Raw genomic sequence first — 53,872 nt, 5'->3', positions numbered from 1 at the left:
ATATCCCTCTCGTCTTAGCGCGACGCGCTCGAGAGGAAGGAACGGCGACGGAAGCGTCGTCGCGAATATCCCTCGCGCGTGAGTAAATCCTAACGGAATCCCGCTCCTCTCTCGTTATCGCGCTTAAAAAAAAAAAGGAGAGATAAGCGGCGAGTCCGAGAACGCGCGACGACCGCGATATCGCGCGAAATCGCGATATCGCGCGCGCGCGCGCGACGAGGTCCTCGTCCGATCGACGCGCTCTCCGTCGATCCTCCGGAACGAAGGATCGACGACCACCGTCGACGAGAGAGAAAAGCCTCTACTCGCGACGTGTTCTCCCGATACATAGTACGCTCGTTTTTACGAAACGCGCGCACATTTAGGTTAAAATTCGAGCGATGCGCTCGCGCGCGGTGAACTCGCCTAGACTTCGACGTCTACGACGAGACGAGGCGAGAAACACCGCCGCGCTCCGCGTGCTCTCCCGATACATCGCGCGCCTTTTTACAAACGGAAAGAAAAATATTCGAATTTACATTCGAGCGACGCGTAAGACGCGATGAAAACGCTCGAGACCGCTCGAGACCGCTCCCTCCTCGGCGCGTCGAAACGACGCGAGCCTGAGGAGGCGCGTATGCGCGGTATAAATATTGCGTTAATATTATTTAAATATCATATAAATATTGTATAAATATTATTTAAATCGCACATTTTACATTACGTCTCTTCCAGGGCAGCGTCGAATACATCCGCTCTATTATTAACGCCTTATCTCGCGCGACGCGCCCGACGCCGGGGCGATCGCCGCTTATCGCGCGCGCCTAGCGCGCCGCGTCCAGAGACGCTCCGACGCGCCGTAACCAGGGACGCGCGCCCGCCGTAACCAGGGACGCGCGCTCTCTCCCCCCCCTCTTCCTCGCTCTAGCGCGAACCGCGCTCCCCCTCGCCCCCTCGCCATACCCTCCGTCCGCTCCCCCCTCGCCCCGCCGCCCTCCCGCCGCCGCGTGACGTCACGACCCTCCGTTTACCCACCCGACGGCGAGCGGCTCCCCTCGCCCTACCTACCCCCCCTGCTCACCCGCGCCGCCGTCACCCTACCCCTCAGATATCTTTCTATCTCTCTCGCTCTACGAGACCTCTCTCTCGCACCCGTGGAAAAAGTGGGTTAGAATCGACCTATTCTCCCTACTCTGAAATGATAGCAAAATTAAATGCGGATCAAAAACGTATATTCGATAAAGTTATCAATACTGTAGAGTCAGATGAATCAGTATTACGATTATATATTAGCGGAGAAGGTGGTACTGGAAAAAGTTTCTTAATCAAGACTATTAAATGCTGGATAAAACAAAATCTCAACAAAGATACTGCTGTAGCAGCACCTACTGGTATAGCAGCATTTAATATAGATGGTTTGACAGTTCATAGATTGCTTCAATTACAATATGTTGAACATGGTCATACTATTAAATATAAACAACTATCTGATCATGTATTGAAAGTTTTACGAGCAGATATTAAAGATGTTATTCTTTTTATAATTGATGAAGTATCAATGATATCTAATTTGACTTTAAGGTATATACATCTTCGATTGTCTGAAATATTTGACACTAGTGATTGCGATGATGGTTGGTTTGGTCGAAAGCATATTCTTTTATTTGGAGACTTGCTTCAATTACCTCCTATACGAGATGATTCTATTTTTAAACATTTATCAAATGAAAAAATTGCTAAATATCTTAATTCCTTAAATGCGGTTAATTTATGGACTACATTATTTGACTATGATGAATTGACAATTAATATGCGCCAGCAAGGAGATAACTCTTACCGCGAGTTATTGTCGAGAATTCGTATCGGTTTACTAACAAAATCTGATTGTAAGATTCTCGAAAATAAAAAAATTTCTTTTAAAGCTGATTCCTTCGAATCTAGATTAAATGAGTTATGTACTTTCATTAACAATCTGTCATCAGACACCGTTTGTTTACTATCCACTTGTCATATGTGTGATGTTCTCAATGATGCAATGTTAAGTCGCATTGTTTCTAAAGAAATAATATTAATTGCTAAAGACACGAGTGACTGTATTTCATATGTAAAAAAGAAAGTATTAAAAGCATTATCAAATAAGGATAATGATAATTCTAGAACAGCTGGGCTTTCGAAAAAAATCATAATTAAAATTGGAGCGAAAGTTATGATACGGCGTAATATTAATGCTAGTTTGGGTCTTGTAAACGGTACAATTGCTAAAGTGACTTCAGTTGTACAAGATAATGATTACGTAGAAAAGATCAAACTTCTTTTATCATCAGGTTTAGAATATTTAATTGAAAGAGTAAGTGTTAAATTTGAGGTAGTGGATAGAGCGTCCGTTTTCAGAAAACAATTTCCATTATCTTTGAGTTACAGTATCACTATTCATAAAAGCCAAGGATTGAGTTTGCAAAGTGCTATTATGGACATTGGTAACTCTGTATTTAATTGTGGCCAAACTTACGTTGCATTATCGCGAGTAACATCTTTAGAAGGATTATATTTAATTAACTTCAATCTTTCATCGGTAATAGCTAGCGAAGACGCAATTATTGAATCTAATCGTCTAAAACAGATACACAAACCAAAAGCAGAAATTATTGCCATGTCAAAGAAACAATATTACAAAGTGAAAGATGTTTTATGGGCGTTACCAAAAGTAGTTGCTTCTGTTCAAAAATCAAGTCTAGATCAAAATGTTCGACAAAGTACTGCTTGGGTCATGCATGGTTTCCAAAATACAGATAAGGTTTCATGCTATGCAAATGCAGTATTACAGTGTTTATTGAATTTAAATGCCATTAGGTAGCAATTGTCCAATTGTGATAAATCAGATGTTTTACGTGTGTTAATGCATCGATATGAAAATGGAATATGTAATCTAAATACATACGCAATACGACAATGTTTAGGAGAATATTTTTCAAGTCCCGTAAAACGAAATGCATCTGATTTTTTTATGGCTCTTTGCGAAAAATATGATTGTATAAAAAGTTTGGTGAGGCATCAAATAACTTCTATTGGACGGTGTAAAACTTGTAATAATACAAAAACTATTGTTGATAATAATATTATTATTTCTATTCCTATTAATAACTTGAAAAAAAAAAGTTATAATCTTAATGATTTATTAAATATTTCGTTTTCACATTGGTGTCAGTCGCATAATGAATCGTGTGAATATTGTACTGAAAATAATATAATATTAAAAAATGAAATAATATTGACAAAAGAGATAGTTGTGATTCGTTTAATATTTTTATCACAGGATAATAAATTAATGAAAGCAACACACAACTTTAATTTGAGTGCTATTCCAACAACTAAAGTATTAATAGATGGATAGTTGTATAAAGTGATGAATGCTATATTTGATCATGGCTCAAGTATCGATGAAGGTTATTATATAAGTATGTGCAGAGAAGGAACATCTAATATTTGGATCGAAGCTAATGATGCTCAAGTTAAAAAAAAGCAGTGGCCTAGAGGTGCTAAAAATGTTTACTTACATTTTTTACAGAAGATGGCTAGTAAATAATATATATCGAAAGTTATAAAATAAAGAAGCAGTTAACAAATTCTTTATTAAAAATATATTTATGTAATATCTAACTTGTGATTAATATTTAATTATTTAATAATTGTATTTCTATCAGTCCCATATAAAAGAATGTTGTAATGTATCAACAATAATTTCGTGAAGACTGCTTCATATTCTGCATTATTTATGAACTGTGAAAAAATATTTAGGTAAATTGCCAATAATTTGTCTTTATTTTCCTTACTATTAAAAATAGAATTAAATAACTTACTTTTTCCCCGTTCCATTTATATATTCAATGATGAATTAGATAAGCAAAGCAACGATTATTCATTAATGGATTTATAAGTATTAATTGTGAATAATAAATGTAGATTTCTAATGACATATTGATTTGTAGTTATCCGTTATTTTTGCAATAAGAATAGTAAAGAAGTTTGAAGGATCTGAATATCTATATAGTAAGCAAAGAGGATCGTCGAATTTTAATGAAATATGACGCGGGTGGTGGCGGGTTCTTTGCTCATTTATTTAATGTTTAACATATAGTACAAAAAAGAGTGATATCCCTAAAAAATTACCCTTTTAAAAAAAAGGTAAAAAGGTGCTAAGTCCGCTAAAAAACAGTATATGTATTTGCAAAATAGTGTATTATTAACTATAAAAAACTACTGTAAAAAACCTGTTTCCAAAATAGTGTTATTTTAAAATTGTAAAAAACTATTGTAAAAAACCTATCTTCAAAATAGTTATTATAAATAGTAGATTATTTTAATTTACAAAATAGTTATTTTAATCTGTACAAAATAGTGTTATTTTAAACCGTAAAAAATTGTTCTACAAATTATTTTAATTTTGTGTAAAATTGTATATCCTACAAAAATAATGATATCAAAAAAATTGCGCTAAGTGAAAATAAAAACTTATAAAAATATTTTAACCAAAAAAAGTTATACAAAATAGTTGTTTTAATTTTCTACATTATATCCTAGAAAAATAATGATATCCAAAAATTACGCTAATTGAAAATAAAAACTTAAAATATTTTAATTAAAAAAAATTGTACTAAATAATTGTTTTAATTTCCTACAAATAATATGAAAAAGTTGTGCCAACTGAATAAAAATTTTCACTATAAAATATACATATTTTTTTTTATTTTCAATATTAAAAGAAAAATGATATTAAATGAATTGTAATATATCTATTATAAAAAATCGTTAAAAATATGAACAATCATACATTGCAATAATCATATGCATATATCCTGAAAAGTTTAATTAAAAAAAAAGAAAATGATAATACAAAATACAAAATTAAAAATTATTTAAAAAAATTAAAAATTAGAAATTAATAAACAAAAAATAAAAATTTATATAAAAATTAAAAATTAATATATATAAAAAAATTTTAGTTAAAAAACTTAGCGCTGCTATGCTGAACAATGTGCTAATGAAATTAGCAGCGCTAAGTTTTTTAACTAAAATTTTTTATATGTATTAATTTTTAATTTTTATATAAATTTTTATTTTTTGTTTATTAATTTCTAATTTTTAATTTTTTTTAATAATTCTTAATTATGTATTTTGTATTATCATTTTCTTTTTTTTTTTTAATTAAACTTTTTAGGATATATGCATATGATTATTGCAATGTATATGATTGTTCATATTTTCAACGATTTTTTATAATAGATATAATATTACAATTCATTTAATATCATTTTTCTTTTAATATTGAAAATAAAAAAGAAATATGTATATTTTATAGTGAAAATTTTTATTCAGTTGGTACAACTTTTTAATATTATTTGTATGAAATTAAAACAATTATTTTGTACAATTTTTTTTAGTTAAAATATTTTAAGTTTTTATTTTCAATTAGCGTAACTTTTGGATATCATTATTTTTCTAGGATATAATGTAGAAAATTAAAACAACTATTTTATATAACTTTTTTTGGTTAAAATATTTTTATAAGTTTTTATTTTCACTTAGCGCAATTTTTTTTATATCATTATTTTTGTAGGATATACAATTTTACACAAAATTAAAATAATTTGTAGAACAATTTTTTACGATTTAAAATAACACTATTTTGTACAGATTAAAATAACTATTTTGTAAATTAAAATAATCCTATTTTGAAGATAGATTTTTTACAATAGTTTTTTACAATTTTAAAATAACACTATTTTGGAGACAGGTTTTTTACAGTAGTTTTTTACAGTTAATAATACACTATTTTGCAAAAACATTTATTGTTTTTTACGCGGACTTAGCACCTTTTTTACCTTTTTTTTAAAAGGGTAATTTTTTAGGGATAAAAACTACTTCCACATAGCTTTGCCTATTATAGAAGGACAACATGAAGGTCCTACAATGACTTTAAACCAAATATCAACTACCATAAATAATCTACGCGACATAATTCAAGATTTAAAATTAGAAACAATTAGTATTGCAAAAACGGAAACAATTAATAACGTACCATGAAATAATATTAAATCACAACTTCTGTCAACATTCGTTAATATACCCGTTAAATTGATTATATGTAATGGATTAGTCAAATATCCACCTAAAGATTTACGAACTGTCATTATTGGAGAGATGCACTGTTTACCCACAGGAGGACACCGTGGCGTTACAAAAACTTACAACAGAATAAAACATAACTATTATTGGGAGAACTTGAAAGCCGACGTTCAAAGATACATCCAGCAATGTTTACAATGTCAACTCAAAAAACTCGTTAGAGTCAAAACTAAACAGCCTATGATAATTACAGACACACCAGGATCTTCCTTCGACAAGGTCGCTATGGATATCGTAGGACCATTACCGAAAACCGAGAGAAGCAACGAATATATTTTAACGCTACAGGATCAATTAACGAAATATTGTATGGGAATACCGCTACCGAATCAGACCTCCGAGACCATCGCAGAAGCTTTTGTAGATCGATTCATTTACGTGCTCGGAGCACCAAAGGCGATATTAACGGATCAAGGACGAAACTTTATTAGCGAATTACTAAAAAAGATTGCTAAACTATTTAAAATTCGCAAGTTTCGAACAACAGCTTTCCACCCTCAATCAAACGGATCTTTGGAGAAATCTCATCACGCATTAGGAGAATATTTAAAACAATATGCGAACGAACAAAAACAGTGGGACAGATGCGTTTGTCTTGCAATGTTCAATTACAACACTAGCGTACATGAAGCAACTAAACATACTCCATACGAATTAGTTTTTGGTAAAATAGCAAGAATTTCATACAACGAACTCCTTACCTTCAGAAGATAAACTAGCAAGCTACGACGAATACTTAGTAAATCTCGTTACACAACTTCACGCTATTCAGGGACATGCTCGCGATAATGTTATTCAAGCAAAAACTAAATCAAAAGATCATTATGAAAGATCATTATGAGAAAATAAATCCACAGACTTTCAAGCCTGGAGACCAAGTATTTTTATTAAAGGGTCCTAAAGCTGGTAAATTCGGAGATCAATATACCGGACCGCATGAGGTTTTAGAACTTCTTAACAAAAATAATATAAAAATTAAGATAAAGAAAAATAGTCGAATAGTACATCCTAATCGCTTACGAATTTCACACATCAAGTCATCGAAAAGCCAATAACTAAACAATAATTAAATACAATTTCAGATGGATCCCAGAGCCAGAAGACTAATTGCAATAATAATGCTCCTAATAATGCAGTTTCTTCGAACGTTCGGAATAATAGGATACGATTGTGGGTCATCGTCAGCGAATCTAACGACCTTATCTTTATTAAATATAGAAGAATGCGACATCCCTCAAAAACAAATTAATTCTAGCTCAATTTACGTGCAATTACTGCAAATTAATGATTTTAAATCAACCCGAGTCATACAATGCAAAGTTGAGATCGACAGATTAATTAGAAAATGTGGAATGTTCTCCCACACTATGGATCTACATAATGGGAAATATTCTTACATTGAATCAATAACTCGCCAAACCTGTAGACGTATTCATGATTATGGCAGCTATCAACTGGGAAACACATACATAACCGGCTTAAGATCAAATACAACCACCGCACGCCCAGTAACACTGGCCGGAACCATAGATAATGACGGCAAATGTTCTGGAGGAGCATATTCCGACCCTTATGGAACGTGGTCGGATGTCCTTGTAATAGGATCAGTAAAAATTACATTACACGATTACACTGCAGATGTACGAATCAATAATAATCAATTACAACTCAGATCGGGTATGACTTGTGAATTTAGCTCCGTAGAATGTATAGACATAGAAGGAGGAGACACATACTGGGACCCAGTTTCTGTCGGTCCTTGCAAATTTTCCGACTACGGTATAATATACGAAGGATACGCTGACAAAATAATTGACGAAGAACGTCAAACAGTCTATTCCCTCACCACTCAGGACATAATATTTGCTTTAACCAGCGTAGGGAAACATGAAGTATGTGGATATTCATTAATACGAACAGAGTATCCTAAATTATTAATTTTCGAAACCGTACGCAGCACTATGGTTTTTAGTAAATAAACTCGCACTTCTAACTTGGATATCTTCGCATATATGAACTCAAAATTTGTCTATGTGGAGAAACACATTCGTACTCAAATCAAGCAACATCATAATATCTTGTTATAACAGTGCAATCTGGAACGAAAAATGATGCAGAACGCTTTAGCTATCGCTACACAATCCCCAGACATTTTTGCATATCACTTAATGAAAGGACCTAGATACATGGCTCTACTAACTGGTCAAGTAATTCACATAATAAAATGCGTACCCGTCGAAGTAACACTCACTCGAACAGAGCAATGCTATAATCAATTACCAGTAACTCGAGAAAACCAAACTTACTATTTAACTCCTCAAACCCATATATTATTACGACAAGGCACTCAGACAACATGTAATTCTTTCGCGCCTGCTATGTATCTCTTAGGAGATGCATGGTATAAATTAACACCTAGACCGGTAGACACCTTACCATCTACCATCATGAAACCATTAACAAAGCCCACATGGAAATATATCAGTCCAGGATCACTTGCCACCAGTAGTATATACACGGAAACCGACTTAAATGATTTCAGAGATCATATAATGTTCCCTGCAGAACGACCCGCACTCCTAAATACTGTAGCCCGAGGAATCATGGAAAAAACCATCTCTTTGGGGGAAGGCTCCATCTCCAACTTATTAGATAAAAATACGATCGAGAAAATAGCCTTATCTACATGGACAAAATTTTGGAGCAAATTCTTGATTTTCGGAAATATTAGCGCAGGATTACTCGGCATCTATTTGGCCATAAGAATTATTAAATTAATATTGGATACAATAGTACATGGATATGCCTTGCACACGGTATACAGATGGTCACTATATTTATTAGGGGCCATCTGGGACTCTCTAACCCATCTATTATTACACTTAAGAACAAGATCACCATCACAAAAAAGGACACCTACAGCACCAACCTCTGAATCCCAACCCAGCAGGACGTCTGAGACGGCTCGCTCCGAAAATTGTACAATACTAATGCATATTTACCTCTCTCTCTCTTCAAAGGAGAATACCTCTTATTCACTTGAAATCAAAGAATCGAAATCTTAAACAAATGTAAACAATACTCTGAACCACCTGACACCTCAAAACTTTTTTTTGAGTGTACATATATCTTTCGCATTTCAAAAAAAAAAAATCAAACTATTATCATAAGCAATTTTAACCACTCTACAGACTAAAGAAAAATGGAGATCAAGTGCATCGAAACGAATTTCTTAACACGAGGACGCTTGAACGTAACGATAGTCAAGGTGGAGTCACCGCTCCTCTTCTGCTTCCAACTAAGAAACGGCGAAAAAAACTTAAAAGAATTAGAGGAAGAACTAGAATTCAGGATGGTCAGGAAAGCTACCTACTTACACATCTGGCTTGAAGATTTCAAGGAAAACATGGCCGTCGCAATAAAAGATTGCAAAACTTGGCGACGGGGCATTGTAAAAATAATTAATAGAACAAATTGGATGATCAAAATCAGCCTAGGGGACTGGGGCCGATCCATCTGGTGGCGCATGAGCGAAGTCTACCTCCTGGAGGACAGATTCAAGGAGTTGCCTTGGCAAATCTGTGGCTTAGCCGGTTCTGTCCAGAACGTTCGAACCTGGCCAAAGGAAACCAAGGATTTCTGCCGACTACTTCTCGAAGGACGAAAAGGATGGATTCATATAGTCCGCCCCCTTAGTGAAGGGACAGCGCTAGTTTAGACAAAAAAATGTAATTGTTAATTGCAAATTACATTTTTTTGTTCGAAACAATTATACGTTTTCTTTACACCAATTGATTCTTCTCATTATTTTGTACATAAAAGTATTAAGGTAAAATAATCGAAAAATGAATATTTTACAAGATATTTTACGGTTTATGTAAAATTAAAAAATGATTTCAAGCCTCATAACTTGAAAAGTATTTAATGAAAACTAACTTAATTATAGTGTTTTGGAAAGCTCTTCAGATGAGCTACAAGAATATGCGAAAGCATAGAGTGTTCCATTTAAAAAGTTGGAACTGACCTTTACGTGACCTTCAAGATCAAACTAATGACACCATCTTATGTCCCCCTTGAAACCATACAACTTTTGTTTGAACAATTTTTTTGTATTCGGCTTACCAACGGAGATATTCAGGTGCGTCGATTAAAATGGGCCACGGTGTATATATACATATATGATAAATAACGAAAAATAATAGAAAATTTTTATATTCACTCAAGTAGAATATTCATATTCAAAAAAGGAAGAGAATGATTATATACAAATACATAAACACATGTTATACAAGAATTATAAACATTTTATAGGAGTTTTAGTTATAGAATTATCAATTCATCACAATATAAATTTTACGTAAGACTGATATTCTTTTTTTTAGCACTCTAAGGAGCGCGAAAGTGGAACCGTTTTTTTTCTCTCATTAATGAACATCGCTTGATCATCAGAAAAGCCAGTTATTACTCTCCCCTCTTTTATCGCGGGCCTCCCAAAATGCAATTCCTTGACGGACTAAGAACAAATCACAATGATTATCGCAACCTAGTTGAACTCCGGTGCGTCACCACAACAAGAGACGACATTTTCAAGACATCATTAATTATCACAAGTTTTGCAAGGAATGCTTTATGGCAATACCACCGAACTACAAACAACAGTACATGGTAATACTACCGCATAGTTTGGTCCATAAAAACTCAGCCGACCATCAAACTACTTGCACGATCTGTAACATCAAAATCTTAGTCAGCCCCGCATGGGCATGCCTATACTGCCTGGAAAAATATCTACACGTTGACATGACGTACTTAGTCGAAGGATGGAGACGCTCTGTGACCATCAGATGGGTAGACGAATAAAAAAAAAGGGGCCCTACATCAAACCCGGCCCGAGCGCCTGGCATTGTCTCGCTACTGATGATCAGGTAGTTAAATTTATACGAAAAGAAAAGGAATTTTTTTTTCTTTTTGCTAAGAAATGACAAAAGTATTAATAGTAATAACGAAATGAAGTTCCACTTTCGCATTATAGAAAATCGATAATCAAATAACAATATAAACACAGGCTTATTTTAAGGACCAACCAAATAAGAAAACAATTATAGTTGTTTATATTGTTATTTGATTATTATCTTTCGACCACCTCTACTTGTTAGTCTTTTTTATTTTTTAGAAAATCGATAGTTCAATAATCTTAATAATAGAATTAGTAGCGTATTAATAACATTTACATAAATATACATATACACAATAGCGACAACTCTGAAAAGGCACCCAAGTATTAAGTTACGAAATTCAATGGCAAGAAAAGAATCGAGATAATTCCATCTGCAAATGTTGTGTCCTACATCCCCAACATTTGTCTAACGCCGGGGGTGTTACGTCCAGAGGAGTTCACGATTCTTTTCTTTCCCGTATCTGGTGCACACGTGCACGGCTAAATCGTTAATGACCGTTAAATTGAAGTGGGATCCTCAGTAAATGCTCCAAAATGACAGTCAAATATTAACGGGCTATAAAGAGTAGCATCCGGTTAGCTAAAGCGCCAGTCAGCCAAATGAATTTGATATTTTCTGATCACTTAAAAACTCATAAAATCTAAAGAAGCTATAGAAAATAAAAGAAACTATTCATAAAACGCGAGTGACCGGATGTCGCGACACGTACCCAGTTTTATCTCAAGGGGTAGTAAAAGTCATCTCTTTGTCTTTAGCAGACGCATCCTGCAAAGCATAAAATACTACCACCTCCGAGACTGAGAATCCTAAGTCCCCCGTTTTGGAAGATGCTCTCCTATTCGCGAACTAATGTAATAAAATTCTGACTTGTTACATTTGTTCTAAAATGCATAAGTAGGGGCAGGCAGGAGACCATGGAAATCTAACGAGGGTTTCTATTCGTCAACTTCCCTTATTCCTCACGCTAGGAGAGGGTAATCCAAAACGATATATAAACGCGAACTTCGGACAAATCGACACTTGTAAAAATATTCTTCAAGCCTTCGTGATATTCATTATATCGAGATTAACAGTATCGAGTCAGTGCAAAAATCTTGTCATCTTCAAAGCCAAGGGGGCCCTGCAGCAGTTACTCGTATTGTATAGTATCAGCGCAAATATTTCGTCATCTTCGACGCCAAGTGGGCCCAGCAACAATTACAATCGATTTATTCTCGTTCTCATAAAAAATAGTAAGTTTTTTTTCTTTTATTTACCAACTCCTACTACTCCCCCATCTACTTCCTTCATTTATTGTAATCGTTTCCTTAGTGGAACCTGCTTCGAGGAAATCCGCTAGAACCCAAGCCAAGCGGCTCCGATACCGCCGCAATCGCCGTACTCGCCGATTACTGGCTCGGGCTGTGGCCGATCCTTCGTTTATACTTGACTTAAATGAAATTAACACAAATCTTCCGAGCACTCGAATATTCTTAAATAACATCCAAGGAGATATGCGAGGCTCCTCATATCCGTCCCCTCAAACTTCTTCCCCTAATTATTCCCCGTATCTGCTTCCTGGAACCCTTCCTTCCAGTTATTCTCCTGTGTATGACACTCAACCTGACCATCCCTCTGATTTCCCGTCTTTATCATCCTTTCCTTCTCCACCCCCCGCACCGGTCCCAGATTCGCATCTGTTCTCTCCTCTCGCTCCTCCTCCCCCATCTTCTCCGACATCGATCTTAGCGATCGGAACGTCGTTGTAGCCCTCGCCAACCTACGCTCCGTACCCGTACCCCATCCGCCTAGGTCAATTCACCTTGGGCCCTGGCCCTATACATATTCCAACCCTCAAGGCCTTTCTCCGCACCGTCCCTCCCGCTTTTGCCATCCCTTGCCTTACTCCTTTTATCACTTACCCCATCGCCCTTCCTATAGAATATTTCCGAGAAATCCTCCCGATTCCGACCAGATTCCCTCCGTCTTGCACATGCACACACCCACACTCACACACACTCACACTTAATATTGTATTTGATCATAAACAATTATAATCAAAATGTTTAAATAATTTCTTTTTTGCTCATGTATAATAAATTCAATTAAATTTATCTCCTCGCATTCAATTCAATCTATTCCCCCTCATCACCCACGCTCCTGAATCGCTCTTGGTTCCGTCCCGGGTAAAAAGGATTAAGTTCCTTTATCAAAAAGGGGACCGACGAGCGGGCATTTGGACCAGAAATAGCGTAAAATCGACCCTTGTGGTTGTTGACCTATCTTTGGCTCACCCGCAGGCTCGCTCGACCCGAGACACTTGCCCTTAAGGTACCTGTTCTCGGGATACAAGTGTTACGCCCTTCCTTCGGCCCATCCTCCCTCGGGCCTGGACATAACAACAGTATTGATCTTTAAAAAAATAATATAATAATTTTTTGCGTCATTTAAGATTTAGAAAAGTTATTGTTGTATGTGTATTGTGTTAATCGATGACAAAAATGAATAAATAACTTTTAATAAGATGACAAGTATTTTTCGATAAATTACTATAGCTTAAGAAATCAAAAGTATAATATTTGCGACAGCTTCAAAACAAAATAGCAAATTAATAAAATTGACTTTACCTTAAATCATGACAATTTTTATGTACAATGTTATGTTTATATTATGTTTTTCTATTTCTTTTTTGGATGGAATAGCATTTATATTCTTCTCACTATTAAAAGATATTTTTAAATTTGATTTCCACTTTCTTTTGAATTTAAATTATATTTACACTTTTTCGTCAGAGATTTTGTTATTAATGTTTTATGCATTTTTCTGCAACTTACCGATAGATTCTAGGATGATAGAAATATTTGCAAGTGTAACTTCATCGACTTCTCGCTCATTTCTTGCAGTACTATCAGAATGATTCCGGTCAGATTTGAAATTTAGTATATAATGATTACTTTTCTCGGACATTGAAATATCCTTTATAAAATATAACATACGAAAATAATTAGAATATCGTTGAAGCGATTGTTTTCGATGCTTTTAATGTTAAATTATATAAATTATAAAATTAAACGAAAAATTGCCATTCGTTTTTTGTTTGCTTAATAATACCGGTTTGATATACCATTCCTAAATGAAATAAATTGAATATGATGTAGTTTCATTCATATCGTAAAATCTATTTTTTATTTATTTTTTTAAGACATCTTATATATCAAACATAACTCATGTCAAAAATAAAATTAATGGATAGGTTAACGATAGTTAATAAAGATTTATAACAGCTTTTAGGATGTAGCACAAGCGAAAGTGTAGCTGTTTGCAATTTTAAAACAATTTTGTTTAATGATTTGATTCTTTCTCACGATAGGTTAGTTAACTCTTCTCAATTTTACCGTAACTCAAATTCCCATATAGGAATAGCCAGACTTGAACAGGGCCAATGCTTGGCCCGATATATGATAACCGATGATTAGTCGATACTTGGCATTCTATATTGGCTCATGCTTGGGGAATGATTGGGTGCCATTTACATAAGAAACCGCTACACTTTGCTGCAGCGCCAATGCTTGGCCCGATATACGGTGATCAATACTTGGCTTACTGTATTCGCCCATGCCTGGCATTTTTTAATTTGCCAGAAAATTCTAGAAACTTGCGGATATAAAAAAGTCAACTTGGACAAAGTGACGACAATGTCGCAGAATTATTATAAACAAAAAAAATTTCGAAAATTAAAAAAGCTAAAAGACAATAGGTTAGGTTGTAATAAGATAGTTAATAAAAAAGTTGACGAAAACAGCAGCGGTAAGGATGATATTGACACTAATGTGCGATTATGTGAGGTTATGTTGGATAATGAAGAAATAGTTAATGTGAGTGAGAATGATTCTGTACATAGCAATAGCATTAATGACAGTAATATTAATTCTCCTCATGAAAATGATTCAAATATTAGTGTAGTGTTATGCAATGAAGAAATGAATAGCGTCTCTGATTTGAGAAGTAAACTTCAGCAGTGGACACTTGATAATTTGGACACTTTGCGGTTGAATGTTGTGACAGATTTGTTACGAATACTACGGGATGTAGGATATCATCTTTACCAACGATTGCCCAAAGTCTTTTAGGAACAAAACACCATCGAGTTTTACAGCAAATAAAAAGCAATAAAAATACTCAGGGAGAATATAATATAAATATTTATATCGGCATAGAACATGGTTTGCATCAGGTTATTAATATACAAATATTTATGGAAAAAGAAATCTGTGTATTAGTTCACATTGATGGTGTGCAAATCTACAACAATTCACAAATACAAGTTTGGCCGATTATTATGAAAATATTTCATAAAGAATACAATTGTGAACCTTTCACAGTTGCTGTATTTTCCAAACCTGCAAGTGCTCATGATTATCTAATTGATTTTGTAACAGAAGCGACTAAATTAATTAATCAAGGAGTAACAATCAATACAAGAATGTATTCTTTTAGAATAATTGGAATTATAGTTGATTCTCCAGCAAGGTCATTATAAAATGCATTAAACCACCCAGTGCATTCTTCGCTTCTGAACGATGTTTAGTTAAAGGAATCAGCGTTGGAAAAAAATTGAAGAAAAAAGAATATATCCTGAAACAAATTGTTCCAAACGTACAAAGGAGTCTTTCGAAGGCCGGGATCAACCGCAGTATCATAAAGAAAATGCTGTGTCTCCATTGTTAATGTTGCCAAATTTTGATATCATTAATGATGTGGTTTTAGATTCTATGCATTTATTATATCTCGGAGTGATGAAATATTTAATAGAAAATTGGACTGTGAAAAAAAACTCTGCAAGACTAAAACGAAGAGTTATCAATAATTTCCAAAAATAATGTTGAATGTTACAGCTGATGTGCCTTGTGAATTCCAAAGAAAATAATTTGATATTCATCTCGTTTCAAGATGGAAAGCTACGCAATTTAGATTTTTTCTATTGTACTGTGGTTCTGTCGTTTTAAAAAGATGTTTTATCTGATCAACATTACAGACATTTTTTACTGTTATTTGCAGCATGTCGTATATTAAATAGCAGTGACTTATCGTTGACCACACTTGTAATTATGCTAAATATTTGCTAACTCAATTTTTCATATTATTACCGTTTCTGTATGGAGAAAGTTCTCAAGTCCTCAGTATGCATAATTTAATTCATGTAGCAGACGATGTGAATAAATCATAACATCCGTTAAGTGGCATTTCAGCATTTTGGGGTGAAAGCTACATTGGATTTTTTTAAAAATTAGTCAAATCTCCAAATAAACTCTTAACTCAAATAGTTAATAAATTATCTGAATTAAAATCTGGAAATCGTTTAAAAATTAAAAAAAAAATTATATGTCAAATTGTGTAATAGATGATGGCGCTGGACTATTTACTTATAATGGAAATGATTATAAAATTATATCTTCAATTAAAATGAATAATTCTACTTTGAGATCAGTTCATTCTGATAACACTGTTTTACTAAACAATACACAAATCTTCGTCATTAAACAAATTATGAAGGAATATAATAGAAACGAAAGTGATCTTATTACGATTGAAGAAATTTTTGTCTTGGGATATGAAATGACTAATCAAAGTGAGGCCTTTGGTTATCCACTTTCATCAATACAAATCGGCGTTTTTAGTGGAAATGGATTTATTGCATCGTATAAATTACTATCAATTAAAATGATTAAACACAAATGTGTTTTATTAAACANAGCGTTGAGCGATCACGACAGAACGCTGCAGGAGTTGACGGCGAAGGCGCTGACTTCCAACGCGAAATTGCGAGAACTGGACGTCGAGGTGGCGCGTCTGAGGAAAGACGCGAACGAACTCGCGAGGAGAACGGCCGCGACGACGACGACGGCGACGAGGGCTGCGGCGAAGGCGGCGGCGGGCGGCGGTTGCGATTCCTAAGACGATCGATCCGAATAAGGTAATCATACAACTGGGCGCTAAAACTCCCGATAAGCAACAGTCGAAGAGAGGGTAGGAAAAAAATAGAGACGGCGAGATGAGCGCCGCGAAACGGAGACTCGTGAACGAGCTGCACGCGCCGGCGAGAAAGAACTTCCCCCGTCGCCGCGTCGCGGTGCGCGGATACGACGATCTGTGGCAAGCGGACGTCGTAGAGATGCGTCCTTACGCCGGACGGAACAGAGGCCACAATTACATACTCACCGTCATCGACGCTCTGAGCAAGTACGCGTGTACCGCTCAAGAGAGAGCGGCGACGAGGTCGCTCGAGCCCTGTCGAGCGTGACGCGCGCCTCCGGACGTCGCCCGAGAAATCTGCAGACCGACAAAGGAAAGGAGTTCTACAACGCCGAGGTGCGAAGATTCGCGGATAGACACGGCATCAATCACTACTCGACGCATTCCGTGCTGAAAGCGTCCATCGTCGAGCGTTTCAATCGCACGCTCAAGAACTCGATGTGGAAGTACTTCACGCTGAACGGAACGTACAAGTGGCTCGACGCGCTGCCGCGTCTAATGTCCGAGTACAACGCTCGCAAGCATCGAACCATCGGGATGCGTCCGATCGACGTGACGCCCGCTCGAGCGTCGAGACTCCTGTCGACGGTGTACAGCCACCCGAAGATCGCCGCTCCGCGAAAATTTCGACCGAACGATCCCGTGCGCGTGGGCAAGTACAAAACGCTGTTCGAGAAGGGATACACGCCGAATTGGACCGCGGAGATCTTCCGCGTAGCCGAGGTGCGAAGGACGAATCCCGCGACGTATCTGCTGAAGGATTCGCGCGGCGAGCCGATAACCGGCGGATTCTACGAGCACGAGTTGCAGCGAGTCTCCGATCCCGACGTGTATCTCGTGGAGAGAGTGCTGCGCCGGAAGGGCGACGCGGTTCTCGTGAAGTGGCTGGGGATGGACAGGTCGCATAATTCGTGGATAGACAAAGTCGACATATTGTGACGAACATACGTATATTTTCGCGCGATATCGCGGACGAAGAGATACGTCGCGCGTATCGTAACGCGTCGCAACGAACATACACATATACATATTTGTAATATTAAGGATAAGAAAATACATCGCGCGCATTGCAACGCGTCGCAACGAACATATATATATTGTACAACATTAAAGATAATAAAATACATCGCGCATATCTGTAAAAAATACATCGCATTGCGCTTAAGATCTATCCGCGCCTCTCCTCACAGTGGTATCCTGTAGTGCCCCCACGGCAGAGTGTCGGTCGAATCCGGCACGACGTAGCGCTTATCGTCGTACGGACTGAGCGCGACCTTCGACTCGCGCACGGTGTACACCTCGTGTAACTTGGATCTCAGGCACGACTGCTCGCGAGTCATCTCGATCTCGCGTCTCAGGCAGCGCTCGTAATCGTCGAACGTCAGCGTTCTCGCGACGACGCTGCTCCTAACGCCCTTGCTCTTCTTAGTGTCGCCTCTACCCTCGACTCGCAACGCGTACATCTTCGCTCTGAGTCCGACGAACTCGAGCATGAGAGCGCCGTTGTTCTCGTCCTTCATCAGACCGAGAACCTTCTTATTTGCGCGCGGCACGCCGTAGGGATTGTCGACGGCGTAATCGCTCGTGTCGAATCTATCGACGTCGCGCTTCATTCGCTCGTACGCGTCCTCGCACTCTACGCTATAAATGAGACTGTCCGTGTCGGTGTACAATATCTTACACTTATCGCCGTAGAGCGGCGACATGTATTCGTAGTGAAACGCGTACAGACGAATCTTGGATATATCGAGAATCGACATGCCTACGTAGATCGGTTTGTCGATCTTCGCCTCCAATTTGCGCAATTCCACGGCCATGAGATTCTCCGAGAATACGCTTCTACTGTGAAAATTCGGCTTGGAGATGAGCGCCTCGGCTCCGAATCGACCGTCCCATCGGGTCGCGAGTCGAACGTCCACGCGATTGCGCACGTTCTCCATGGTCTTGCCGAAGACGGCGTTGTTCATCAACTTGTACAGATTCTTCTCGAAATCGTTACTCGCGTTAGTGCGTAAACGCGTGTTAAGCTCCACGTATCCGCGTAACCACGGCGACTGCGAGAAGCGCAGCGCGCGATGAATCCTAGTCAGACGCAGACCGTGACGAACGCACTGCTGCAGATTGCGATAGTGCGTGACGTATCGGCGCTTATCGTACAGCATGGCTAGGAGTTTGCTCTGCCGCTTCCCCGGCGGCTTATCGCGCGTGGGACAAAACGGTAGATCGGCGTGGGCGTCGTGCGCGTCGGCCGGATAGTCGAGATCGACCTCGAGAATGTAGCCGACGGTCGAGTCCTCCGTCACGGACATCACGTCGAGACTCTCGAGGTCGTCGACCCACTCGAATCGCTCGTACGACAACGGCTGACACATCGCCCAACCGTACAGATTGTTGATATCGAGATACATCAGATAGATCGACGGTCGCGACGGATCGTACGCGCTCATGTACTTGTTGTTAGCGCGAGCGTATCTGTTGGAGCACTGACTCAGACCGCCGCGTATTCCGCGTTCCACGAACATCATCATATCGATATCGGTGAGCAGTTCGAAACGGACCCCCGTGTACTTGAGCATCGCGTCCCACGTGTATCCCGGCAACGTGAAGTAGTACGCGGGATCTAAACCGTAACTCTCCAAACAAGCGGCGCGAAAATTTTCGAACACGTCCGCGAGCAGAAGAACGTCGGTCTTCAGATAGAGATCGCTGTACTCGCCTAGATTTTCGACGCCGAATCGCTTCCAGACGCGCGTCGCGTGCGCGTAATCGCTCTCCGATACGGTGTCGCCGGTCAGAGAACTGTAGAAGGACTCGCGCGGCGGGAGACGCGTCTCCCGCAATCTCTCGACGCTGTCGACGTACTCGTACGGAAACACGCCTTTGCGCGTGAGAAGCCGGAAGTCGTCGTCGGAGAGATCGCGAAACTCGCCTCGCGCGATCGTCAGTTTGCTCTCGTCGAGATACGACGCCAGCTTGTCGAGACCGGCGCCTAAAAACTTGAACGAGTCCACGAATCGTAATTTGACGTATCTGGAACGCGCGACGTTTCCCCCGTCTCCCTCCGCCGTCGTCGCGCTATCTCGAACGGTCTTAGAGAAAGCTATGTACGATTCCTTCGTCACCGGCAACAACTCGACGCTGCCGGGATACGCGTTAGCCACATCCTTGATAATGAAGTGCGCGTCGTAACCCGATAGATTGTGAAAGAATACGGGTATGACGTAGGGGTCCTTGTAATTCAAATTACACGCGGAATGCGCCGGACCTCTGAAACGGCCGGTCAAGTGACAGTGATCGCGCACGCGAACGTCGTCGGCCTCGAACGGTCTCTCGCAGGCGTGACAGCGCGACGCGCTCGCGAACGTCTCCCGCTCGTCGGACGTCAGATCCGCCATCGGTACCACGCCGTCGAGGGCGACCTTCGCGCGAAGCGCCAGATCGCGCAGCTCGCGCACGAACCACGCGACGCAATCCTCGCCGCGATAAGATCCGTACGCCGACGCGGCGTCGTCGAAGGAGCAACGCGTGTAATAGGCCACGCTGTGAACTCTGTGATGCTGAACGATCCGCGTATTCTTGGTTCTCCCGCCCTCGTCCCCCTCCTTCCTCTCCAACGCGCACTCCAGATCGGCGTACACCGCGAACGGAATTCGCTCCTTTCTCGAATGATGCTCGAACTCCAGCCACCTGTCGTCCTCGTCGGGAAGAACGATCGCGCAATCGTTCAGCTTGCCGCAATCCTCGCTGTGCGCCGACAGCTTCTCGCTCGTGCGAAAGTAATGCATGCATCTGAAAGAAAGTACGAAATAAACGCTAGCTCGATGTCTCGCTCTCGCTCGCCGAGATCGAACGCTCACCGGTCGCACACGTGCGTCCTGTGCTGTCGCTTGCTCAACTGCGAGCCGATCAGACGAGACAGATCTCGAATACAGGCGAAATGTCCGACCGCGTTACCCTCGCGCGTCGCATCGCTCAGATACAGCAGATTGACGTGTCTCTTCCTCTTTCGATCCGTCAGACGAAGAGGGACGATGCGAATCCCGCCGTCGCCGTCCTTCCCGCGTCGTTTCTCTCCGACGGTGTACACGTTCACCGATATATCGTTCAGACGCTCGAACCGTCCGATTCCGTTCAGAGTCATAGGTAACTTCGAGCCCTCCAGATTCAACACCTCGGTGTAATGCGGATATCGCGAGCTTCTCTCGCGGTGCTTATCCACGGGATACAGAGCGGCGACCACCGACCACGCGAAACACGCCTCGTCGTCGTCGTCGGATCGCACGTTGATCACCGCTCTCTTCGTTTGAATCTCTCGCGGTACTCGCACGTGGCACCCCGCCCGCATGGGATTGTACACGTTCACGTTCACCGTTAGATCGAGTATGCGCGACAGGGCCCATCCGCTGTCGCGCTCTTAAAACTCCTCCAAAGACGCGACGGTATCGCCGACGACGCGAGTATCGTACCACTCGCGCAGATCCGTCGTGGGTAGAAGGGGATGGTTTCTCGTGGCGATCGTCTTAACGGCGATTTTATCGCCCGACACGAATTCTCCGTTGAACGTCGTGTTCACTTTAACGCTGCGATATCGGCCCATGACGTCGCGCACGCGGCGGAGCACGGTGTCCCTCGCGTCCTCGAGAAATCTCAGAGGTTCGATGTAATCGAGATTTATCACAGCGCCGGTCAACACGCGTCTCTTGAAAGCCGTCTCGACCTCGGACCACGAGAATCCCTCGCGCGACTCGACCCCGCTACCGCCGTCGTCCTCGCGTCTCGCGACACCCGCGCCCTCCCGCTCGAAACGTCGCCGTAGATCGTTCCTCGCGCTGATCACTCGCAGGATTCGGGCGACCAGAGAGGTCCTCGCCCCCGTGGAGATTCGACGACTCGCGTCCAGACACCTCTCGCGCAGAGTCGCGAGACACTCCTCGCATCGTCGCGTCCACGCGCGATAGTCGTCCGTCGTGACGACTTCGCGCGCGCTCTCCAGCGTCCGGCGCTTTTCCTCCCGCATGGTCGCGTCCTCTTCTCTCCTTACGGCGATTCGTCGTCCTCTCTCTCTCCTCCCCGCGAAGCCTTATCCACAGCGTCTCGCCTCGCGAATCCACCGGCAGCGAAATCCCGCGACGCGTCCCGGTCGCCCGCGTATCTCCGGCGTCGAATCTCGCCGCTCTTCCGCTACACACCAGGACCGTCTCGATCCACAGCTCCTCGCGCGCGTCTCGAAGACCGATCGCCCGCCTCGTCGAATAGGTCGCGACGCTCCACGTGATCCTCTCCTTCAACACTCGAACGTAGCGATCGATCGGTGGATCGACGCGCTCCTCGCTCATGACAACTCGCGCCTCAAGCGTATCAAATCCACGCCGCAGAACATATTTCGGCGGAACGGGTACTCGCGACCGCTGTCCTCGCGATCGTACGTGTATCGCAGAGTTCTACCCGCGTTATCCTCGGGCACGCGGATCTCACAGCGCGTGAGCGGTGAGAAATATCGAACATCCGGTTGGGGATAATCGAACGAGTGGAATTTCCGACCCTCTGGATACGGATAACCCTTCGGGTACTTCGACCTCGGATACTTCGCGTCAAACCATCTGTCTAGTTTAACGTTGAAAACGAGGGCTCTGCGACTGTTGGCCAGAGCCATCTCGACCCACAACTCCTCGCGCCGACTGTGCGTTTGAACGGCTCTTCTCAGATGATACGTCGCGACGTTCCATCGCGCGCTCTCCTTCAACTCGAAGTTGTCGTCGTCTATCGGGCGCGCCAACTCCTCTTCCCTTTCCGTCGCTCTACCGTCGACGGTAGAGACGACTCCGGCGGAACTCGCGCCGCTCATACGCGCGCCTCGTCGTTCGCGAACCTATCTTCCCGAGAAACGATCGGACGGACCGATCGCGACCATCCGCGAGGTGTGTGCGCGCCTCGAAACGACCGTCGGCGTCTTTATACTCGCTCGTTCGAGCGACGACGACGACGTCGCGCGAGCGGGAAAAAATTTCTCCGCGGTCGCGCGGTTTTCGCCTTCGGAAACGACGAATCCGTCGAAATACCGCATTCGACCGGATTCGGCGTGCGCGCGTCTCTCGCCGCTGCGCGTTCGAAAGAAAAAACGACGACGGAAGCGTCGCCGCGAATATCCCTCTCGTCTTAGCGCGACGCGCTCGAGAGGAAGGAACGGCGACGGAAGCGTCGCCGCGAATATCCCTCGCGCGCGAGTAAATCCTAATGGAATCCCGCTCCTCTCTCGTTATCGCGCTTAAAAAAAAAAAAGGAGAGATAAGCGGCGAGGTCCTCGTCCGATCGACGCGCTCTCCGTCGATCCTCCGGAACGAAGGATCGACGACCACCGTCGACGAGAGAGAAAAGCCTCTACTCGCGACGTGTTCTCCCGATACATAGTACGCTCGTTTTTACGAAACGCGCGCACATTTAGGTTAAAATTCGAGCGATGCGCTCGCGCGCGGTGAACTCGCGTTCGACGTCTACGACGAGACGAGGCGAGAAACACCGCCGCGCTCCGCGTGCTCTCCCGATACATCGCGCGCCTTTTTTCTTACAAACGGACATATGAAAAAATATTCGAATTTACATTCGAGCGACGCGTAAGACGCGATGAAAACGCTCGAGACCGCTCGAGACCGCTCCCTCCTCGGCGCGTCGAAACGACGCGAGCCTGAGGAGGCGCGTATGCGCGGTATAAATATTGCGTTAATATTATTTAAATATCATATAAATATTGTATAAATATTATTTAAATCGCACATTTTACATTACGTCTCTTCCAGGGCAGCGTCGAACACATCCGCTCTATTATTAACGCCTTATCTCGCGCGACGCGCCCGACGCCGGGGCGATCGCCGCTTATCGCGCGCGCCTAGCGCGCCGCGTCCAGAGACGCTCCGACGCGCCGTAACCAGGGACGCGCGCCCGCCGTAACCAGGGACGCGCGCTCTCCCCCCCCTCTTCCTCGCTCTAGCGCGAACCGCGCTCCCCCTCACTCCCGCCGCCCCCTCGCCGCACCCTCCGTCCGCTCCCCCCTCGCCCCGCCGCCCCCTCGCCCTCCCGCCGCCGCGTGACGTCACGACCCTCCGTTTACCCACCCGACGGCGAGCGGCTCCCCTCGCCCTACCTACCCCCCCTGCTCACCCGCGCCGCCGTCACCCTGCCCCTCAGATATCTTTCTATCTCTCTCGCTCTACGAGACCTCTCTCTCGCACCCGTGGAAAAAGTGGGTTAGAATCGACCTATTCTCCCTACTTCGGCCATTCATATATTCTCGTAAACTTTGAAATTAAACATAATAATTGTAAATGTTTTAAATTTATTACACATCAACAAAAATATTTTACCTTTAACGTTTCCAAGTCATGTCGTAGCATATTCTCATGCTCATCTTCATCGAGTTTTTCTATGCCTTTCAATGATTCAAGATTTTTACATAGTCTATTTCCGAAACATTTTACTGTAGTGTGATTAGGATCTCTCCTGTACATGCACCAACGTGTACCACATTTTACAACTGAGTTCGCACAAACATCTCGAAATTTGAGAAATCTTTTCAACGAAATTGTGCGGGGTTTTTTTCAAGCCGAGCTCTCGATCTTCTTATAAACTGAACGACTGAAGTTTTCAGATTCTTCTTCGAAAGTTGTTCCCGCTCATATTGAAGTAATTCTTCAACATCACTAGTTCGAAAATCGAAATCAGGTTCCTTATCAAATGATTCTTCCTTCACATACAATTTCTTCCATTTCGCTCTCCTCTCTCTCTCAATCTCAATTTTTTCCACATCAATAGGATCCATCAAATCATCATTATCATCCATATCTTCATTACCGATGATTACGTTTTCTTCAGCCATAGTAAGAGATCAACGAAACACACCCAAGATTAACGAAACGCAAAGAACAACGAAATAATATTCCAATGCCGCAGACTCCTCTTCATTATATATCTTTTAATATCTCGCGTCTTATCTACCTCAGCATTTCTCTACATGTTTAGCGGAGCGTGTTGAGAAAAATTGTCGACTATTCTTATTCATATGGAAGGAAAGAAATAAAATCATAGATGGAATAAAAATAATTATTTATTGCAAGCATCGTAAAGAATATCATTTATAGCACATGTTAATAATTCGCAATCGATCAATGATTCGCTGTTAAAAACATCACTCTCACGTATCATTTTTACAGCATCGCACACAATAGTAATATTACTACGTTGTAATACAGTTTCAAATTGTTTAAATTTTTCATTTACGAGATACGTATTCTCGCATAACCAATTGTGCATATGATCGATACAATTTTCAAAATTAAATAAATGTAATAACGTTTCTGGTTTCATGTACAAAGAATTGCCACATAATGTGATTTTCGCAATTTTTGATTGCTACATTTCGATCGTTAAATCTCCAATTCTTAATGGGTGAGCAGTCGATTGTAGAAATTGTTCAACGTCTGCTTGCTTCCGCATCAACAAATTCCACGTTGAAAAAGGCAACACTATTTGATTGCCTCGATTGTCGCTGAGAATCAGTTCCACGCAGTGGCGTAGCCAGGGGGGGGGCTGTGGGGGCTGCAGCCCCCCCGAAATTCTTAATAATTTCAATAATTTCATAGCTGATCACAAAAGTGAATTTCTGTCATATATGCTATTTCACGCATTTAATATGCTCCACTCAGAAACGTATGCCTCGCTTTCCTTCGTAGTCCAGTCGTCAAAAACTTTTATTACCTTCACAGTTCATCGAGTTTATATTTTTTCCGACTTATTTCGCTATTATTTATTATAGTTATTTTATTTCCGTGGAAATAAAACCTAATATTTTTATACAATAAAGATCCGACAATGACTTGCAAGGCAAGAGTCTTTATCGGCATTTGTTTTGTCAACTAGTGTACTATTCTTGAACGCTCACCGCGTGGCGCTCACTCGAGTCGTGCATCGCGCGGTCCAGAGAAATCCACGACACTCCATTGCTTTAGCGGCAATTGTTCCCTGGCGGGCCAACTAGATGGACTACAGACAAAAAGTAGACATAATCTTAGACTTGTTTTAGATGCATTCTGGACATCGGAACACGTCCACTAGTCTCATTTTTAGACTTCTTTGTCTAGTAATATTTGTCTACATATTGTCTAAAAACAGTCTACGTTGCCAAAAATATTGCTGAAATAATCTATCTAAAACCTGTCTAATCGATTTCTAAACATTTTTCACTTTGGACAACGTCCTGACAAATTATATGAGCTTTTTCAGAAACCAAACTGATGAACTCTATTTCTTATAAATTTTTTATTTCAGTACCGATTATGTATTTAGCACTAATATGTTTGTCTACTAAAATTTAAAAAACCAATAAATAGAATTAAATTTATTTCCTGAAAGGGTCATATAATTTGTCAAGACGTTGTCCGAGTTGTCAAGATCTCGCTGAAAGTGAGGAACACACTAAAATGTTTAGGAAAGATAAATATATATAAACATACACACACACAAATATACATAAAAATACACATAAATGCGCGCGCGCGCGTTGTGTGTGTGTGTATGTCTGTGTCTATCATTGATATTCACGTAACTGCATAAATACGGGTTTCTGATATTTATTGATTTTTTGGAGTTGATGCAAAATAGAATTTACTACAAGAATGAAGTACATTATAATAACGTCTGGCAAAGTGTATACTTATTATTTATTATTTAAATATCTAATAATAATAATAGCAATAATATACACATTTATAGTCACTATTTATTTTTAAGTATTTTATTTAAAATATATAAAAATGTTCATCATGACACATTTTTTATTTGTTAAAATTATTTAATGTTTAAATTATTTGTGTAATTGTCAAATTTTAATAACAATAAAAATATTTAAATCAACATACAAATAAAAAATAATTCTAATCAAACATGTCAAATAAAAATTTATAATAACTCATAGTCATAAATATCTATATATAGATATGGCTTAATACTTTAATATCACAAATGAGTCAGTCTTTTGTTTTCTCATTATAAAACAAAATAATATCACATAGCATTATGTACTATTAATAGTTATTGCATTTTTAAAAATAAAATAAAATAAAAATAAAATGATTAATCTATTTGATTAATCTATTTGAAATAGATATTAATAACTAAAAGTAAATAAAACTCACATACACATGTAATCGTTTGCACTGTTAGTAACAAGATTCAAAATTAGTATGATCGCTCTCCTCATCAGTCTCATCTTCTGTTCTCTCCACTTCACTTAAAGATTCTCTTATTGTGAAAGATGATTTTATTATCTCTTGAGAATTCTGAAATTCACAACAGAAAGTTTGATGTTCAGACTCATCCTCTGTTGCGCTACCATTTTCTGCATTCAACTGCTTATTATCATTTAGCTTTTTTTTCTGAGGATCTTGTTTGCTTTCCAAAACTATTCGCTTTCTTTTCTTAATAACAAATTTCTTTTTACCATCGTTTGTTTCCGCTCGTTCTTTCTTTTTGCTTGCTTTCTCGCATTTTATTGCTTCTTGTTCTTCAATGGGTAGAGCTTTGAACCTTTTTTGCTGGCGACAATAAGATGTATATTTTTGTATTTGTCGCTTTACGATGTCATGGGTGATCACACATTTTTCTTCTTCAACCTATTTCATGCTACGCAGAATGTCTGCAAAATAAAACAATTAAAAGAATTAAATTTTAAAGGAAAGAAAGCATGTCAAAAAAAAATAAGTAATATTTGTAATGGCTTCAAGCTGGTCAGGAGAGACTCGCTTCCCATTTTTACAGTTCTCAGTACAATACACATTATGGACCTCATTTTCCCAAATTAAATTGCATAGTTTTATCAACTCGTGTTGTAAATCGGAATACATTCTCTTCTATTTTTTTAACGTGCTTCTCACTTATAAATTGTTCATGACCAACATATATCTACAGAAAGCAGAAAAAGCAAAAAAGTAGAGACAATGAAAATATAAATAAAGCTTTGATAATAAACCTAAATATGCTTTTATTTCACCTTACCTTTCCTTTGCGTACATTAAATTCCTCATCTTCTGGATCTACTGCATTTCTTTGCTTATAAATATCATATTTGTCATTGACACTAGATTTGTTTTTTTGTGACAATTCATCTACATAAAATATCTATTGTATATTATCTACTGTATATTATGTGGACAAATTGTATAATAAATTGAAAAGTTTTTTGCAAACAGAAAATGTATTATTTTTTAATGCTACCAAAAAGTAATGTTGCATAGTATGAGAAAGTTTTATAATTTATAATTTAACTAAAATGTCTGATGTTATATAAAATATAAAATTACAACATATTATTGATGTAAAATGTTAAAAATGTTAAAAAAGTAGTTAAATTAAATTTTTCAACAAATACATTTTTAAAGAAATTTTATACCTATAATTACTATCAGTATTTTATTTCCCAATTCCTTCGCCAGCTCTTTGATTAGCTTCTCGTTACTTTGTAACATAGTTGACTTGAATTCTAGTAGTTGCGTCAGTTGATTCTGAAGCTCTACAATCAGAATTCGTTATTTATCAAATGTTTTAGAATAACAGAATATTCCAAAAAGTAAATTTCCATACCTACAACCATTGTGAGTATTTTGTCCTCTATTTCCTTTATCAGTTGTTTTATTAGCTTATCATTATTTTCTATTGTAGGCTTATTGGATTCTAATAATTGCTTGAGTTGATCCTGAAGTTCTTCCATTTTCAAGTTTTTTGTTACTAATTCCTCCCTCGCAGTTTTAAGGTCTTTCGTAAGTTGGGCAAGTTTATGCTGCAATGTAAAAATCTGTAGTTGTTTGTCGATAATCTGTTCTACAAATTGTGCTACATTTTTCTCTAATCTAAATAAATAGTTTGCCTAAAAATAGCGTTTTATTGTAGCAATTATTGATAGAAAACACATCTTTAGTAGAAGCAGAAATAATATTTAAATTTTGATCGAGATAAGATAATTTCAGATATATAATAATGCTATGAATTTTTTATTTAATTCTGTAAAATTAGAGAATATGTATTTCACAGTTAGGATGCATTCACAATTAGGATCTATACTGTTGTATATATTACATACGATTATTGATAAAGATGAAGCAGCATTCATTGTAATTGACTCAGTTTCTTAGAATTGGTGTTTATTGAGCTTACAGAGACTTCTGACATGCGATTCTTAACATACAATTAAGTGTTTATTAAGTATTATATTATTATATCTAATTAAGTTTAAGTATATTATATAATTATATTAAATTAAGTTTAATATATTATATGATATTATATTAAGTTTAATATCATATTATATAATAAATGTGCGACAAATACTTACTTTATTCTGAACATCACTATTGGAAGAATAGTCTGAGTTTGTTGAATGTGGATGGCTTTCAGATGAATTACTTGCCATGAATGTAGTCACAATATTAGTATTAACACGAGCTGCAGCTAAAGCTTTTGCAACTTTAGAGGAAGCCTGTACATTAAAGAAGAAAATATTTAGCTTTGATTATAACAATTCACTATAAAATGACACTGAAAATGATATTGAAAATGACACGAAAATTTACCACAATCTTCTTCACATTTTCAGTCTCCTTTTTACGAATATATTCTGACAAAGAGTGTTCAGATGGTGTCAGTGTCTTGCGTCTTTTAGGGTTGAGAATTCGTACATTGTCTACATGACCTTGATTCATAGCACAATCGATGTCATCTTCAAAATCTGAAAAACAAAATCATTAGATTAATGAGCTTTTGCTACTAAACAAATACTGTCTTGAGAAGCAGTTACACTTGCATAACTTTAAAACTTTTTCAGATTTGTTGAAAATTTGACTTACCTGACATGTAAAGAATGTAATACCTCACCATTAACTTCCCTCTAGTATTGTAATCTTCGATACGTCCATATTCTGTCTTTTCGGCAAAATCCTTTGGATGAGATGGATGGAAAGGCCAGTATTCTAATTTATCGTTAATATTATATAAATCGGTCGACCAAATTTTCTTCCATTTCATCGTTTTTAAATTCTTTGCTAATACAAAAAAATGACTTCCTCCCGACATCGTGCTTAAATAAAAACATAACATATTATATCATGTAAATTCGTCGAAACAATAAAGAATACGTGATATGATATAATAACTGAGTATTTCATGCACAAAATCGTATACGCGGCAATAGCCACATGACACATGTTACAGAGAGATCGATCACAAAATCGAGAAATAAGTACCGATGACGACTGGCTTACAATTGAAACCGTAAAAGTAAGCGAACACACGAATTTCAGAGAGACGTCTATATCGTTTCGATGTCGGACAATGTTGGAATAATAATCGCCGACTCCCCAGTGTCCGTTGATGCTTCGTTAATTCCAGCCGGCTATTTATTATGGTTGTGTTATAGCTCTGGCAAACCAGCGCGATAACGTGATGCGCGATATCCAATGAACGTACAGCTTTTCGCGAAAAGCCAATCAGATGCGCAGAAGCAAGATCGCGCTTCTGCGCTAGTCAGCTTGTCAGTTGTATTACATAGCTTACTCTAGCCACACAGTGATTTTTGCTTTGCTAGTTTTAGGTTAAGTGGTGCAATATTAATCAAAACTGGTATTAATAATCAAAATATTTACAAAACAATTGAAAAATTCTAATCGAAAGAAATGTAACTAAAATATATTTTTTATTTTTAGTATAACAATTACATTTTTATTCTTACAAACTGTGCAAATGAAAGTTATTCTTCTTGTGAATCTTTCAATTGATAACAAAGGCGTAATTTATGCTATCTTAATGCAACAGCAGGATTACATTTTTCAATGCGGCAATGGACAGTACATTCAGTTTATTCGTGCTTAAAGACTCCACATGAAGTCCCCGATTGATTTTATTCAATCGAATTAATCAAATACAATTTCATATTGTAAGTATAAATATTAGAAATCAGAAATCTATTGTTGTGCCCGGCGCGGCACAGGGTGTGGGGTAGCCGGGAGAGGAAAAGAATCGCTCCAATTATATAACAACAGAAATTTATTATACAGAATATACTTGTTTATTCCTTATCTTTAGTCGGTTTTTTCAAGCCTTAATGTCGTCCTTTCCTGGATCGTTCGTGGTTAGTAATTATGTCGGGAGCTTCGTAGCACGGTTTGGCGGCTAGCCCTCGGATTCGCACTATGTCTTATTAACGGTTGTTCTCGTTGCACAATTTAATGGTTAGTCTTCGCGCACTACTTTGACTATAGATTCACTGTTTATGACTGTCCGCCGCGGATCCGCGGTGGACGGCTTTTATTCCCTCAATTTTGGGGATTTTTGGAGGGGATCGCCCGGCGACATGACCATGTATGGTCATGGAGGTTTTTCCGGGTCGTCCAAAGTCCAAGTGCTAACGAAGGAAGTTCAAAGTTGAATTCCTTCATTAGCGTTTTCGCGCTTCCGGGTGAACGTTCTTACGCATGGATCGCTGAGGCAGCGATTCTATCAGGCTGCCGCATTTCCCAACAATATTTCATGCTGACACTTATTTTAATTATATATAGGTACTAATATTTAAATAGGTTATAGTCTGCGAGACTATAACACTATTTTGAAATATATTTTTAATATAAGATTTTAAATATTTATAATTTATTCATTTTGTTATTTTTGTTAATTTAAAATGTAATTATATTTAAGGATATTTCAGACAGTACACTTATTATTTTAATAACTCACCTAAAATTTTTAAAAATTATCACCTAGAACCGAGGAGCTTTTGTTCTCCAGGACATATTACGCAATTTATTCATGCACGTTCGTTCCTTATCATTCAATTTTCACTTAAGAGCACTCAGCAATCTTTCCGCACATTTATTAAGTTAGCTCTGGCAATTTTTAGTCGGCAGCAAAATACTAGTGCTCGTGCATCAATTTATTTTTATGAACGGTTTTGGTAAGAATAATTCTCAAATAGCTGTCAAGTGTCATTGTGTGTCAAGTGTCTAAAGTATAACAAACAAACAATGCAAAGCAATACTCATGTGAGTTTATTTTAAATAAGCTATATTAGATTAATCATTTTTTAAATTTCAGATAGATAACCATGAGCAGCGATAACGAATTAATTAGTCGAGCAACGTTTTTCAGACGTTACAAGAAAAGACGTTTGCAAGATATTCAACATTACAAAGGAAATAAAGTATCAGATAAATCTCTTATTCAAGATTTCAAAGCAAACGAAGTACACGATGAATCTTTTACTCAAGATTCCGAGATAAATGAAGTACTCGATGAATCTTTTATTCAAGATTCTGAGGTAGATGAAGTACTCAATGAATCTTTTACTCAAAATTCAAAGATAAATAAAGTATTCGATGAATCTTTTATTCAAGATTCAGAGGTAGACGAAGTATTCAATGAACCTGAAGTCAACATTAATGAAATGAGTATATTTATCACAGCAATATTATTATAAAGAATTATATTTTTGAAATTTTTAGTTTTTTTCCATCTTGTTTTCTGAAAAATTATAGTTATTGAGTTTTATTATCCTTATAGCACTAGTTATAATTTGTTTTGCACGTTCCAGATAAACGCATTAATATTGTAACATATAAATTACATCAATTTTTGCAATTTTTTTGTACTATATCAAAGTATTTGTATATCATGGCTTACAACTGCATTTGACAATTTGATATAATGTAAAAGATAAAATATATTAATGTATTTATCCAAATTAATGACATTAACAATAACATATATACAAAAATAAATATATTTACATATGTATATATGTATATAAATAATATTTTTATATAAAATTATAATATATTTTTTATTAATAATGATAATGCGAGAATATCTAAATATCCATTTCAATTTGTCAATGTTTGGTGAAACTTCATATATTAAGGCATATTAATATATTTTTGTACATCAACTTTATGTCTGTTTTCTTTTCAGTGCGATGATGCGAGTGTTGAATGCAATGAACATGAAACAGACAATGGTCAAGAGAACAACTATGCTGATAATATATCCAACTTTTTAAGTCTTGATCACTCAAGATTGGATACTTCTCTACAATTGTCTAATGATGTCCGAGTAAGGGATATACTTGTATTTACTCTGGCTTTGAGTGTTCGTCACAGCTGGACCTATGAAAATATTGTTCACCATCTTCAGTCACAAAATGCTCTTGTCGATATAAAATGTTTACCAAAATCAAAAAAAGAGTTATGGAAAACTATACGTAAAGATTCAACAATGATACGATATCATGCATACTGTAACAAATGCTTGAATTACTTGGGACTCAGAGAACAATTAAATTATCAAGTTGTTTGTGGAAACAGAAGAACAAAAAACTATGTTAAATATTTCATTATCTTAGATTTAAAGAAACAATTTCAGCAGTTCCTTGCTATTCCAGGAATTTCTGATAAACTAAAGTATCGTCAATCAAGGAAAAAGCATAATCCTAATTCTTTGCAAGATATTTTTGATGGACAAGAATACAATAAACTGTTACAAAATGATATTGTGCGATCGGAGTACGACTACACATATGTCTTTAATCTTGACGGTGTAAAAATTACTAAAGGTGCAAAATTGGAGGCTTTACCTATATATATATAAGAACTTATAAAATAAACTTAATATATATGAACTTCCACCAAATCTTCGACAAAAGTATCTTTTTCTTGCTGGTGTCTGGGTGGATACAATAAACCCAATCATGAATGTATTTCTCCAACCTTTTGTGGAAGAAGCCAACTATCTCAGTTCAATAGGAGTAAAGTGGAAAGCAGATAATGTTCATACTGTCCGCAGCAGATTTATTCCTACTTGTCACTGTGTTGACTCAAAAGAAAGATGGAAATTGTTAAACATGACTCAATATAATGGTTATTTTGGTTGTACATTTTGTGATATTTTAGGAGTTTCTATTAATAGCGGAATCCGATATCCTATATTGCCTAATCCTGAGATGAATGTCCCACAATTGCGAACTAATGAGAGCATTTTGCAAAATATGATAGCTGCTTATCACATCGGTACACCTGTGAAAGGAGTCAAAGGTCCAGCAGCACTGATGAATTTACATCATTATGGCTTGCTTTCTGGATCAGCTGTTGATGATCTGCATGCAATACATGAAGATAATGCACAGCATCATACAGAATTACTTTTGAAGCCTGGTATTGGAGCTCTTTCAGCTGAAGAAAAAATAAGAATTATTAATGCAAGAATGAGGACTATCAAAACACCTACTGGCATAGCAAGGAAACCCCAAGATATTAAACGCAGAGCTCAATGGAAGGGATCAGAATGGCGAAATTGGCTTTTTTATTATAATATACCATGTCTTACTGGCTTAATCTCTCATAAATACATAAACCACTTAGCTATGCTCTCGTTTGGAACTTTTCTCTTATCTCAAGATGAAATTACTCGACATGAAATTAATGTTGCTGAAAATTGTCTGCTTAAATATGTAACATTATTTGAAGAATATTTTGGTATCCAACATATGTATTACAATGTGCATCTTCTTCTTCATTTCACTACTTGTGTTCGCAACTGGGGCCCTCTATGGGTGTATTTCACTTTCAATTTTGAGTCATGGAATAACAAGTGTATTAGAATGCATGTTACATCACCTCAAAATGCTACTGAGCAAATTATTCATCGCCACCTAATTCAATGGTTAGTGCATCATGCTTTATACAGTAATATTGACTTATCCGGTGCGGCAAAATCACAATTAGAAACTCTCTTAACTAGTACAAGAAAACAAGTGACATATCAGGTTGGCGATATCTATTTTTTAGGGAAACAGATTACCAGAGAACTTTCAGTAGAGGAAAATATTGTGTTAAATCGGATGGGTATTCATTGCGAATTTTTGTCAGTATATCATAAAATATTATATAGGGTGAAGTAAAAAATTCTGAGCGTTTTTTCGCTTTATTTTGACGATGAAATGAACATAGTTAGGATTATCCGATTTAGATCAAATATGCGCCGTTTTGTTCGATAACTTTTGTCCATTTTGAAGGCAATTTCATAATTCCGCGATTAAAGAAGTCCTCGTCCCTATTCGTAAAAAACTTGACCAGCTCATTTTCACAAGCCTCTCTTGAGGCCAGTTTTGTACCATCAAGAAAATTTTGCAAATGCTTGAAAAGGTGATAATCGCTTGGTGCCAAGTCTGGACTACACGGCGGGTGCAATAGAACCTCCCATCCAAGCTCTCGGAGCTTCTGGCGCGTCGTTAATGATGTGTGTGGCCTGGCGTTGTCTTGATGGAACACAACACTCTTCCTATTGGCCAATTCTGGCCGCTTCTGGTCGATCGCCTGCTTCAATCTGGTCATTTGTTCACAATAGAGGTCCGAATTAAGTGTTTGGCCCGATGGGAGCAGCTCATAGTGGATGATTCCTTTCCAATCCCACCAAACACACAGCAAAATCTTCTTGGCCGTTAATCCGGGCTTGGCGATCGTTTGGGCCGGCTCACCGCGATTAGACCATGATCTTTTTCGGCTGTTGTTCTCGTATGTGACCCATTTTTCATCACCAGTTACCATCCGCTCCAAAAATGGGTCGATTTCGTTACGTTTCAGCAAAGAATCGCAGGCATCAATTCGGTCCAAAAGGTTCTTTTGCGTCAATTCGTGTGGCACCCATACATCGAGCTTCTTCTTGAGACCAGCCTTATGCAAATGGTTCCAAACGGTTTTTTGGCTAATCTTCAGTTCCTGGGCAATGGAATAAGTGCTCACATGCCGGTCCGACTCGACGATTTCCATGATTTGATTTTATCGACATTTTCGACGATTGGCCTACCAGAGCGTGCCTCATCTTCGACGTCCATATTACCAGAACGGAATCGTTGGAACCACCGCTTTGCTGTTGCATTTGATACTGTATTGGGTCCATAAACAGCTCAAATTTTTTTGGCCGCCTGCTCCGCCTTTTCACCTTGGTCGTAGTGGTACTGAAGAATGTATCGAATTTTCTCTTTTTTTACCTCCATTTTGGAACGCTGTAACACACAACTGGCTTGACCAAACACAAAACTGTCACAGAACCTTTTTGAAGCGTAATGTCACCTTTCAATCGCCGTATCGTATGACCCGATGCGATGTATACATCGTGAGATATGGTTCATTAAAGACATCTAGCGGAAAACGCTCAGAACTTTTTACTTCACCTAATATAATAGTGTACCTTATACTTCTATAGAATTCACAAATCCTAATAGTCTTTCTAATGATAGTATAATTTATACTTGGGAGGAAACATTTTGCTCTATTTTACGATTTGTGAACTTCAGTCACGAGAACAGCGAGATCTGTGGAGCATTTGTGCTAGAACATGAAGTAGAACAATCAATACAAATAGCAAGGCATATTGTAAACTTAAAGCCGGGTGATAAACTGCATTTTTTATTAATTGAGAACATTCGATGTCCGGCTGTATCTCTTACAGTACAAAATAAAATATATCTAGCGCCAATAGCAAATCATTGTCAAATTGATTAAGCTTATAATAAAATAATTTGAATTATAAAAAATATTTCTATTTTTGTCTTTTAATTATTTGTTTATATAATAATATAAATATAATATAACTATAATAATATAAAATTATAAAATATTTAAGAATTTTAATGCTTTCTTTATTCCTTAAACTTTCAAAATTTCTCGTTGGTGTGTGTAAAAATGCATGTATGTGTGTAAAAATGCGTATGTACATACATGTGAACCACAGCGAACTGCATTCATTAATGCAATAGCTTGGACAAGTCCTGAATAAAATCTAGACATCTTTCTTAAGGTGTTCGACGATATAAACCAGTTTTGAATAGAATGTAGACGCTAGTTTTCTAAACAAGTTTTAGATAAAATCTAGACAGATTTCTGCTAAAAAATGATGGACAATCTGAACTAGTTTTGTGCAGGGTGTAGACAGTAATTTTCTTAACAAGTCTTGGACAAAATTTACGAATGGACGAATTTTATCCAGTGTTAAATAACCTGGACTGAATTTGGCCATAATCTAGACACATTTGTTCTTCAACAAAATCTAGACGGACAAAATCTAGACTGCCTATTCAAGAGCTGGACGTTTATGCTGGACGTTTATGTTGGTTCTGAACTATATTTGGACGTCTATATGTCAAAAATCTGTCTAGTTATGTATATTCAATCAAGAATTTGTTCGGAATACATCTAGTATTTGTCAAGTATGTCGAAACCTTCTCTAGTTGGCCCGCCAGGGTTATGCCGTGACTACTTTACAAGCGAATGCGTTATACAGCGTTATGCTATCATTGCCTAGCAATATTATTGATTTGAATTTTCTTGATTTTATTGTAAAGTGGACTACATCCCACGTCCCACAGGGCACAAAGATGTTTAAAAGACGACTAAAACTGGACATATTTTCGTCAAAGACGTCTTTTAGTTACAGACAATAGTCGACAAAAAGTCGACTAAAAGTCGGCTCATGACCCGAATTTAGTCACTAATCTGTCAAGCCAAAAGATGACTAGAACACGACTAAAAGACGACCAAATCTGTACATTTTCGGTCGTCTTTAAGACATCTTTTTATTTGATTTAAAGACTTATTTAAGACATCTTTTCGTCGTCTTTTAGTATTTTGTGCCCTGTGGGATAGTACATACCACATTTTGAAAATATATCATATCGGTTTCCACTCTTTCCAGTTACAGTACATTTGTTCTAAAATAGCCGAAAAACTTTTTTTTTTAAGTTAAGATGAGTAGTCGTAAATCTAAGCAGAAATCGGATATTCGTGATTTTTTTCAAAACTCTGCTAAAAAATTGCGAATAGAAACACAGCACCCAAACGATGATATACCTGGTCACAGTAGTAGTATTACAAGCACTGAAAATAAGAGAAATAAAAATAATGAAGCTGTTGATTCATCTTTACTATCAACTTCATTATCACAGCAACTTATGATTCTTAACAAACTTATCGGTTCTTATGTTTATGGTGGACCAAATGCAGAAATTATTGACGATGTCAAAAAAGAAAACGTATTTCGAAACACATGGGTCCCATCTCTTACTTACATTTTTCCTGTTCAGCAAAGTCAGTCTTTTACAAGACATTTTCAACAAAAGTGGTTGAATGATTACCCATGGTTGGCCTATTCAGATATCCATAAAGGATTATTTTGTAAAACTTGCGTTTTATTTTTGACTAATTTAGAAAGAGGAAAAGGTTCTCATCAGCAGGTTAATCAATTTGTACGATCTCCATTCACAAATTGGAAAAAAGCTACCGAGAGTTTTGCCAATCACGCCAAACTCAATTACCACAAAGATGCGTGTACTTCAGCCGTAAATTTTTTATCGGTGTTCGATTCAAAAACTCTGGACGTATGTTTGCAGATTAATACGAAAACAAAGAAAGAAGCCGATGAAAATAGAAAAAAGTTGCGAACGATTATTCAGACACTTAAATTTTGCGGTCGACAAGAATTAGCTCTTAAAGGGCATATTGACAGTGGTCGTTTGACTTTAGAAGAACCAACACACAACGATGGCAATTTTCGTGCTCTATTAAGATTTCGCGTTCAAAGTGGTGATGAGGTGCTGAAGGAGCATTTGTTAAATTCGGCTCACAATGCTATGTATACCAGCCCAGACATACAGAATGAATTTATACAGCTGATTGGCGCGGAAATTATTTCACAAATCGTTAAACGAGCAATAAAGTCGCGGTTCTTTACCGTTCTCCGCAGATGAAACTACGGACCATGGTGGAAGTATACATGGTGTGCTCGGTTTGGTTAAACCACGCCCCTTTTCTTGCCGAAGTGTCGCTAAAAACGTAGTGCTGCCAACCATGAAAAATGAAATGTTTAACGTCGGCAAGTTGTCTCGACTGCGTTAACGGTATCTTTGTCTCATGTCCCGTGATTGCATCATCTTTCTCTTTCGGGATATTACCGCAGCAGAATAACGTGTCTAACGGATCGAGCGAAATTTTGAGGACAAGAGTGTCGAGATACTGCTACTGCCGAGTTATTGAATTCGCGTTTATTAAAAATGGTACGCTGCGTAGTGAAATGCTGCAAAAACACTAGAGAGATATGTGCAACGGAACAAGTAAGTTTCTTCCAATTGCCCGAAAATCCTATAATGCGTGAGGGATGGATTCAAAGAATTGGAGAGATTCATCTGCCTACAAATATTAAAAATGGTAATCCTACAAGTCTTATTAAATAATATTAAAAGATAATAATTTGTAAAACCGAGAGATAATTTTATAGGTTAGGGCAAGAAATATAAATGAATCATGTTTTTCTTTTTTTGAACTGAAACTTTGAGAATAGGAGTTATTAAGATTTATCTATATTCAGTGATACACAGTCGAAGAATAGTTTGTTGAATCGAATTGCACTTAGCTTACTTTACACAGAATCATGTTTGATCCAATGGATTTATTATCTCGGTTTTTATGTCATATTTTGTTATTCAAAGATTGTACTTACAGCAGAATGTGATGCAATTCTTAGTTTTGAAGAATTAAAGAAATATATTATATTGTAAATGTAAATATACTTCAAAATGTAAATATCAATGTGACAATATTCTGTACATATGTCAAATTATTTCATGTATTGCATTTTTGTTTTGCATGACAATATTTACCTTACTGCACTGTATAAAACATATCTTTCTTATCCCCATTTTGAACATTTATAATGTATGTTTATATCACTTACATTGTTTTCAGCAAGAATCTGTTCTGCACATTTCACGGAAGATTCATTCTTAAAAGGAAAGAGGAATCATAAAAATAGAGGTGGCATTCGAAGACGAAAGCTTATTCCAAGTGCAGTTCCAACGTTACTTTTGTCATCAACGGAAAATAGGTAACTATGAATATCAGTAAAATATATTCCATATTACAATGTACACTCTTATTATGTTATAATTTCATAATAAGTATAATTTTTTATTTTCAGCATTGGCGATACCGTTCGCATGAACTGCAAAGTAATCTACAAAGATTTTTTACTTCCTGTCAAAACATGTATGAAAGAAGGATCGATTACTGAAATGGATTCAGGCAATCAACCAATGGCAGAAGAATCTTTGCAAAACGATAGCGTCGGTGGTTCATCGAATGCAGGTAAAAAACGAATGACATCGGAATATCGGTCGAGCAGGTAAGAATCATAAATTAGCCCAAATTTGAAACTGAAATTGCATGAAAGTGGAGCTAAAATGATTTTCCTAAAATATCGCGTTTTGCAACGTTTTTTTAAATACTTAGGTAGTATACTTAGAAATTGGTCCATTTCTTTATGCATTTGCGTATGGACCAATCAATTTCTTTATGTTTATGCGACTATACAAGTTTGTCTGGATAGGCTTCAAATGTTTCTGAAAATTAAGAAAATAATGCAAAATTATTTTATTTCTTTTATGACAAATAATATTTCAAAGAATAGCCTTCCAATACAAATTAATATGTAATGATTCATAAAAGTGACTTTTTCTGAAAATTGTACATGCTGATGTTTAAATGTGAGTATTAAGGGTGAAGTTTTATCGAATCGTTATGCAATTTTGTGTCGATATTTCTTGCGATTAGAAGTGTTTTTCTACATGTATATAATTTAGAGCATTCTTTTCTTGCATGTTCTTTCAAACTTTTATTGCATGTTCTTTCATACTTTTATTGCATGTTTTCATACTTTTATTGCAGTCAACGACTGGATGATATATGTTTAATATGTCGAACACCACCGAGCTCATATAATGCATGTGACAATGTATATGGTGCTACTTTTCCGAGAAGGCATGTTGAAATTAACGATTCCATTTTCCGTAACTTATTCTTTAATATTACTTGTGTTAGCAGAGTGAATAATCATTCTTATTGCAGATCTCAAAGAAAGAAAAATGTTGTTTGCCGAAACATCCTACGTACAAGTACAGCGGGAAAGATATCGTCCAGAACTGCTGTGAAAAGGGGCATCGAGGTTGCATCGAAAGTCCAAGAATGCGCCAGCGAAGAGGGTACTCCATCGTGGAAGCGTAAACAGCGGTATGTATATTGATCTTTTTGCAAATCCCGTTAAAAAACGATTTGTATAATATAGTTCAAAGATCTCACATAATGGGTGCTTTCCAACAAGATACAGTTTGAGAAATGTCTTTGCGTTCACACACTTTCGATGGCATTATATATTTATCATGTTTACACGTATATTTAATATTGAAACATTTTAAATATATGAATATATTTTTCTAGATTTATGATGGAAAATTGTAGTAGCAGTATTAGCGGCAGCGTCTACAAGTCAACAACTAATAATGACCCGAACGTCACAATTGACTGGCTGATGGCTGAATTACAACATCGCCGTACAGTTGGTGAATTTCACGTACTGTCTAAGCTACGCGGTTTTGAAGATCGACGATCGATTCAACAGAAATGCGATGCATTAAAATTGCAATTATTGCAGAAAAATGACCATATAAAAAATCTTATGAGAGAAAACGAGGAATTGAAAAACACACTCAATGATCTCCATGCTAGATCTGTGACAGTCAATATCAACAAAAATCTTGTGCAAAAACTGTCCGAAGAGCAGGTAAAAGAAATAATCAAACCATATTTCACGGAGGGTCAAATACGATGCATCGTTGAACGTCGAAGGTGGGTTCACTGGTCGATTGATGACTATGCTTCAGCCATTTCACTACGCAGTGTTAGCCCAAAAGCATATATGTATTTAAGATTGAAGCTAAATTATCCTTTACCATCATTGTCGACATTAAGAAAGTGGCTTTGAAGAAATTCGACATCCGGGAAGGATTTTTATCAGACGTTCTTGCAGTGATGCGAGAGAAGGGCAAAGAGCTTACATCGTTCGAAAAAATCACTGTTATCACTTTCGATGAGATGGCCCTATCTCCAGAGGTCTGCTTCGATTCAAAGATTGAGAAACTAGTAGGCCCATGTAAAAAAGTTCAAGTAATTATGGTCCGCGGATTATTCAGCAAATGGAAGCAACCTATTTATTATAAATTTGATCAGCCAATGACGAAAGACATACTTATAGAAGGTGTAAATCGTTTATATGATGCAGGATACGAGGTTATTGCCATCACTAGTGATATGGGTAATAAAGGGGTATGGGGAGAATTGAATATTACCCCAGAAAATCACTTCTTTGAACATCCCGTGATAAAGAATGCCAAGATATTCGTTTTTGCTGACGTTCCACATCTTTTAAAGCTGCTGAGGAATTGGTTCATCGACAAAGCTTTATTGTTGCCGAATTGCAGTGAACCATTTACTGCTGCAATCTTTCAAGCAATTATTGACATGAACAAAGACGGCGATCTTCATGTTGCACATCGTATAACGCAACGGATTTTGGATGCTCGTAATTCGCTTAGGCAGGCTGTCCGGCCAGCGGCACAAATTTGGTCACACACAGCGGCGAAAGCAATTAAATGGGCTGGTGAACGTGGCATTTTAAAAGTTCGTGAATATGCCAAATTTTCAGATTTTGTTTCAACTGTCAATAATTGGTTTGACGTACACAATTCACAACAAAAATATGGTGCGCATCCAGGCGTTAACGGTTTCGGAGTGGACATTGAAAAACAGGAGCAAAGTTTAATCTTAATGACTTTGTACGTTGAAAATATGAAAGTCTGCTCAAAAAAATCAATAATGCCATTCCAAAAAGGAATTTTAATTAGCAATGCATCACTTCGAGGATTATATGATCAGCTAAAAAGGACACATGAGCAACAGTTTCAATACCTTTTAACAAGATGTCTTCAGCAGGATGTATTGAAAAATTTCTTTGCATATATAAGAGCAATGGGTTCCTGCAAAGATCATCCTTCAGGCTACGAATTCAGATATAGACTCAGATGGTATGTCCTAGGTAAACATTCGCACGCAGTGTTTACTATGAATCGAAATACGGAGGAAGATGTGAACACAAGTTGTATGTCTTCATATACTGCTGAGGATTTGTCATCAATTTCTGCAGATTCTCAAATTCCATCGACGTCAGCAGCACGAAAAACTTCAACAGCGGTTATCCCAACAGTAATTGCATCAACTTTGAAGCAAATGTGCACATCAACTCCAACACGTGGAATTAAATTGAACAGTCCAGAATCCACTAAAACTAATTCAATTCTTTCGACTAATGAATGCACCAATTTCAAATTTGAAGAAGACCACTCTGATAAAGAAGAAATAATTTTAACGAAAGAATTATTCGTCAGCATCATAAATATTTCCCCGGAAGAATTACAACAGGATTCCGCGTATGATAATAATGACGAATCGATTCAGGAAGATTTCGACGATGACTACGATGTAGATGAACTGTTCGATTTTATGCAAGGTGTACATTCTGAAAATTCTACGTCAGACAGTAAAAACGCGTCTCATATTGTACAAGAAGAAGGCTTGCAGTACGTCGCAGGATATATTGCACACCGTTTTAAGAGGAAATATCCACATTTGGGAGAACGCACTGGCATTGCTAGTAATGAAAATACAGAAACAAACTGGATTAAAGTTGTTTCGAAAGGATATTTGATATATCCTTCGATAGAACTTCTTCGAATGAGTCGACTTGAAAAGTGCTTTAATGATTTTCATGGGCATTATTTCTCCAAAGAAGATTACGTCATCCAGAAAGTGATTAAACTAGTACAAAATAACGAAGAATACGATCCGTGTATCCCGCAAGATGTATTGCAATGTCTAGTACGAACGCGGACATACATACAAGTAAGGACTATTAATAAAAGATCTTATACAGAAAACGATAAACGAAAACAGACAAGAAAAATGAAAAAAATTGTGTCTATGTCAATGAAAACTACGGCAAAATAAAAATGTATATATAAATAATGTAAATTTTTGTAAAATAATATTAACAAGAAGAGGTAAAGCTCTCTGTAAATTAAAATTTAAAGAGGTCCAATAGGCGTAGAGAGCTAAGTATCAATTAAAAATGTAGGTCAATAATCAGAAAGAAATATATATTAATAGTTCATAATACAAAAACAAAAAACAAAACTAATATAATATATATAAGAATAAAAGGTGTGTGCGGACGTTTCGACTTGTCTTCAAGTCATCTTCAGCGCAATTTAATTAACGAAGATTAGAGCATTTAATAACACGGTTCGTAGAGACATAAAACGGTGATAATTAAAAACGGAAAGAATATAAATTAAATTCAAAATTAAATAAGAAATAATAAAAAACATTTTCAAAAAGGAGAAACAGCTCCGATCGCAACGGTTGTACATATTCAGGCTTACAAAATTTAAAGGAGATGTATCTCCAAACGCCACGGTTGTACATGGTAAAGACGCAAACGGCTCCCAATTGTTTCCATAAGTGAAACAACTCTCGTTTAGGTTGATTGACCCAAAGTAGAGTATGCTTCATTTGAAAATCTGAATAACGTACATAAAAAAGATTAAAGTAAAAGACATCACAGAACCCAAGAGCAATGCAAGTTTTTGGTCATATAGTGATTAAAAACTGATTAGTTTAAATGAAAACAGTATTAAATAAATAGATTAGGCGACAGAGAACATTATTAATCAACAGGAATATAAATAAATACCGAAAAGGAAAATAATTAGTCAAAGTATAAAACATTAATAGTCAATAAAATAAAATAAATCCCAAAATTCGCAGTCAATTAACAATCATAAATTAGAGTGAGTAATGAAATAAAAGTAATTTACCATAAAAACTTTTAAATAAGGATAGCTTACATTGCTATGAGGATCCAAGATGCACATGTATATACGTTAAAAGATCAGATGTACAAGAACGTTAATATCTTGAAAATTCTTTCTCTGTGAAACTATCACTTACAAGGACTAGAATATAAATGAACAAAGGAACGGTTGGCCGTGTTGATTTCTGTGTATGACCGTCAGATATTCGGAAGTTTATTTATTATATCATTATAAATGTCAGGAAAACATTCTGTATCAGTTTGTAAATTTAAACCGTTATGCTGTCGCTTAATGTATAACATTTCGGAAATTAACCTCTTATTGTAAAAAGATTCTTTGTCAAGTATCTTAACGTCATCCCATCTGAAATCATGATCAAAATTTAACCTGTGTTCCGTAATGACAGACTTGTTAGTAGTAACTCTATTAATATGTTTTTTGTGTTCATTTATTCTCGTAATTAACTTTCTTCCTGTCTGCCCGACATAAGATGCGTCACAATTTCCGCATTCTATTTTGTAGACCACATTCTTATTTGAGACTTTCGGGATGCGGTCTTTATGAGCCTTAATAATAGTGTTAATTTTATTAAGACTATAATACGACAACTTAATGTTCGTGTCTTTAAGAATGTTTCCAAAGTTATTTGTTAATGATGGTAAAAAAGGAACCGTGAAAAAAGATGAGGTTTCTTTCTCGATCAAGGCGTCAGATGTAGATGTCCGTGTCAAAAAGCGAAGTCTATGATTGATCCTGTCAAAAATAAATTTTAACGGGTAACCATTGTTCAGTAGGATCTCAATAATGAGCATGAAATTCTTTCGATGAAAAATCGGATGCGACAACTTAAAGGCCCTATCGATAAGGCTAATTATTGTGCCTCTTTTTTGGCAATCAGGATGTTGTGATAGGAAATTCAAATACCTACTTGAATAAGTTGGCTTATGATACCAATCAAAATGTAGTTTATTACGACCCGATATAACAGTAACTTCCAAAAAATTAAGAGACTTATTTGCTTCTACTTCTAAAGTAAATTGTAATCTAGAGTTAAAAGAGTTAAATACAGTTAATATATGGTCAGTTAGATTGGAAGGACACGCAGTGATTATATCATCCACATATCTAAAATAGAACGGAGGTGTGAAATTAATTGTGTTTAGAGCCTTGTTCTCAATATCCTGCATAACGATATCCGCTAAAATTGGTGAGAGGGGTGAGCCCATTGGAGTGCCATATAACTATCGATAATAAATGTTGTTTGAAAATAAAAAAGGTGGAATTCAACACCATTTTAACTCCCAATAAAAATTCTGATTTTGGGAGATCAGTGCTATTTTTGATATATTCCCATCTATTTGAAACGCTGTCAACAGCGAGGTCAATCGGAATATTCGTGAAGAGTGAAATCACGTCAAGGGAGATAAGCTTGTAATCACTATCTAATTGTACATTATTCAGTTTTTTTATCAACTCAAAACTATTCTCTATAGAGCTGTGCGCCGAAGGGAAACCCTTAATCATAATTTTATGTAAAAAAACCGCGAGTTGATAAAGAGGGCTATCAATCGACGATACAATCAGTCTAAACGGATACTCAGGTTTGTGCACTTTCGGTAAGCCGTAGGCTCGCGGAAGAGAACCTTCACTATATAATAATTATCATGATAATATATAATTATCATATAGTGAAGGTTCTCTTCCGCGAGCCTACGGCTTACCGAAAGTGCACAAACCTGAGTGTCCGTTTAGACTGATTGTATCGTCGATTGATAGCCCTCTTTATCAACTCGCGGTTTTTTTACATAAAATTATGATTAAGGGTTTCCCTTCGGCGCACAGCTCTATAGAGAATAGTTTTGAGTTGATAAAAAAACTGAATAATGTACAATTAGATAGTGATTACAAGCTTATCTCCCTTGACGTGATTTCACTCTTCACGAATATTCCGATTGACCTCGCTGTTGACAGCGTTTCAAATAGATGGGAATATATCAAAAATAGCACTGATCTCCCAAAATCAGAATTTTTATTGGGAGTTAAAATGGTGTTGAATTCCACCTTTTTTATTTTCAAACAACATTTATTATCGATAGTTATATGGCACTCCAATGGGCTCACCCCTCTCACCAATTTTAGCGGATATCGTTATGCAGGATATTGAGAACAAGGCTCTAAACACAATTAATTTCACACCTCCGTTCTATTTTAGATATGTGGATGATATAATCACTGCGTGTCCTTCCAATCTAACTGATCATATATTAACTGTATTTAACTCTTTTAACTCTAGATTACAATTTACTTTAGAAGTAGAAGCAAATAAGTCTCTTAATTTTTTGGAAGTTACTGTTATATCGGGTCGTAATAAACTACATTTTGATTGGTATCATAAGCCAACTTATTCAAATAGGTATTTGAATTTCCTATCACAACATCCTGATTGCCAAAAAAGAGGCACAATAATTAGCCTTATCGATAGGGCCTTTAAGTTGTCGCATCCGATTTTTCATCGAAAGAATTTCATGCTCATTATTGAGATCCTACTGAACAATGGTTACCCGTTAAAATTTATTTTTGACACGATCAATCATAGACTTCGCTTTTTGACACGGACATCTACATCTGACGCCTTGATCGAGAAAGAAACCTCATCTTTTTTCACGGTTCCTTTTTTACCATCATTAACAAATAACTTTGGAAACATTCTTAAAGACACGAACATTAAGTTGTCGTATTATAGTCTTAATAAAATTAACACTATTATTAAGGCTCATAAAGACCGCATCCCGAAAGTCTCAAATAAGAATGTGGTCTACAAAATAGAATGCGGAAATTGTGACGCATCTTATGTCGGGCAGACAGGAAGAAAGTTAATTACGAGAATAAATGAACACAAAAAACATATTAATAGAGTTACTACTAACAAGTCTGTCATTACGGAACACAGGTTAAATTTTGATCATGATTTCAGATGGGATGACGTTAAGATACTTGACAAAGAATCTTTTTACAATAAGAGGTTAATTTCCGAAATGTTATACATTAAGCGACAGCATAACGGTTTAAATTTACAAACTGATACAGAATGTTTTCCTGACATTTATAATGATATAATAAATAAACTTCCGAATATCTGACGGTCATACACAGAAATCAACACGGCCAACCGTTCCTTTGTTCATTTATATTCTAGTCCTTGTAAGTGATAGTTTCACAGAGAAAGAATTTTCAAGATATTAACGTTCTTGTACATCTGATCTTTTAACGTATATACATGTGCATCTTGGATCCTCATAGCAATGTAAGCTATCCTTATTTAAAAGTTTTTATGGTAAATTACTTTTATTTCATTACTCACTCTAATTTATGATTGTTAATTGACTGCGAATTTTGGGATTTATTTTATTTTATTGACTATTAATGTTTTATACTTTGACTAATTATTTTCCTTTTCGGTATTTATTTATATTCCTGTTGATTAATAATGTTCTCTGTCGCCTAATCTATTTATTTAATACTGTTTTCATTTAAACTAATCAGTTTTTAATCACTATATGACCAAAAACTTGCATTGCTCTTGGGTTCTGTGATGTCTTTTACTTTAATCTTTTTTATGTACGTTATTCAGATTTTCAAATGAAGCATACTCTACTTTGGGTCAATCAACCTAAACGAGAGTTGTTTCACTTATGGAAACAATTGGGAGCCGTTTGCGTCTTTACCATGTACAACCGTGGCGTTTGGAGATACATCTCCTTTAAATTTTGTAAGCCTGAATATGTACAACCGTTGCGATCGGAGCTGTTTCTCCTTTTTGAAAATGTTTTTTATTATTTCTTATTTAATTTTGAATTTAATTTATATTCTTTCCGTTTTTAATTATCACCGTTTTATGTCTCTACGAACCGTGTTATTAAATGCTCTAATCTTCGTTAATTAAATTGCGCTGAAGATGACTTGAAGACAAGTCGAAACGTCCGCACACACCTTTTATTCTTATATATATTATATTAGTTTTGTTTTTTGTTTTTGTATTATGAACTATTAATATATATTTCTTTCTGATTATTGACCTACATTTTTAATTGATACTTAGCTCTCTACGCCTATTGGACCTCTTTAAATAATATTAATGTAAACTGGAAATATTAACTAAGATTGTCATTATAATATTATTATAATATAATTTGTATTGTATTACATTGTTAATTATAAACTTGACTTTACAAATTTTGTAATGCAACCTGTGTATATAATATAATACGAATGTGTAATGAATCTGCCTTATTGATATCCATTTATTTCTTTTAATCATTCTTTACTTGAACAGTTATAAAATTCACTATTTCAATAAATGTACTAAAATATTTATCCGCTAAAAAACTTCATTTCTCTATTTTTATCGGACAATTATAATAAAAATGGAGTTATAATAAAAGTGGAATTGTATGTTGTACGTGAAGATTTCCTTTCATTTGTTCCTGTCTACGATGTAACCGGAGTTGGATTAGCGAGAACTATTAACCTTTAGAGAGCCGGGATTTGAGAGGCATATCCACCTTAGTAAAATGGTAAAAAAGGTATCTTATATCATGGATTGACCATACACTAAGTGTCGATAATGCGTAGCGCCACTATAGTGACTTTCCGGTCCGGAAGGGATCGACCCGCATATAAAATTTCTTTCACATCAATTTGGAAGTATAAATATGCGTTTCCGATGTATTTTTCGACGTAGAATCCAAATCTGATGTCAAAAATACAATAAACCTGAAAACAACCCCTATAAAATTACAAAAACTACCCCTTTCATCACGTATGATTTCGAAACACCCTCTTCTGATCATAACATGGATAGACGTCACAGAAAGACTTTCTTTCTAAATTTCACAAACAGTTCAGATATAAATTCTGTCTCTGTCATTTAGATTGATTACGTGCAACATATACGATATTACAATATTTGCTAATCGTTTATCTGCCTCAGTTAATTTTTCGCACCTAGAAAATTTTTGCTATAGTTGCAAGATCTTTTTTTTTTTGAGTGAAAAATGTTGTATCAACACAAGTAAAAAAAATAAGTGCATCTCGAGCCTGAATTGAACAAGTTATTCTGGTGCGCCACAATAGTGGTTTTCCGGCCCTCTAAAGGTTAAAGACCAATTGCAGAATCTCGGTTTAGACTTGCAAAATCTTCGTGGTCAAGGGTACGATGGAGCTGCTGCAATGCGAGGTGCTTTTAACGGTGTGCAGGCAGTTATTCAAAACGAGTTTCCTAAAGCAATTTATACCCACTGTATTTCACACTGTCTCAATTTATGTTTAAATGATGCTTGCAAAATCGATTCAGTACGAAATGCGTTTGGTGTTATCTCCGACGTTTGTACATTTTTTCGTACATCGGCCCGGCGAACTGCAATTTTATCACGCAAACTAGAAAGTTCCGATTCAGCGTCAACTAATTTAAAGAAGTACTGTGAAACTAGATGGGTAGAAAGGCACGACGCTATTTCACTATTCTGTGAGTCTATCACTGAAACGATTCAAGCTCTTGAGGATTTAATTGAACCTATAGGAGCGGATTCCGGAAAAGATCCCAGCAACTGCATCATTCATTGTGTAATTTTTCTTTTTTAATTGCCTTTTTTGTTACGCAACGTATGCTAAGCTTAACTCATGCATTGTCAAAAAATTTGCAATCGGTCGATATCGATTTGTGCAGTGCTTTAGCATCACTCGAAATAACTACGATGGCCATATCTAAAATCCGTGAATATGCGGAAGATGAATTTTCTATTATTTATTCAAAAGTTTGTACAACAGCTGCTTTATGTGGAATTGAACCATCCACGCCACGACTTGCGGGTACTCAACGACATCGCCGAAATGTTCCTGTTGACTCAATTGAGGAACATTATAGGCGAGCTACTTTTATTCCTTTTGTAGAATATTTGTTGCAGTCATTGAACGATCGTTTCGTCACACAGAGATCACATTATAGGCTTGCAGAAATTGATTCCGTCAGTACTTGTAAAAGAGAAAAAAATAGTATTTGTCGATTTGAAACCTGTACTTCAGTTTTATCGACAAGATCTTCTCAACAATGACGCTATTGTACAAGGTGAGTGGGAACTGTGGCAAACGAAATGGCGCAAAAGTCAAGAAGAGAAAAAAATCGTTCCCTCTACAGCCATTGAAGCATTGCGACATTGTGATGTCAATTTTTTTCCCAATTTGCACATACTACTGCAAATATTAGCAACTTTGGTGATTTCTACAGCAACAGTCGAACGCAGCTTCTCAACATTAAAAAGATTAAAAACCTATTTAAGAAATAGTACTGGGCAAACGAGACTTACTGGTCTTGCTTTAATGAGCATTCATCGTGAACTACATGTCGATGATGACATTTTGCTTAATAAATTTTTAACTAAAAAGAATCGTCGAATACAATTATAGATTGTAATAACATTAACTTCACACGAGTTTAATCTATAAAAATTGGCATTCTACATTAAAATTTTTTTGTTAAATGTTAAAAATTTCAATGTTAAAAAACATTCACCATTCTATTTCAATTTTGTTTTAATTTAAATATAAAATTTGGTTTTTAAAATCAAACTCAAGTGAACAAAGTCGCAAGCATAGTATAAAAATTATAAAAATAAAAAAAAAAAAAATATATATATATATATATATATATATAGAAAAATATAAAACAAAACAAATATAAAAAATATATAAAATAAAAAAAAGAATAAAATTATTCAAAAACAAAAAAAATAAAATGGAGCCAGAACCCATCACGTCCCCGTCGTTGGCTCTGGGTCGCGCTAAGTGTGGGTAATATACCGTGCAGATGTGCCTAATTAATAGTGATAATTTGTAACAAATTAAAGCTATAGCCCCCCCCCGAAACTCTTTCCTAGCTACGCCACTGGTTCCACGTACGATACAGATCCAACGCTTATTCCAATATCCAAATATTTGTACGACATCGGGGTTAAAGCGTATCTTCTTCCAAGTATGCGAGCCGTACGACAAAGCTGAATAATATAAAAATATAAATAATTAGACCAATATTTAAGAAAATTTTAAACAAATTGAAAAATTTTTAAACGATTTAAACTTACATTTTTGCTTCTTACACGGCGGAGTATCACCGTTTCGAATCGGAACGTAAAAATTCATATATCTTCAGCAATGAACCTTTCACACGCGTTATTCGGAAAAAAAGCATTTATTTCTAGTTAGTTCAGTAGTTCAATTAATACATAGAATTAATACATAGAACAATGACTACAAATAATATAATACTATAAATTAAAGAAACCATTTAATAAATATATATATGTATATATGTAAAATTTTATACTCACGCTTTATTATATGGAAAATATTCAAGGCCTCTTGATGATTCCTCCAGATCAACCTTTGTACATTCAGTGAGCGTGACATTAACTGCATCACCCAGTTTAAAGCGCCACTCAAAACAATAGAATTGTAAATGAGAGAGATAATAATATGATTATAATGCTAAAATATTATAAAATAATTAACAAATATGAATGATTTAATAAATCAAGAAAACTACTCGTACAAAATTATATACATTAAAGCGTTACTTAATAAATATAAATTAAATAAGAAAATAATGAAATCATATGTAATAAATTAAATTATGATAATATTAATGTTAAAATCAAAAGCACAAAATAAATAAATCTAATTAATTAAATGACAAAAATCAGCTGAAAGGAAATAATGAATAAATATATATACAAGTCTATATATACATATATATAATATATATATAAAAACTAATAATAATTAATACTTTAAAGCTTACTTCAAAAGAAAATCTATTGCGCGAATAATTCAGCATGTGATTTTAACACAAGAATTATAGTACAGTCTATAAGCATTATGCAAAAGGAAGGCGCTCTTATTTCTCCTAATATTTTTCCGCGCCGACCGCTTTATCTCCCCCTCGGTATCGGCGAATCAAGACAATAGGGAACTTCGAATAAAGAAATTAAAATAAGACTTTGAATTAATTTTGTAACGTTCCGTTTTCCCGGAGATTAGATTACGGATAAACTCGTCGGATTCGGGGTAATGAATGGTGAGCGAATTTGCGATGTAAAAGAAAAGAAAGTGTTTATTCAGATTAAGGCGTGTATACAAGTCGAGTGTGTATCTCGCTGTGATTATAAATGTGAGCGTGTCGAGTGTATAACTGTTTGCGTGGCGAGTATAAATGTGAGCGTGTTCGCTGTATAAACGTTTAAATGCGCGTGCAACATGCAGGTGGTTGAATGCGCCGGTATAATCGTGGTGCGTAAGCTCGATAATTCGCTGGTATAATACGCGTGTATAAAAACGTTGTTTTGACGCGTGCGGATATGCGCTCGGTATCGGTCGAAGACCCCGCGTTGTTATGACGGTGTTTTTGTCGCGTTTCTTGCACGGGGAATCCCGTCGTTCCGGGAATCCCGTGTACGAAGAAAGAGCCGGTGGATTCCGAGAAACAACGCGTTATTTTCGCGAAATAATATGCGCTCTCCGCGAACTGAAATATCGCGCTGCTAAATTGGAATCGCGTTTCAGAACAGCTGTCCTCGAGAACTCTCGATCGGGGCGGCTCTGAACTCCACCTTCCATGGGTTTTGCCAGCCGGGATGTGGAGGAGCGGATGGAGGCAGTACCCCGCGCGATAGCGAGAACTCTCGGCTTAGGCTGAGCACTCTCAACCTACTTGATCGGGGCGGTAATGCCGGTTTTGATGCCTGGTGATTTCTCTCGAGCGTACAGCTTAAGAGCGGAACAGGAGAATGTGTCTTCTAGTCGAAATACGGCCTTTTTATACCGGCTAATTACCCGCGTCGACGCGTGGCGGTTT

General features: G+C 37.1%; 2 protein-coding genes across 2 annotated transcripts; one reads left to right on the top strand and one right to left on the bottom strand.

Annotated features, from left to right (window-relative positions):
- Positions 1-18,316: 18,316 nt before the first annotated feature.
- On the bottom strand, positions 18,317-21,273 carry LOC112637116. The gene is made up of 2 exons (XM_025406111.1): positions 20,990-21,273; positions 18,317-20,921 (listed from the first exon to the last, which is right to left on the bottom strand). The coding sequence occupies exons 1-2, from the start codon at positions 21,271-21,273 to the stop codon at positions 18,317-18,319; spliced, it is 2,889 nt and encodes a 962-aa protein (XP_025261896.1).
- A 16,686-nt stretch (positions 21,274-37,959) lies between these two features.
- On the top strand, positions 37,960-38,958 carry LOC112637115. The gene has a single exon (XM_025406110.1). It carries the CDS (start codon positions 37,960-37,962, stop codon positions 38,956-38,958), a length of 999 nt encoding a protein of 332 aa, XP_025261895.1.
- The last annotated feature ends 14,914 nt before the right edge of the window (positions 38,959-53,872 follow it).

This window comes from Camponotus floridanus, unplaced genomic scaffold, assembly GCF_003227725.1.
Source record: "Camponotus floridanus strain SB8 unplaced genomic scaffold, Cflo_v7.5 scaffold132, whole genome shotgun sequence".
NCBI classification, from domain to species: Eukaryota; Metazoa; Arthropoda; class Insecta; order Hymenoptera; family Formicidae; genus Camponotus; species Camponotus floridanus.
Note: the sequence above shows the minus strand (reverse complement) of the source record. Positions and strands in the feature narration are given on the sequence as shown.

Coding starts and splice junctions, on each gene's coding strand:
- LOC112637116 (XM_025406111.1), bottom strand. CDS start 21,273: ATGACTCTGAACGGAATCGGACGGTTCGAGCGTCTGAACGATATATCG. Junction 20,922..20,989: donor AGGACGCACGTGTGCGACCG/GTGAGCGTTCGA, acceptor ACTTTCTTTCAG/ATGCATGCATTACTTTCGCA.
- LOC112637115 (XM_025406110.1), top strand. CDS start 37,960: ATGAGTAGTCGTAAATCTAAGCAGAAATCGGATATTCGTGATTTTTTT.